The 50944-nt window shown below is 43.7% G+C and overlaps 3 protein-coding genes across 8 annotated transcripts in view; 2 read left to right on the top strand and 1 right to left on the bottom strand.

Moving 5' to 3' along the window:
- Positions 1–6457: 6457 nt before the first annotated feature.
- LOC129843479 (zinc finger protein 345-like) lies at positions 6458–15079 on the top strand. Of its 3 annotated transcripts, none has more exons than XM_055912213.1 (4): positions 6458–6672; positions 10265–10675; positions 10936–11140; positions 11344–15079. In XM_055912213.1, exons 2-4 carry the CDS (start codon positions 10274–10276, stop codon positions 13032–13034), a joined length of 2298 nt encoding a protein of 765 aa, XP_055768188.1. In that variant the 5' UTR covers positions 6458–6672; positions 10265–10273; the 3' UTR covers positions 13035–15079. The 3 variants fall into 3 exon arrangements, with proteins under 3 accessions (XP_055768188.1, XP_055768187.1, XP_055768189.1); XM_055912212.1 differs by having other exon boundaries at positions 10075–10675; XM_055912214.1 differs by lacking the exon at positions 6458–6672 and having other exon boundaries at positions 10580–10673.
- A 2501-nt stretch (positions 15080–17580) lies between these two features.
- On the top strand, positions 17581–33587 carry LOC129843485 (zinc finger protein 883-like). Of its 3 annotated transcripts, XM_055912224.1 has the most exons (5): positions 17581–17838; positions 20794–21326; positions 21507–22354; positions 23012–23186; positions 29466–33587. In XM_055912224.1, exons 3-5 carry the CDS (start codon positions 21947–21949, stop codon positions 30896–30898), a joined length of 2016 nt encoding a protein of 671 aa, XP_055768199.1. In that variant the 5' UTR covers positions 17581–17838; positions 20794–21326; positions 21507–21946; the 3' UTR covers positions 30899–33587. The 3 variants fall into 3 exon arrangements, with proteins under 3 accessions (XP_055768199.1, XP_055768197.1, XP_055768198.1); XM_055912222.1 differs by lacking the exon at positions 20794–21326 and having other exon boundaries at positions 21938–22354; XM_055912223.1 differs by having other exon boundaries at positions 20794–22354.
- Positions 33588–42049: 8462 nt separating this feature from the next.
- LOC129843496 (zinc finger protein 239-like) overlaps positions 42050–50944 on the bottom strand; it is a 17754-nt gene continuing 8859 nt past the window's right edge. Inside the window, exons 2-3 of one of the 2 annotated variants that reach the window (XM_055912248.1) lie at positions 43298–43420; positions 42050–43213 (exon numbers count right to left, since the gene is read on the bottom strand). In XM_055912248.1, the coding sequence (XP_055768223.1) occupies positions 42555–43213; positions 43298–43420 (782 nt within the window). In that variant the 3' untranslated portion in view covers positions 42050–42554. Of the gene's footprint in view, positions 43421–50944 lie in introns of both variants that reach the window. The other variant, XM_055912246.1, reaches the window with a different exon arrangement.

Raw genomic sequence — 50944 nt, 5'->3', positions numbered from 1 at the left:
CAACATAGTGACAAATCAAAATGTTCAAATTCCAATAGCTATTTAACCATTACTCCATTACCATTTTATATATATATTTTTCTTCTAAAACTCGACTTCAAAACACTCTCCTGCAAACCCGCCTCACCAATTTAAAAAAAAAGAAGTATTATTCACCTCAAATCTGAAATCCACAACAGAAGCTAGCCAGCTCACTGGTTAACGTTAGTATTCAGCTAACCACGGTTGGCGGTCATCAGCTATCCTTTAGCTCGAAAAGCTATCGCCAGTTTTGTACAACGCGACTCAGACCAGAGCATACCAGACCTATTTTCTCTCCATATCCCCGGATTTCTACCGCAAGCTCTGGACAATTTACACCTGGATCTTGCAGCTAGCTAGCTGCTATCCGAGTGACTATTGGCTTACGTCGGTCCTGGAACAAACATCAATTATTCCGTAGCTAGCCAGCTGAAGAGTTCCATCAGCCACTCCTGGGCTACAATCACATATCCGGACCCGTTTTACTGCCGATACGGAGCCCCACCGGGCCTTCACGACTGGACTACCGACGTTATCTGCCCGAGGAAGTTATCCAACTGGCCCCACCGTCGCGACGTAAACTGAACGCCCATCTGCGGCCCGCTAATCGTTAGCTGTCTTATCGGCTGCTTTCTGAATAGGTCTATCGGACAATTTTCTTGGGTCACTAAAACTATCTATTTTGCCAATTGGATTGGTCCCCTCTACCACACAGAACCCCACTAATCTAACGACGGAAACGCACGAGGTGGCTAAAAACAGACCTGCCAGCTTGCTACCCATGGCCCGGCTAGCTGTATGAATCGCCGTGACCCCAACCAACCTCACTACTCACTGGACCCTTATGATCACTCGACTAAGCATGCCTCTCCTTAATGTCAATATGCCTTGTCTATTGCTGTTCTGGTTAGTGTTTATTGTCTTATTTCACTGTAGAGCCTCTAGCCCTGCTCATTATACCTTATCCAACCTTTCAGTTCTACCACCCACACATGTGATGACATCATCTGGTTTCAATGATGTCTCTGGAGACAATATCTCTCTCATCATCACTCAATGCCTAGGTTTACCTCCACTCTATTCACATCCTACCATACCTTTGTCTGTACATTATACCTTGAAGCTATTTTATCGCCCCCAGAAACCTGCTCCTTTTACTCTCTGTTCTAGACGACCAATTCTCATAGCTTTTAGCCGTACCCTTATCCTACTCCTCCTCTGTTCCTCTGGTGATGTAGAGGTGAATCCAGGCCCTGCAGTGCCTAGTTCCACTCCTATTCCCCAGGCGCTCTCTTTTGATGACTTCTGTAACCGTAATAGCCTTGGTTTCATGCATGTTAACATTAGAAGCCTCCTCCCTAAGTTTGTTTTATTCACTGCTTTAGCACACTCTGCCAACCCGGATGTCCTAGCCGTGTCTGAATCCTGGCTTAGGAAGACCACCAAAAACGCTGAAATCTCCATCCCCAACTACAACATTTTCAGACAAGAAGAACGACCAAAGGGGGGGGCGGTGTTGCAATCTACTGCAGAGATAGCCTGCAGAGTTCTGTCCTACTATCCAGGTCTGTACCCAAACAATTTGAAATTCTACTTTTAATAACCCACCTCTCTAAAAACAGGTCTCTCACCGTTGTCGCCTGCTATAGACCACCCTCTGCCCCCAGCTGTGCTCTGGACACCATATGTGAACTGATTGCCCCCCATCTATCTTCAGAGCTCGTGCTGCTAGGTGACCTAAACTGGGACATGCTTAACACCCCAGCCATCCTACAATCTAAACTTGATGCCCTCAATCTCACACAGATTATCAATGAACCTACCAGGTACTACCCCAAAGCCGTAAACACGGGCACCATCATAGATATCATCCTAACCAACTTGCCCTCTAAATACACCTCTGCTGTTTTCAACCAAGATCTCAGCGATCACTGCCTCATTGCCTGCATCCGTAATGGGTCAGCGGTCAAACGACCTCCACTCATCACTGTCAAACGCTCCCTGAAATACTTCAGTGACCAGGCCTTTCTAATCGACCTGGCCCGGGTATTCTGGAAGGATATTGACCTCATCCCGTCAGTAGAGGATGCCAGGTTATTTAAAAAAAGCCTTCCTCACCATCTTAAATAAGAATGCCTCATTCAAGAAATGTAGAACCAGGAACAGATATAGCCCTTGGTTCTCTCCAGACCTGACTGCCCTTAACCAACACAAAAACATCCCATGGCGTTCTGTATTATCATCGAACAGCCCCTGTGATATGCCACTTTTCAGGGAAGTTAGAAACCAATATACACAGGCAGTTAGAAAAGCCAAGGCTAGCTTTTTCAAGCAGAAATTTGCTTCCTGCAACACAAACTCAAAAAAGTTCTGGGACACTGTAAAGTCCTTGGAGAATAAGAACACCTCCTCCCAGCTGCCCACTGCACTGAGGATAGGAAACTCTGTCACCACCAATAAATCCACTATAATTGAGAATTTCAAGAAGCATTTTTCTACGGCTGGCCATGTTTACCACCTGGCCACCCCTACCCCAGTCAACAGCACTGCACCCCCCACAGCAACTCGCCCAAGCCTTCCCCATTTCTCCTTCTCCCAAATCCAGTCAGCTGATGTTCTGAAAGAGCTGCAAAATCTGGACCCCCACATATCAGCCGGGCTAGACAATCTGGACCCTTTCTTTCTAAAACTATCTGCCGAAATTGTTGCAACCCCTATTACTAGCCTGTTCAACCTCTCTTTCGTGTCGTCTGAGATTCCCAGAGATTGGAAAGCAGCTGCGGTCATCCCCCTCTTCAAAGGGGGGGACACTCTTGACCCAAACTGCTACAGACCTATATCTATCCTACCCTGCCTTTCTAAGGTCTTCGAAAGCCAAGTCAACAAACAGATTACCGACCATTTCGATTCCCACCGCACCTTCTCCGCTATGCAGTCTGGTTTCAGAGCTGGTCACGGGTGCACCTCAGCCACGCTCAAGGTCCTAAACGATATCTTAACCGCCATCGATAAGAAACATTACTGTGCAGCCGTATTCGTTGACCTGGCCAAGTCTTTCGACTATGTCAACCACCACATCCTCATCGGCAGACTCGATAGCCTTGGTTTCTCAAATGGTTGCCTCGCCTGGTTCACCAACTACTTCTCTGATAGAGTTCAGTGTGTCAAATCGGAGGGCCTGTTGTCCGGGCCTCTGGCAGTCTCTATGGGGGTGCCACAGGGTTCAATTCGTGGGCCGACTCTCTTCTCTGTATACATCAATGATGTCGCTCTTGCTGCTGGTGAGTCTCTGATCAACCTCTACGCAGACGACACCATTCTGTATACTTCTGGCCCTTCTTTGGACACTGTTAACAACCATCCAGATGAGCTTCAATGCCATACAACTCTCCTTCCGTGGCCTCCAACTGCTGTTAAATACAAGTAAAACTAAATGCATGCTATTCAACCGATCGCTGCCTGCTCCTGCTCCAGCATCACTACTCTGGACGGTTCTGACTTAGAATATGTGGACAACTACAAATACCTAGGTGTCTGGTTAGACTGATGTGAGTCTGGAAGGAGAGTTTACAAACATCTCCAATCCAAAGATAAATCTAGAATTGGCTTCCTATTTCGCAACAAAGCATCCTTCACTCATGCTGCCAAACATACCCTCGTAAAACTGACCATCTTACCGATCCTCGACTTCGCCAATGTAATTTACAAAATAGCCTCCAATACCCTACTCAACAAATTGGATGCAATCTATCACAGTGCCATCCGTTTTGTCACCAAAGCCCCATATACTACCCACCACTGCGACCTGTACGCTCTCGTTGGCTGGCCCTCGCTTCATACTCGTCGCCAAACCCACTGGCTCCAGGTCATCTACAAGACCCTGCTAGGTAAAGTCCCCCCTTATCTCAGCTCACTGGTCACCATAGCAGCACCCACCTGTAGCACGCGCTCCAGCAGGTATATCTCTCTGGTCACCCCCAAAACCAATTCCTTCTTTGGCCGCCTCTCCTTCCAGTTCTCTGCTGCCAATGACTGGAACGAACTACAAAAATCTCTGAAACAAGAAACACTTATCTCCCTCACTAGCTTTAAGCACCAGCTGTCAAGCAGCTCACAGATTGTTGCACCTGTACATAGCCCATCTATAATTTAGCCCGAACAACTACCTCTTCCCCTACTGTATATATTTATTTATTTTGCTCCTTTGCACCCCATTATTTCTATTTCTACTTTGCACATTCTTCCACTGCAATTCTACCATTCCAGTGTTTTACTTGCTATATTGTATTTACTTCGCCAACCATGGCCTTTTTTTGCCTTTACCTCCCTTATCTCACCTCATTTGCTCACATTGTATATAGACTTATTGTTCTACTGCGTTATTGACTGTATGTTTGTTTTACTCCATGTGTAACTCTGTGTTGTTGTATGTGTCAAACTGCTTTGCTTTATCTTGGCCAGGTCGCAATTGTAAATGAGAACATGTTCTCAACTTGCCTACCTGGTTAAATAAAATATAAAAAATGTTTTTAAAAACTCCTAAAACTTTCAAAACTGATTCTAGCTAACTCGAAGGCATAGACACACATTGCACATTTATTTTTTGTCGATTTACATCTCGCACTATTTTAAATAATTTATTTACATTTTTGAATTTCAATAGCTAATTGTTTGAGCTCAATAACTCAAACAAGATTCAGAATGTCCACTGAATGGGCACATTGCACACCCTTTAGTTTGTCCATTTTCATCTCACAGATTTTACCAGAATTTTTCAAAATGTAAATTTTCAATAGCTCCTTGGTTATGTGACCTAATGACTTCAAACAAGGTTCAGTATGTCCACTGATTACCCTTCTATATTGCACATCCTTAAGTTAGTCCATTTTCATCTCAACAGATTTTACCAGAATTTTTCAAAATGTAACATTTCAAAAGCTCCTTGATCATGTGACCTAGTGACTTCCACATGACCAAGGAGCTATTGAAATTCTAAATGTTGAAAAATGTATGTAAAATCTTGTGAGATGAAAATGGACAAACTAAAGGGTGCGCAATGTGTAGACCCACTGAGTGGACATTCTGAACCTTGTTTGAAGTCACTAGGTCACATGACCAAGGAGCTATTGAAATTCTAAATGTTGAAAAATTCATCTAAAATCTTGTGAGATGAAAATGGACAAACTAAAGGGTGTGCAATATAGAAGGGTAGTCGGTGGAAGTTCTGAACCTTGTTTGAGTCAAGTAGGTCACATGACCAATGAGCTATTGAAATTCAAATGTAAAAAGAGTTTGTACTTTGTTTACGCTCCCTAACTAATTCAACTAGGAATACAAAATGCTGCTCACATTTCCACATGTTTATTAGTTTTGGAACGCAATTTAATGTTCAAATCGTGAAAATAAGACCTGTGCAATGTTGTGTGCAATTTTTCAACATAGTGACGCTTATTTGGAGTCTGTGGCTCAAGTGATTTGAAAGCTATTGAGGTTTGAAAGCGCTAATATCCATCGACTATCCAACTTTAAACTGTCTTTACCTCAGTGGGGAAAAGTGGTGGAACAAGTATTGTTAGCATTGTTAAATATCTTGCTAGCCAGAGAAATGTTGAGCAACATTAGCAAACTTAACAAATATTTGAGTTTATGGTGTGAAAATTAGCTGGTTTATAAAGTCAGACAGCTAGCTAACGTTACAACATCAGATGAGCTAACGTTAGTAACCTAACCAATCCGCTATAGTAACTGTTATAGACTCCTTGCCGTTCCTCAAGATGTAACGCGTTAGTTGATTACTGGACCCTGGCAATCTGTGAAATGTTAACTAGCTAACGAACTAACTATCTGTGATGTGAACTGATGTTTTCCCTCTAAAGTATGTAGTTAATTTTCAGAATGAGAGAATTAGAAATTGAGTTAAGTGTTTACTGAGTATAATATACTTTTACAATCGACAATATTTTGATAAAATTAAGACAAATTAGGCTGGCAGGTTCTCTGGCCCTCCCTCGGTGGTGATAATACACTATTAACGTTGGATACCAACTTTCAATAAACCCCACTGAAAAATACGTTTACTTATAAAAAATATGGTGGATCGAGTTCACTCAGGCTCTGTTTACCATTGAAAACCATTGGGGGAAAATGATCAGTTCTGATCTACTTAATTCATGGACTTTCATTGAACCAGAAAAAAACGGGACTCCCTAAAAACACCCCACTTCAATTTAAGTGACTTCGTAGCAGGTTAGTAAAGCATTTTCATAACCTGCTACATTAATTATCCTAACCTGCTGCGTAAAGTCGTAGCTGTATTGAAGTGGCGTGTTCAAGAGTCCCAAAAAAACAAACAGCGAATGGGATGTCTCGCTTCCTCTTCTGTCGATACTCGATTGCTCTGGCCTGTAACTGAACGCCACAAAACCAGACAAAACGGAAGTTGCTGCCCTGCTATTAAAGATGGTAGCCAGTTAAGAGTCGAGCTAGTAGCTTTTAAGCAAGATATTCATCTCAATATAAAACAATACAGCGCCGTAGAAAATGACCATTAGTCGAAACTGACGAGATACAGCCTACCTGCCTTTCCACGTGGAAGAAAACGGGGGACAGAGACTTGCTAACTACGTAGTTGGCTTTTCTACAAGGAATCTGGTCAGTTGGCTAGCTTTTGTTCAACAACAGCTTTAGCCGGATTTATGTTTTTGTACCTTCATGAACGAGGAATGTTTACAGTCTAATTATGACGATAATGTTACAAATTCTAGTTCTGTGAGGTTCAAACAAACCCGGCAGTTTGTGAGTATGACACGGAAGTTTATGCACAACTAGTCGTCGGTTAAGGTATATATTTGTAAAACCTTTAACGTTAGCTGGTCTGATATTGCTCCGTTTTAAAATATAAATAGCTCAAATGAACCATAACGTTATTTTTTCTTCATGTCGATACCTTTTAAACGACGTTATGAATTGCTCCAAAAATAATACCGGAGGAAGTTTTGTAGATTATTAGGTTGCGGCCATGTTGATGGCGTCATTAGTCGGCCTGAGTTCAGTTCTTTACGTCGGGCGCGTGTATGGAAGCGTTTAGCTGCCAAAACTCAATTGGAATTGCAAATGGACAAATGATAAATCAATATAATGTTTGCAATTCCTTTTCCTACCTGGGTATGCATTTCCTAAATTGGTATTTTCATGGTTGAGTATGCATATTGTCTGCCAATTTACAAAATAAATAGCAAACTGTGTTTGATATTTAAGTTCCATGGTACTATCCAGTACAACACTGATACATTTAAAATGTAAATGCTTAAATGACAAATAATTTGTCATGTTTGCCATTTCATTTCCTTGTTGTGATAGCATGAATTGTGACAAAAAGAAAAATGATTCTCAATTGACAATGCTTTTCCATACTCTATGGTTCAAGACTGATCATTAGAATTTTGACGATCAAATTCGATAAATCAATTGCAATGCTTCATTTTGCTATTTTGTTTCCTCATGAAGTGTTATCGTTTTCGATCTGTGCTGATTGTCAAACACTGAAGATGTGTCAGGAAAAGTGCAGTATTATCATAAGGAGACTTATACTTGGAATATGGAGGAGGAATGGAGGGGCAAAGAGAGGCAGGAGGTTTGAGAAGGAGGAAGAGGGTGAGCTTGAGTTGGTTAAAAATGGTGGGGAAAAGGGCGATGGTTTGTTAAAGAAGAATGATAGAAAGTGTAAGCAGGGTGAGCTGAAGACCGGAGGAGAAATGGAAGTGAATGAGGGCGTAGTATCAGAGGTGGTCGGTGTGGTGAAGTTCTCGGAGCCCGAGGCACCGAGGGTCAGGATAACGATGAGTCTGTGATGGTAGGAGTGAAGTTTTTGGAAGAAGTGGACTCTTGCCTTTTGGCTGATCCATTTGTGGTTTCAGGGTGGGTGCAAACAGAGTTGGGTGCTGTGGAATCGGTGAGGGTAACCAGAAGTGGTCTTGTGATAATTGTTGTTTCTGCTGGTGCTCCGCGTTAAATGAATGGGGGCAAGAAATGTGAATTGTTTTGCGCTCAAGAAAAGGGCGCCATTAGGCCTCCCGAGTGGCGCAGGGGTCGAAGGCATCGCAGTGCTAGCTGCATCACTATAGATCCTGGTTCGATACCAGAGACCCATGAGGCAGCGCACAATTGACCCAGCATCGTTAGGGGGAGGGTCGTCCGGGTTAGGGGGAGGGTCGTCCGGGTTAGGGGGAGGGTCGTCCGGGTTAGGGGGAGGGTCGTCCGGGTTAGGGGGAGGGTCGTCCGGGTTAGGGGGAGGGTTTGGCCGTCCGTTTGCTTTATCAATCGAGATGGGCAACAGCAGTAAACACCAATTGATCATGTAATTTCAGATACTTGAGGGTAGCCTCACGACATCAATACAAATGGCACATGTTGTTTACTTGGCTAGCTAGCTAGCTACATGCCAAATGGATCTGCCTACCCTCACATATCTGAAAATACATGATCCATTGATTTTTACTGATCATGAAAAGCATGCAGTTACTTGCTGTATAACTCTGACAGAGATACACGTGGAATAATTCGAAATGTGTAGTTCTGACTAGGCGCTTAAGAGGTGATGATATTAAAACCAACATTTATTTAACAATCCCCTGAAAACGGCACGTAGTTGTCAAGGGTTTTAGTGGAGCTGGGGGTCCCCTTGCCCCACAGCAGCCAAATGGAACGTTCTGTACCGTATTGTGATGTTTTATTGATAACAAACTATCCTCAATAGGATCTTCTGACTGGGGGAGTGTTTAAGAGGCCTGACACTTGCTGTAAACATTAACACGCATCGCTTGCTGTAAACATCAACACGCATCGCTTGCTGGTAACATGAACACTACTTGCTGTACGTATTTGGAAACATAAGGAACGTACTGTGTCTTTCATATCAGCAAGAAATTATTTAAAAAAAAAATGTTTGAATGAGTTACACACTGTTTTGTAGGGTTATGATTCCCACACGGCCGTGTCTTCGTGTTACATCGCTTGTTGACTGAGGGTTCCCACACGGCCGTGTCTTCGTGTTACATCGCTTGTTGACTGAGGGTTCCCACACGGCCGTGTCTTCGTGTTACATCGCTTGTTGACTGAGGGTTCCCACACGGCCGTGTCTTCGCGTTACATCGCTTGTTGACTGAGGGTTCCCACACGGCCGTGTCTTCGTGTTACATCGCTTGTTGACAGAGGGTTCCCACACGGCCGTGTCTTCGTGTTACATCGCTTGTTGACAGAGGGTTCCCACACGGCCGTGTCTTCGTGTTACATCGCTTGTTGACTGAGGGTTCCCACACGGCCGTGTCTTCGTGTTACATCGCTTGTTGACTGAGGGTTCCCACACGGCCGTGTCTTCGGGTTACATCGCTTGTTGACTGAGGGTTCCCACACGGCCGTGTCTTCGTGTTACATCGCTTGTTGACTGAGGGTTCCCACACGGCCGTGTCTTCGTGTTACATCGCTTGTTGACTGAGGGTTCCCACACGGCCGTGTCTTCGTGTTACATCGCTTGTTGACTGAGGGTTCCCACACGGCCGTGTCTTCGTGTTACATCGCTTGTTGACTGAGGGTTCCCACACGGCCGTGTCTTCGTGTTACATCGCTTGTTGACTGAGGGTTCCCACACGGCCGTGTCTTCGTGTTACATCGCTTGTTGACTGAAGACATAGGTGGCCACCTGTGTTAATCAGCTGTCTAACGTGCTCTGAACACCTGTGTTAATTAGCTGTCTAACGTTCTCTGAACACCTGTGTTAATTAGCTGTCTAACGTGCTCTGAACACCTGTGTTAATTAGCTGTCTAACGTGCTCTGAACACCTGTGTTAATTAGCTGGGGAGGAAGTGTAGTTCAGCTGGAGGCACAAACAGCGTATGGATCTGTGACCAACTGCTACAGGAAGTGTAGTTTTTTTTATTTGAAAGATTCTTTCTCGCTGATTAGAAGTAGTTGAATTAGCTGATGAGGAGAACACTGGTAAATAATCATATTACACTGTCAATACTGTGTTGTAATGTATCATTCTTCTATTACAGGTGTATGGACTTCCTGCTGTCTTCTTCTACTACAGGTCATCTAAAGTGTATGGACTTCCTGCTTTCTTCTTCTACTACAGGTCATTTACAGTGTATGGACTTCCTGCTGTCTTCTTCTTCTACAGGTCATCTAAAGTGTATGGGCTTCCTGCTATCTTGCCATTGACTGCATTGTTGTTGTTCCCAACAGCAGGACAACATGAGTGGAGAGAGGGAAACATTGTTGGATGAAATCGAACAGACTTTAAACTGTCTAACCAAGGACAATTTACTTTACCTGTGTGAACGCTGTGGAATAGATGGCTCCCAAGTTACAGGAAAGAACCATCGCTCGTTGCGCCGTAAAATCTTGGAGGAAATGTGGGAAAATGCAGATTCGGTCAAATCGGAGGAGCAGGGAATGTCTTGGTTACTCCGACTGAAAGATGACATCAGAAAGATACAGGAAGAATCTACTGTGTCACCCATGAGTCACAGCCAGTCTGATGATGATGCTACAGACTGCGATGAAGAATGGGACATGGAAAACAAGGATTGGTTTCTTAGCAACGGGCTGGAGGCAGCTCCAGAGAACCACACCCCAGAGCAGTGGCAGAGGGGTGTGAGTATTTCCCAGAAAGTCTCAGCAGTATTTCCTTGATTCCTCTCGTTCTCTGGACCTCCTGTTATAAATTCATTGGAGGATAAAGTCAAAGGAGGAAGCTCAGGTAGTCTCCTTAATGCATTTTATATTTGGAGGTCCAGAGAATGAGAAGGATCACGGAAATACTGCTGAGACTTTTGAGGATTCTAAATTTCTGGACCAGTAGGAGAGTGTTTCCTTCCTGATTTTATACTGGCTCTCTTTTTTGTGGTTTTCAGGACACGTCTCTCCCACCCGCCTCCCCTCTCCCCGAGTCCCCAGGTCCTGCCTCTCCCGCTAGCACATTACTACTGGGTTTGAAGAGGGTGTCTGTGCGGCTGGTTGACTGCAGGAAAACACTGGAGCTGAGTGGAACTACGAGAGTAGGAGGAGAAGAGAAGGGATATGGAGATTCAGATTCGACGTCATCAAGTAGGAACAATGGTGTGTATTAGACTACAATCTGCTTCTGTAACAGTTCATTGATGGATCAATATTTATTTATTGAGCCATATTTGCTAAACGTAACTATTCAGTGTTGTATAGCAGCTCATCTGTGTTGGATGGGGAAGATACTTCAACACTAGTTCATTGTGAAATACTTTGGTACATGTGAGGAACCTTAACTTCATGTCTTTGTTTCACAGGGGACAACCCTAACTATCGCTCGCTCAGTGGGAAGAACTTATCATCTGGGAAGGCTCCAGGGTTGAAAGTGATCCAGCGACCTTATAGCTGTCATGTATGTGAGAAGAGTTTCACTCAATCAGGAAACCTACGACGGCACCAAAGAGTACACACAGGAGAGAGACCATATGTCTGTCTTATATGTGGAAAGAGTTTCCGTATGTCAGGAACACTGACTAGACACAAGAGAACACACACAGGAGAGAAACCATATGGCTGTCCTATATGTGGAAAGCGTTTCCGTACATCAGGACAATTGACTATACACAAGCGAACACACACTGGAGAGAAACCTTATAGCTGCGATCAATGTGGGAAGAGTTTTACTCAAGCTTGTTCCCTGACTGAACACAAGCGAACACACACTGGCGTGACGTTCCACTGCTCAGACTGTGAGAAGAGCTTCCCTACATCAGTGAAGTTGAAACGGCACCAGCAAACACACACAGGAGAGAAACCTTATCGCTGTGATCAATGTGGGAAGAGTTTTGCGAGAGCTTATTCCCTGACTGAACACAAGCTAACACACACAGGAGAGAAACCATATGTCTGTGATCAGTGTGGGAAGAGATTTACTAACTCAGGAACACTGACTTTACATAAGCCAACACACACTGGAGAGAAACCTCGTAGCTGTGCTATATACAGCTGTAAGCACTGTGAGTGGAGTTTTGCTCATTCAGAAGACCTAGCAAGACACCACCAGAGAAAACACATGTGGGAGGGTATTCATGTCTGTGATCAATGTTGGAAGAGTTTTGCTAGTTCTGGAGACCTGAATATACACAAGCGTATACACACAGGCGAGAAACAATATGTCTGTGATCAGTGTGGAAAGAGTTTTTCTAGTTTGGGAAACCTGAATATACACAAGCGTATACACACAGGCGAGAAACCATATGTCTGTGATCAATGTGGGAAGAGCTTTGCTTCATCGGGATTCCTGACTAAACACAAGCATATACACACCGGAGAGAAACCTTACAGTTGTGAACAGTGTGAGAAGAGATACATTTCCAAAGGAGAGTTGAGAACCCACCAGCTTGTACACCCCAGACAGAACTCTCTTTTCCTGTGCGATCGATGTGGGAAGAGCTTCACACACATGGGATCCCTGAATGTACACATGCGTAGGCACACAGGAGAGAAACCCTACCGCTGCGATCAATGTGGGAAGAGCTTTATTCAGCCAGTAGAATTGAAAATGCACCAACGAGTGCACACTGGAGAGAAACCCTACAGCTGTGATCTATGCAGGAAGAGATTCGCTCAGTCAGGACTGCTGACTGTACACAAGAGAACACACACTGGAGAGAAACGTTATAAATGTGACATATGTGGGAAGAGATTTGCTCAGTCAGGAAACCTGAAGAGTCATCAGAAAACCCACACAGGCAGAGAGAGAACCCGCCCAGGCGGAGAGAGAACCCGCCCAGGCGGAGAGAGAACCCGCCCAGGCGGAGAGAGAACCCGCACAGGCGGAGAGAGAACCCGCACAGGCGGAGAGAAAATCCACACAGGTGGAGAGAGAAGTCTTTCAGACAGAGGACTGAATCACCTCCACACCTCCATCCTCTCAGGCATCAGTTCTCAGGATCCCTCTGTCGACTCTGGGCAAACATCACAGGATCCCTCTGTCGACTCTGGGTAAACATCACAGGATCCCTCTGTCGACTCTGGGCAAACATCACAGAATCCCTCTGTAGACTCTGGGTAAAATAGCCCACTTTGTATTCCATATACAGTGTACATTGCATGGAGGCGGCAGAGGACGAAGTGCTGCTGGATATGTACGACACAGTCCCCCCTCAAGTAATATTGGTTAGTATTTTGTTACAATACGAATATCCGTAAGTGATTTTAATATGCGTTTGTGCCTGACCATGTCCACCGGGAATGTTTATTGGTGGCTATGTTTTGTTTTAAAGTGGCCATGTTTTGTTTTAAAGTGACCATGTTTTAAATTACTAGACTAGAATATATTGCCTTACGAGAATTTTGTCCATAGAGGGACACCATTATCAAGTTTCCTGCAGATTCAGTCATTCGGTTGCAGAGGAGTAACGTTTTAAGGGTTTTTCACTCAATTCAAAGTGGCAGAAAATCCATCATGGCGGTCCTTATGGTTCTCTGAGGCACATGTGTTCCTTTTTTTTTACCCCCTTTTCTCCCCAATTTTGTGGTATCCAATTGGTAGTCGTTACAGTCTTGTCTCATTGCTGCAACTCCCATACGGACTTGGGAGAGGCGAAGATCGAGAGCCATGCGTCCTCCAAAACACAACTCAACCTAGCCGCACTGCTTCTTGACACAACGCACATCCAACCTGGAAGCCGCACCAATGTGTTGGAGGAAACACAGTACACCTGGCGACCTGGTCAGCGTGCACTGCGCCCGGCCCGCCACAGGAGTCGCTAGTGCGCGATGAGACTGCATCGCAGTGCATCGGCCAAACCCTCCCTAACCCGGACGACGCTGAGCCAATTGTGCATCGCCCCATGGGCCTCCCGGTCACGGCCGGCTGCGGCAGAGCCTGGGCTCGAACCCAGAATCTCTGGTGGCACAGCTAGCTAGACCACTGCACCACCCGGGAGGCCCGCAAATATGTTCCTTGTGAGTAGAAGGATCTATATCCTGCATTTCATGACTTTAGGTCAAACGGGGTGAAGGGCGCGATCTTTCAAAGTTTGCATTTTCAATCTCTTGTTATAGCGCCACCGTCTGGTCAATCAGTGTGATCTCTAAATGGCAGGACGCATCATTCACCCAAGTTTTGTCAAAATCGGGCCAGTGGTGTCGGAAATCGTGTGTAAACATACCTGAACATGTACAAACGGATCAACATGGTGCTTTCCAGATAACTGGGAACTCTGTTGGGAGGGGAGGGGCAATGTGTTCCAGATGAGGTCATGACATCGGTGATCTATAACGGCTGAAACATGCAATAGGAGTGTGTTCCTATGCTTAGACGTTGCTGACTACTGACAGCTCTTAAAATGCCTGGATAGGTATTTCACCTATCAGCTCTTACAATGCCTGGATAGGTATTTCACCTATCAGCTCTTACAATGCCTGGATAGGTATTTCACCTATCAGCTCTTACAATGCCTGGATAGGTATTTCACCTATCAGCTCTTACAATGCCTGGATAGGTATTTCACCTATCAGCTCTTACAATGCCTGGATAGGTATTTCACCTATCAGCTCTTACAATGCCTGGATAGGTATTTCACCTATCAGCTAACCACATATTGTTATAGCCTGGCGAGGAGAAGCTCTGCAGACCGTGTCCTGAAGTAATTTAGCCGCACTCTGTAGAGTTGCTATTTTCTCAAGTTTTCTCAATGAACTTGACATTCCTGGATTACTCATTATATTAATGAAGTCTGATTCAATCAACAAATACGATGGTCCATTTTTTTTTTTTTAAGGTTAAGGGTCCAAGACTGTGTACATATCTGGTGGCTGTGTTGGCAAAATCACTGCAAATCCCATCGTGCCATGTAGGGAGAGGCTGCCCGTTGTCACAGTTCCAAGACCAGTCAGTAACGTCCAGCTAAACCCCTACGTCAATGACGCCGGTGGATCTTTAAACTGATCTTAGGTTTGCTTTAAGTTGCAATAAAACACGACGGATGGTTCGAACCAGTCATGACTATTCAACAAAACAATAAATCCTTTTCAACTTTCTTTGAATCTGCCCCAAGTCGTTATTTATATATTTTTTTTATTGTGCAATTTGCTATTTGCCTCGTGACTCCTGCATACTTTGTTGACTACAAACTTTCTTTAACCAACTGTGGGACAGGCTGTTTGTTCCCACACTCAGGACTCTGACTCTCTATTGGTTACACAGACTTTTGGCCTCTCATCCTATTCTAATCACCTCTCACCGGCTTTGTATTCATGTTACCTGATGAAATTTCTGTACAATATGATCTTGTTGCCATCTGATGCACATTCAAATGTTATAAATCAGCACTGCAGAGCTCTCCCTGTACTATGTGGTGCCTTGATTGTATTACTGTTGATGATATCTGGAAATGTGCATGTACAGCCTGGCCCCTCTACTGTTGCTAGGCCCAATTCTGACTTGTGCTCTGATATCTGATTCACTGATTTCTGCTCTCGTAAAAGCCTGGGTTTTCTGCACGTTAACACTAGAAGCTTATTACCTACAATGGATCAATTGAAAGTGCAGTTCCACAGCTCTAATCCAGATGTGTTGGTCATTACTGAGATGTGTTTAAAAAATATATATATTTAACCTTTATTTAACCAGGTAGGCTAGTTGAGAACAAGTTCTCATTTACAACTACGACCTGGACAGGATAAAGCAAAGCAGTGCGACACAAACAACAACACGGAGTTATACATGGAATAAACAAACATACTGTCAATAACACGATAGAAAAAAAAGTTGGAGTGTTTTGAATACTGATGTTAACCTTTCTGGTTATAACTTTTTTTGGCACGACAGATCTTCCAACGATAGGGGAGTGGCAATCTTTACCAAGGATCACCTCCAGTGCTCGGTTGTCTCCATCAAGTCTGTCCCCAAACAATTTGATTTGCTGGTTTTAAGCATTAAACTTTCAAATAGGTCTTTGTTGACTGTTGCTGGGTGTTATCATCCTCCATCAGCACCGGCCTGTACCCTACCTGCCCTAAGGTCTCTCCTGGCCCCTTACACTAAGTCTGAATTTGCCCTGCTAGTTGACCTAAACTGGGACATGCTTAAACCACCTGACCAAGTCCTAAAGCAATGGGACTCCCTAAATCTTTCTCAGATTATTACCAATCCCACGAGGTATGACTCCAAACACCCAGAAAATGCTACTCTCCTCGACGTTGTCCTCACAAATAATCCTGATAGGTATCAGTCTGGTGTTTTCTGTAATGACCTTAGTGATCACTGTTTTACAGCCTGTGTTTGTAATGGCTGCTCAGTGAAACGACCTGTGTTGAGTTGTCATAGACGCTTGCTAAAAAACTTTTAATGAGCAAGCCTTCCTTCATGAACTGGCCTCTGTGAAATGGTATAGAATCCGCTTGATCCCCTCTGTTGAAGACGCTTGGACATTTTTTATATTTTCAGTGGTATTGTTAACAAACACTTCCCCATAAAGAAAATTTGAATTAAAAACCGGTTCAGCCCCTGGTTCGACCGTGATCTTGCAGAGTTACTCCACCTCAGGATTTGCATTTGGCGAAAGGCACACGCATACTTCTTAACTGACTTGCCTAGGTAAATTATACAAAACATATGCATATCCTTGCTTCAGGTCCTAATCTACAGGCAGTTACATTTGGGTATGTCATTTTAGGGAAAAAAAAAAAAAAAAAAAGGGTCCGATCTTTAAGAGGTTTTAAACCGATGTTTTAAATGAACCTGAATCTAGAAAATGAATGGTGAAGTCGCTTCTGGACACTGTAGACTCCACTCTACAGCAATCTTCCAGTCGATGACATGCACACAACCATTGGTTGACGCATGCAACATTGTGATGAACGTCGGGAACCGAATCGCATAGGTGAAAGATATGTTCTGTTTGGCTCCCTGGTTTGCCTACTGCTGCTACTCCTTTAGGAGCTCAGAGCAATTATCTGCAGATCATTTACTAAATATTTATATAAAGAGGGTGAATCCTCAATGCAGAAACAAATAGTGGGGAGAGTGCGACAAGCTGATTTTTGTAGTGCTTTAAAAAGAGATCTAATTAGTCCAGGAAAAAAATATATTTGAAGGCGCATTTCATGATCTGACATAATGGTAGCCTACTTTTTTTGCGCTTTACGTTGGAGATAAAATATCTTATGGTTCTAGGTTGATTTTTAAGTATTTTGAGAGAAGAGCTGTTTGCGAGCCAAATTTAGCCGGCTCTTTTACTTGAACGGAGCCAGTGTTTTAGCAATGTTATATTAATTGTCCATGTTTTAATTCAAATGGATTACACATGATTATAGTAAATACATACCACTTTATAATAAGATCAAATACAAATCTCTTATGAACTTTGGAATTCCTTTTTACTTTACTTTACTATTTCTTAAGTGAACAAATAAAAATGCATCAAGTTTTACCTGAAGTGTAAGATTACAGTTACACGAAGCGTCATCCATGTATTTATTCAAAATAGAATATAAAAACTATGTCGATACTCGATTGCTGTGGCCTGCGTGACTGAACGTAATAACGTCAGTCAAAGCGGAAGTGGCTGCTAAAGATGGTAGCTGACAGAGTCGTGCTACGCATGTAGCCTTCAAGCGATATATTATTCTCTTAATAAACTAAATACAATATCCACAGGTCAACTTTGTTTTGACGTAAAGGATCATTAGCTGAAACTGAAGAGATATGGGTAGCTAGCTATCTACCTTTTCCATGTGGGAAAAAAACGGTGGGCAGACGCTTGGTAGCTACCTAACGTTAGCTGTTTTCTACAAGGTACCTGGTAAGTTGGTAACTTATGTTCTACAACCGGATGTTTTTGTTCACCTATGAACGACGTAGCTGGGTTTTCAGCGTTCATATGACGATACTAATTCAAGTTTTGTGACGCAAATAAACACGGCAGTGTGACTGTCACACAAACATTGTTGTTACTAACTAGTGCTTGGTGAACTTAGCTTTACACGTTAGCTAGCCAGATAATGCGCCGTTGCAAAGACGAGTAGGTCAAATCAACCATACAGTTTTATTTTCATTTCGATGCCTTTAAACGACGTTGTGAAATGCCGCAAGCAGTTGATTTGGTTGCGGCAATACCTGACATGGGTGTTGCCAACTATTTTTAAGTAAGATTAGCTAGAGTACCACCGTATGAGTCACAATACACATAAAACCTAGCGGTCAAACAAGGAAGTTTTTCCACCATTCACTTTTCCCATAAGGGATTTTTAGAAACACTTAAAATAAGGGCTTTGTTTCTTGTAGGCGTACCCTGGCGTGACATTTTGATAACCGTGTAACTCTCTTTAGGACAAGATGACTTATCAATATATTCTGCTCTATTTACTCTTAGTTTCAAATAATAATTTGTATCAAAGTTGATATGCAGGACTACAAGTGCCTGCAAGCTAACTTCATGTCATAGCTAGCTGACTCCTGTGCCAACTGGTATTGTGTAAATTTAAAACCTGCACAAGACAGTTCACAGAATTGTCAATTTAAAGAAATTACAATTTATTAATTACTACATTTAGCTAGCATTAGTTAATCCAAATATTATTACTTTTGCCTCAATTCGGCAGGCTCATCCAGATCATCATGGCATTTATAGTTCCTTATGCCACATTATCGTTACATTTTTAGGGGGTAAATACAGGCGACTATATTGATAAGAGTCACCTTGTCCTAGAGAGATTTACACTTATCAAAACGTCACGTCAGGGTAAGTCTACACAAACACAACCCTTATTTGAAATGGTTCTAAAATCCCCTGTGGGAAAAATTAGTGGAACCATTTCCCTGTTTGATAACTAGGTTTTCTGGGTATTATGACTCATACTGTGGCACTCATAGTCATAAAACCCGGAAATGGTTTAATATTTTTTTCACCATGAATTTGTGCATCTGGGATTTTAGAACTACTTTGTGTAGTCTTACCCTGGCGTGACGTTTTATAACCTCACAAATCTCTAATGGACAAAGTCACTTTTATCAATGTTTAGCATTGCTACTTTTGGAGAGCAAATTGAGGCAAATATTTTGATAAAATTCACCTTGCCCTAAGATAATTACACGGCTATCAAAGCGTCATGCCAAGTTGAGCCTACACCAAACACACAATTACTTTCTTTTTTTTTTATTCACCATGTGGAAACTGAATGTCGGAAAAACTATTGGAGCCATTTCTGTGTTTTTATGGTTATTTTAACGTGTCCACTGTGCCGGATTATTGGCTCTTTGATTAGTCGCTAGATGACGTTAACGTTGCCGCGGTGACGTCACAGAACCAATATCCCTTATTGCAGCACAACTGCTTTCCCCGACGGAGCGTTTTCTATCCCCTCCCGTTTGTTATTTTCTGCTTCTCCGGCTCTCGTTTGCGGCAGAATTGAGTGGGAGAACTCGCTAAATGCTATCCCAACCATAGAAATCTTCAAAGTCAGCCTGAACTGTAGTTGAATTTGTCGCTAGCACCGTTTACCAATAAAAGTCAACTGGAGGGTTCTAAAAACTCCCTAAATATAGCCACATAGTCGTTAAATTTCGCAACAGTAGGCAAATCATTGCGACATGTAATGGAAACGGCAGATATAGCATTCGACATGCGTAATGGAAACGGCAGATATAGGATTTGACATGCGTAATGGAAAGGCAGATATAGCATTTGACATGCGTAATGGAAACGGCAGATATAGGATTTGTCTTTTGCCTAACTTTATTTGAGACAAATGATGATGAATAATTGATGATTGCCGTATACATTTAAAGGTACGTGATGTCATCGTGTAACTATAAGCTCCACTCCACATTTTTAATTGTAACTAATAAAACATTTTCTTTGCAGGATAAGTATTGTCCTGACTTTCAAGAATATCTGAATTGCTTTACCTTGCTCTTTTTCTGATTGGTTGGATGCAAGTTTCACCATCCAATTATTTCAGATCTATGGGAGTGCGTTCTATCCATGCTGGCTTTCGCCGGGGCTACCTGAGACATCGAACAGATGGGTGTGAGTGGGGCTGTTACGGTGATCGTATTACCCCCACACCGGTGGACACGATGCCAGTTAAATTCCACGTGACCGTTTAGTCACAGTAATTAGGCTTCTCCGAGCTCTGATACTGATGAGGGTCATTTAGTAGCCTACCAAACTTCTGAACTCCCTGGTACTCAGCACTCTATTGTCACTCTAATCACTCTGACATCAATGCAAAGGTGATCGAAAATCTAATCAAACACTTAATGTTGAGCAACATTTCTATAGGCTATGTAATTGCGTGAGAAAACAGTTTTGTTGGACTATTAAAAAGAGGAGAATCCCATCAACGTTAACGTTAGCTGGTGAACGGTTCTTGTGGACTAGGATACTAACGTTAATAATGAAAACATTACATAAACATACAGACTAAGGAAATACTGCTCTCTCTTATAAAGGGGCCTTGGACACTCACTTACCTTGACATGAAGAATCTAAATGTATTAAACAAGTCCCTTCGTTGTGTAGTCGACAAACTTGGAATTTCTTCTTAATTGTCATTTTGCGACGCCATCAAAAAATTCCAACCAAACATCTGGATCTCACAAATAGTGGAAGCCTCTTGTGGCTGATCTAGGATCAGCCTACACCTAGATCTACAGTAGTTGCATTAGGTGATGAGAAGAGAACACTGGTAAATGCCGTAAATAATCATATTACACTGTCAATACTGTGTTGTGATGTATCATTCTTCTATTACAGGTGTATGGACTTCCTGCTGTCTTCTTCTACTACAGGTCATCTAAAGTGTATGGACTTCCTGCTGTCTTCTTCTACTACAGGTAATTTAAAGTGTATGGACTTCCTGCTGTCGTCTTCTACTACAGGTCATCTAAAGTGTATGGACTTCCTACTGTCTTCTTCTACTACAGGTCATCTAAAGTGTATGGACTTCCTGCTGTCTTCTTCTACTACAGGTCATCTAAAGTGTATGGACTTCCTGCTGTCTTCTTCTACTACAGGTAATTTAAAGTGTATGGACTTCCTGCTGTCGTCTTCTACTACAGGTCATCTAAAGTGTATGGACTTCCTACTGTCTTCTTCTACTACAGGTCATCTAAAGTGTATGGACTTCCTGCTATCTTCTTCTACTACAGGTCATCTAAAGTGTATGGACTTCCTGCTGTCTTCTTCTTCTACAGGTCATCTAAAGTGTATGGACTTCCTGCTGTCTTCTTCTACTACAGGTCATCTAAAGTGTATGGACTTCCTGCTATCTTCTTCTTCTACTACAGGTCATCTAAAGTGTATGGACTTCCTGCTGTCTTCTTCTACAGGTCATCTAAAGTGTATGGACTTCCTGCTATCTTCTTTTTCTACTACAGGTCATCTAAAGTGTATGGACTTCCTGCTGTCTTCTTCTACTACAGGTCATCTAAAGTGTATGGACTTCCTGCTGTCTTCTTCTACTACAGGTAATTTAAAGTGTATGGACTTCCTGCTGTCGTCTTCTACTACAGGTCATCTAAAGTGTATGGACTTCCTGCTATCTTCTTCTACTACAGGTCATCTAAAGTGTATGGACTTCCTGCTGTCTTCTTCTACTACAGGTCATCTAAAGTGTATGGACTTCCTGCTGTCTTCTTCTTCTACAGGTCATCTAAAGTGTATGGACTTCCTGCTGTCTTCTTCTTCTACAGGTCATCTAAAGTGTATGGACTTCCTGCTATCTTCTTCTTCTACTACAGGTCATCTAAAGTGTATGGACTAACTGCTGTCTTCTTCTTCTACAGGTCATCTAAAGTGTATGGACTTCCTACTGTCTTCTTCTTCTTCTACAGGTCATCTAAAGTGTATGGACTACCTGCTGTCTTGCCATTGACTGCATTGTTGTTGTTCCCAACAGCAGGACAACATGAGTGGAGAGAGGGAAACATTGTTGGATGAAATCGAACAGAGTTTATTTACTCTAACTAAGGACAATATACTTTACCTGTGTGAACGTTGTGGAATTGATGGCTCCCAAGTTAAAGGAAAGCACCATCGCTCATTGCGACGTAAAATCATGGAGGAAATGTGGGTAAATGCAGATTCAGTCAATTCGGAGGAGCAGGGAATGTCTTGGTTACTCCAACTGAAAGATGACATCAGAAAGATACATGAAGAATCTACTGTGGCACCCATGATTCCCGGCCAGTCTGATGACGATGCTACAACCTGCGGCGAGGAATGGGACATGCAGGACAATGATTGGTTTCCTAGCAACGGGCTGGAGGCGGAGTCATCTCCAGAGAGCCACACCCCAGAGCAGAGGGAGAGTGGTGTGAGTACATCCCAGTCAGAAAGTGTTTCTGATTCTCAACAGTCTGTCTTGGATTCTTCTTGATTCAGACTCCTTCTATACTGTACATACATTGGAGGAGAATATCTGAGGTTCCTTCTCTTGGACTTTCTCCTCCAATGCTTTTTGAGGAGGCAGAATAGCCCGATTTGAGGAATCAAGGAAAGACTTGAGATTTCAAAATTCAGTTTGTCAAGATCACGTTCAGTGCTAAAATGCCAGCCGAGAAATAGCGCTCAGATTTTTTTTTAAACCCAAGAAAAATGTCCGCCTGTGCAACATGAACCTAGTAAGACCAGTTCTGTAGTCTGTGCAGTAGACTTAATACATTATCACAGCATATTGGCTATGTTTGGCCTGCCAATATTGTTCTTCTCAGACCATATTATATTTCAAAACTTGAGCTATGATAAACTAGATCAGTTGATGTATTCAGTTGGTGTCTCTGCGAGGCAGAGCTGAGCATAAATTGAAATAATGTGCTTTTTTTATTTTACTTGACTGATGGTACCAGCATGGTGACCACTTATTTAAATAAATAGGAGTGCAAGGCTTTACCGTTGGCATGGTGACCACTGCTTTACAAGTAGGAGTGTTTCCCTCCCTGCTTCATCTAGTCTCTATTTTTTGGATTTCCAGGACAAGCCTACTTTGCCACCTTCCTCCCTCCAGTCCTTGGGTTGTACCTCTCCCAGGAGTGCCTTATTTCGGGGTCTGAAGAGGGCGTCTGTGTGGCTGGACGACTGCAGGAAAACACCCGGGCTGAGTGGAACTGTGAGAGGAGGAGATGAAGAGGGAGATTTGACTGATCAAAGTAAGTAGGAGGTTTTAGTGGTGTGTTGATGAGTTAATGATGTGGTCTGGAGGGTTAAGGGGTGTGTTAATGATGTGGTCTGGGGGGTTAAGGGGTGTGTTGATAATGTGGTCTGGAGGGTTAAGGGGTGTGTTGATAATGTGGTCTGGAGGGTTAAGGGGTGTGTTGATGTGGTCTGGAGGGTTAAGGGGTGTGTTGATGTGTTGATAATGTGGTCTGGAGGGTTAAGGGGTGTGTTGATGTGGTCTGGAGGGTTAAGGGGTGTGTTGGTGTGTTAATAATGTGGTCTGGAGGGTTAAGGGGTGTGTTGATGTGGTCTGGAGGGTTAAGGGGTGTGTTGATGTGGTCTGGAGGGTTAAGGGGTGTGTTGATGCATTAATAATGTGGTCTGGAGGGTTAAGGGGTGTGTTGGTGTGGTCTGGAGGGTTAAGGGGTGTGTTGATAATGTGGTCTGGAGGGTTAAGGGGTGTGTTGATAATGTGGTCTGGAGGGTTTAGGGGTGTGTTAATGTGGTCTGGAGGGTTAAGGGGTGTGTTGATAATGTGGTCTGGAGGGTTAAGGGGTGTGTTGATGTGGTCTGGAGGGTTAAGGGGTGTGTTGATGTGGTCTGGAGGGTTAAGGGGTGTGTTGATGTGGTCTGGAGGGTTAAGGGGTGTGTTGATAATGTGGTCTGGAGGGTTAAGGGGTGTGTTGATAATGTGGTCTGGAGGGTTAAGGGGTGTGTTGATGTGGTCTGGAGGGTTAAGGGGTGTGTTGATAATGTGGCCTGGAGGGTTAAGGGGTGTGTTGATAATGTGGTCTGGAGGGTTAAGGGGTGTGTTAATGTGTTAATGTGGTCTGGAGGGTTAAGGGGTGTGTTGATGCATTAATAATGTGGTCTGGAGGGTTAAGGGGTGTGTTGATAATGTGGTCTGGAGGGTTAAGGGGTGTGTTGATAATGTGGTCTGGAGGGTTAAGGGGTGTGTTGATGTGGTCTGGAGGGTTAAGGGGTGTGTTGATAATGTGGTCTGGAGGGTTAAGGGGTGTGTTGATGTGGTCTGGAGGGTTAAGGGGTGTGTTAATAATGTGGTCTGGAGGGTTAAGGGGTGTGTTGATGTATTAATAATGTGGTCTGGAGGGTTAAGGGGTGTGTTGATGTGGTCTGGAGGGTTAAGGGGTGTGTTAATGTGGTCTGGAGGGTTAAGGGGTGTGTTAATGTGTTAATAATGTGGTCTGGAGGGTTAAGGGGTGTGTTGATGTGGTCTGGAGGGTTAAGGGGTGTGTTGGTGTGTTAATAATGTGGTCTGGAGGGTTAAGGGGTGTGTTGATGTGGTCTGGAGGGTTAAGGGGTGTGTTGATGTGGTCTGGAGGGTTAAGGGGTGTGTTGATGTGGTCTGGAGGGTTAAGGGGTGTGTTGATGTGTTGATAATGTGGTCTGGAGGGTTAAGGGGTGTGTTGATGTGGTCTGGAGGGTTAAGGGGTGTGTTGATGTGGTCTGGAGGGTTAAGGGGTGTGTTGATAATGTGGTCTGGAGGGTTAAGGGGTGTGTTAATGTGTTAATAATGTGGTCTGGAGGGTTAAGGGGTGTGTTAATGTGGTCTGGAGGGTTAAGGGGTGTGTTGATAATGTGGTCTGGAGGGTTAAGGGGTGTGTTGATGTGGTCTGGAGGGTTAAGGGGTGTGTTGATGCATTAATAATGTGGTCTGGGGGGTTAAGGGGTGTGTTGGTGTGTTAATAATGTGGTCTGGAGGGTTAAGGGGTGTGTTAATGATGTGGTCTGGAGGGTTAAGGGGTGTGTTAATAATGTGGTCTGGAGGGTTAAGGGGTGTGTTGATGCATTAATAATGTGGTCTGGAGGGTTAAGGGGTGTGTTGATGTGGTCTGGGGGGTTAAGGGGTGTGTTGATGTGGTCTGGAGGGTTAAGGGGTGTGTTGATGTGGTCTGGAGGGTTAAGGGGTGTGTTGATGTGGTCTGGAGGGTTAAGGGGTGTGTTGATGCATTAATAATGTGGTCTGGAGGGTTAAGGGGTGTGTTGATGTGGTCTGGAGGGTTAAGGGGTGTGTTGATGTGGTCTGGGGGGTTAAGGGGTGTGTTAATGATGTGGTCTGGAGGGTTAAGGGGTGTGTTAATGCATTAATAATGTGGTCTGGAGGGTTAAGGGGTGTGTTGATGTGGTCTGGAGGGTTAAGGGGTGTGTTAATAATGTGGTCTGGAGGGTTAAGGGGTGTGTTGATGTGGTCTGGAGGGTTAAGGGGTGTGTTGATGTGGTCTGGAGGGTTAAGGGGTGTGTTGATGTGGTCTGGAGGGTTAAGGGGTGTGTTGATGTGGTCTGGAGGGTTAAGGGGTGTGTTGATAATGTGGTCTGGAGGGTTAAGGGGTGTGTTAATGTGTTAATAATGTGGTCTGGAGGGTTAAGGGGTGTGTTAATGTGGTCTGGAGGGTTAAGGGGTGTGTTGATAATGTGGTCTGGAGGGTTAAGGGGTGTGTTGATAATGTGGTCTGGAGGGTTAAGGGGTGTGTTGATAATGTGGTCTGGAGGGTTAAGGGGTGTGTTAATGTGGTCTGGAGGGTTAAGGGGTGTGTTAATGTGGTCTGGAGGGTTAAGGGGTGTGTTGATGTGGTCTGGAGGGTTAAGGGGTGTGTTGATAATGTGGTCTGGAGGGTTAAGGGGTGTGTTAATGTGTTAATAATGTGGTCTGGAGGGTTAAGGGGTGTGTTGATGTGGTCTGGAGGGTTAAGGGGTGTGTTGATGTGGTCTGGAGGGTTAAGGGGTGTGTTGATAATGTGGTCTGGAGGGTTAAGGGGTGTGTTAATAATGTGGTCTGGAGGGTTAAGGGGTGTGTTAATAATGTGGCCTGGAGGGTTAAGGGGTGTGTTAATGATGTGTTCTGGAGGGTTAAGGGGTGTGTTAATGATGTGGTCTGGAGGGTTAAGGGGTGTGTTGGTGTGTTGATAATGTGGTCTGGAGGGTTAAGGGGTGTGTTGGTGTGTTGATGATGTGGTCTGGAGGGTTAAGGGGTGTGTTAATAATGTGGTCTGGGGGGTTAAGGGGTGCGTTGATGATGTGGTCTGGAGGGTTAAGGGGTGCGTTGATAATGTGGTCTGGAGGGTTAAGGGGTGTGTTGATAATGTGGCCTGGAGGGTTAAGGGGTGTGTTTATGTGGTCTGGAGGGTTAAGGGGTGTGTTAATAATGTGGTCTGGAGGGTTAAGGGGTGTGTTGATGTGTTAATAATGTGGTCTGGAGGGTTAAGGGGTGTGTTGGTGTGTTAATGTGGTCTGGAGGGTTAAGGGGTGTGTTGGTGTGTTGATAATGTGGTCTGGAGGGTTAAGGGGTGTGTTAATAATGTGGTCTGGGGGGTTAAGGGGTGTGTTGGTGTGTTGATAATGTGGTCTGGAGGGTTAAGGGGTGTGTTGGTGTGTTGATAATGTGGTCTGGAGGGTTAAGGGGTGTGTTAATAATGTGGTCTGGGGGGTTAAGGGGTGTGTTGGTGTGTTGATAATGTGGTCTGGAGGGTTAAGGGGTGTGTTAATAATGTGGTCTGGGGGGTTTAGGGGTGTGTTGGTGTGTTGATAATGTGGTCTGGAGGGTTAAGGGGTGTGTTAATAATGTGGTCTGGGGGGTTAAGGGGTGTGTTAATGATGTGGCCTGGAGGGTTAAGGGGTGTGTTAATGTGGTCTGGAGGGTTAAGGGGTGTGTTGATAATGTGGTCTGGAGGGTTAAGGGGTGTGTTGATGTGGTCTGGAGGGTTAAGGGGTGTGTTGATGTGGTCTGGAGGGTTAAGGGGTGTGTTGATGTGGTCTGGAGGGTTAAGGGGTGTGTTGATAATGTGGTCTGGAGGGTTAAGGGGTGTGTTAATAATGTGGTCTGGAGGGTTAAGGGGTGTGTTGATAATGTGGTCTGGAGGGTTAAGGGGTGTGTTAATAATGTGGTCTGGAGGGTTAAGGGGTGTGTTGATAATGTGGTCTGGAGGGTTAAGGGGTGTGTTGATAATGTGGTCTGGAGGGTTAAGGGGTGTGTTGATAATGTGGTCTGGAGGGTTAAGGGGTGTGTTGATAATGTGGTCTGGAGGGTTAAGGGGTGTGTTGATGTGTTAATAATGTGGTCTGGAGGGTTAAGGGGTGTCTTGATGTGTTAATAATGTGGTCTGGAGGGTTAAGGGGTGTGTTGATGTGTTAATAATGTGGTCTGGAGGGTTAAGGGGTGTGTTGGTGTCGTCTGGAGGGTTAAGGGGTGTGTTAATGATGTGGTCTGGAGGGTTAAGGGGTGTGTTAATGTGTTAATAATGTGGTCTGGAGGGTTAAGGGGTGTGTTGGTGTCGTCTGGAGGGTTAAGGGGTGTGTTGATGTGGTCTGGAGGGTTAAGGGGTGTGTTAATGTGGTCTGGAGGGTTAAGGGGTGTGTTAATGCGTTAATAATGTGGTCTGGAGGGTTAAGGGGTGTGTTGATGTGGTCTGGAGGGTTAAGGGGTGTGTTGATGTGTTAATGTGGTCTGGAGGGTTAAGGGGTGTGTTGGTGTGGTCTGGAGGGTTAAGGGGTGTGTTGATGTGGTCTGGAGGGTTAAGGGGTGTGTTGATAATGTGGTCTGGAGGGTTAAGGGGTGTGTTGATAATGTGGTCTGGAGGGTTAAGGGGTGTGTTGATGTGGTCTGGAGGGTTAAGGGGTGTGTTAATGATGTGGTCTGGAGGGTTAAGGGGTGTGTTGATGTGGTCTGGAGGGTTAAGGGGTGTGTTGATAATGTGGTCTGGAGGGTTAAGGGGTGTGTTGATAATGTGGTCTGGAGGGTTAAGGGGTGTGTTAATGATGTGGTCTGGAGGGTTAAGGGGTGTGTTAATGATGTGGTCTGGAGGGTTAAGGGGTGTGTTAATGATGTGGTCTGGAGGGTTAAGGGGTGTGTTGATGTGGTCTGGAGGGTTAAGGGGTGTGTTGATGTGGTCTGGAGGGTTAAGGGGTGTGTTGATGTGGTCTGGAGGGTTAAGGGGTGTGTTAATAATGTGGTCTGGAGGGTTAAGGGGTGTGTTGATGTGTTAATAATGTGGTCTGGAGGGTTAAGGGGTGTGTTAATGTGGTCTGGAGGGTTAAGGGGTGTGTTAATGTGTTAATAATGTGGTCTGGAGGGTTAAGGGGTGTGTTGATAATGTGGTCTGGAGGGTTAAGGGGTGTGTTGATGTGGTCTGGAGGGTTAAGGGGTGTGTTGATGTGGTCTGGAGGGTTAAGGGGTGTGTTAATAATGTGGTCTGGAGGGTTAAGGGGTGTGTTAATGTGTTAATAATGTGGTCTGGAGGGTTAAGGGGTGTGTTAATGATGTGGCCTGGAGGGTTAAGGGGTGTGTTGATAATGTGGTCTGGAGGGTTAAGGGGTGTGTTGATAATGTGGTCTGGAGGGTTAAGGGGTGTGTTGATGTGGTCTGGAGGGTTAAGGGGTGTGTTGGTGTGTTAATAATGTGGTCTGGAGGGTTAAGGGGTGTGTTAATAATGTGGTCTGGAGGGTTAAGGGGTGTGTTGGTGTGGTCTGGAGGGTTAAGGGGTGTGTTGATAATGTGGTCTGGAGGGTTAAGGGGTGTGTTGATAATGTGGTCTGGAGGGTTAAGGGGTGTGTTGATAATGTGGTCTGGAGGGTTAAGGGGTGTGTTGATGTGGTCTGGAGGGTTAAGGGGTGTGTTGGTGTGTTAATAATGTGGTCTGGAGGGTTAAGGGGTGTGTTGGTGTGTTAATAATGTGGTCTGGAGGGTTAAGGGGTGTGTTAATGTGGTCTGGAGGGTTAAGGGGTGTGTTGATAATGTGGTCTGGAGGGTTAAGGGGTGTGTTGGTGTGTTAATAATGTGGTCTGGAGGGTTAAGGGGTGTGTTGATAATGTGGTCTGGAGGGTTAAGGGGTGTGTTAATGTGGTCTGGAGGGTTAAGGGGTGTGTTGATAATGTGGTCTGGAGGGTTAAGGGGTGTGTTAATGTGGTCTGGAGGGTTAAGGGGTGTGTTAATGTGGTCTGGAGGGTTAAGGGGTGTGTTAATGTGGTCTGGAGGGTTAAGGGGTGTGTTAATGTGGTCTGGAGGGTTAAGGGGTGTGTTGATAATGTGGTCTGGAGGGTTAAGGGGTGTGTTGATGTGGTCTGGAGGGTTAAGGGGTGTGTTGATAATGTGGTCTGGAGGGTTAAGGGGTGTGTTGATGTGTTAATGATGTGGTCTGTAGGAGGAAGTAATATTGTTTTGACAACACAGCTGTGCGATTCAACTTCTCTAGGACTGATAGTTTATGATGAAGACTTGCACTGTATTCACTGTTTTATAATTGGTTTTGTTTACACAGGAGAGAGATATGACTATCCTGGATCCTCTGGGGCGCCTCAACAACATCCTGATGCTGATGAGGCAGAGAAAAGTTTCTCCAGATCAGAACACCTCGAGAAACATGAATGGAGACCCACAGGGATGAAACATCACCGCTGCTCTGACTGTGGGAAGAGTTGCAAATCTTCATCAGAACTAAAAAAACACCAGAGAATCCATACAGGAGAGAAACCTTATAGCTGTTCCCAGTGTAGGAAGAGTTTTGCTCAGTTACAAGAACTGAAAGTACACCAGAGAACACACACAGGAGAGAAGCCGTATAACTGTGATCAATGTGGAAAGAGTTTTTGTTATTCAAGCCAGTTTAAAGTACACCTGCAGAGACACACAGGCGAGAAGCCTTATAGCTGTTCAGACTGTGGGATAAGCGTTTGTACCTCAAGTCAGCTGTTATTGCACAAGCGAACCCACACAGAAGAGAAGCCTTACAGCTGCTTACTGTGTGAGAAAAGATTTTCGTCAAAATATAGTCTGAAATTACACCAGCGGGTCCACACTGGAGAAACAAATTATGGCTGCGATCAGTGTGAGGAGAGTTTCACCTCGTCGGCAGACCTCAGAACTCACCAGAGAATCCACACTGGAGGGAAACCTCACCTCTGCTCTCAATGCGGGAAGCGATTCCGCCAACAATCGGGCTTGAAAAGCCACGAGAGGATTCACACAGGAGAGAAACCTTTCCAGTGCTCCCACTGTGGGAAGACATTCAGCCACAGGGCCACGTTTAAAGCACACCAGCGGACTCACACTGGAGAGAAGCCTTACCAATGCTCCCAGTGCAGGAGGAGTTTCTCCCAAATGGGCCACCTGAAAGTACACCAACAGACGCATGCTAAAGTGAGGTCTCACCTCTGCCCGCAGTGTGGTAAGGGCTACTACTCTCTAGACATCTACAATGCACACATGAGAACACACAACGGGGAGAAGACTCACCACTGTGCCGACTGTCCCAAGAACTTCCTCACCCTGACTCAGCTCAAAACACACCAGCGGACACACACAGGAGAGAAACCGTACGTCTGCGACCAGTGTGGGAAGAGCTTTGCCGAATCGGGAAGCCTGACTCTACACCAGCGCTCGCACACCGGGGAAAAACCTTACCACTGCTCTGAGTGCGGGAAGAGCTTTGCTCGCTCTGGGGCACTGAAGAAGCACCAGCTTACACACACTGGGGAGAAGCCTTACAGCTGTGGTCAGTGTGGGAAGAGGTTTCCCAGGTCAGATACTCTGGCTACACACATGAGAACACATACAGGAGAGAAGCCCTATAGGTGTGATCCATGTGGTGAGAGGTTCTCCTATCATAGGTGCCTGGTGAAACACATGAAAACACATGTAGGAGATACACCAGCCCTCGAGCGACCAATCACCCTAGCCCTCGGGGTTGAATGACCTATCCATCAACCAATCACACCAGGCCTAGGGTAAAATATGAACAGCATGGTAGCAATTGAAAGAAAAACGTTGAGGGCACAACAGTTCACCTGACACAAGACTGAATCCAAATATTACTGTTGATTTGATATTTTCTGTACTTTAGGCCACATTGATAACATGTTACTGAACAGCCATTGCGTTCCAATTTCAACCTGTATACGGGTATGAGTGTAAAGGGTTAATGGCATATAATAATATTGTTAGTATTATTATTCTATATTGTTATTATTATGGGTTCGTTGCTGAGTGTTGTATTTGTGCTATATTTCTTGAAATGATTTCAGAATGTGTTGACCCTGATTTGTTAGATACTCCCCCGCTCCCAGCATTTACAAGCTGAATTGTTATGTTGTTGACTTGATTATACATTTAGGATGTTTCTAAATATCTGTTTTATACCAGGTTCTGACATGCATCCTTTTGTCCTGATCTTGTCCACATTCTGATTGTGACCACATTTTAAGACGGGTGTAAACAATCAAAGGACACCATTGCGATCGGATCTTCCTGCCTACCCCCGGAGGTATTCAGGCACACATTGTGCTGATGGATCTGGACAGTGGAACCATTTTTAAAACATCATAATTATTCCGACCTTCTAAAATCATTGACCGGTGTCAGCATTGACTTATAGCATCAATGTGTCAAATAACTCAAGTAGGAAGCATCGATGTGTTTTAAAATATTATTATGAAAGAGTACCTGTCAAATAACTTGCATTCAGGTAGGGACCAGGAAATCTGGTCACAATGTGGACACAGTGGACGGATAAGAGACACATTTTAATACCATGTGTAGACATATGTCTGAAAATGTGGGCACAATCAGAGTTATATTAGAACCAAGTATAAACAAATCTGTGTTGTAGTCCCAAATGCCACCCTGTTCACTAGGACGTACACTACTGTTCAAAAGTTTGTGGTCACTTAGAAATGTCCTTATTTTTGTCCATTTTTAAAATAACATCAAATTGATCAGAAATACACTGTCGACATAGTTAATGTTGTAAATCACTATTGAAGCTGGAAATGGCTGTTACAAAAAAAAAATGGAATATCTACATAGGCCCATTATCAGCAACCATCACTCCTGTGTTCCAATGGCATGTGTTAGCTAATCCAAGTTTATCGTTTTAAAAGGCTAATTGATCATAAGAAAACCTTTTTGCAATTATGTTAGCACAGCTAAAAACTGTTGTCCTGATTTAAAGAAGCAATAGAACTGGCCTTTAGACTATTTGAGAATCTGGAGCATCAGCATTTATGGGTTTGATTACAGGCTCAAAACGGCCAGAAACAAACTTTCTTCTGAAACTCGTCCGTCTATTCTTGTTCCGAGAAATGAAGGCTATTCCATGCGAGAAATTGCCAAGAAACTGAAGATCTCGTACAACACTGTGTACTACTCCCTTCACAGAACTTCTATTCTGGCTCTAACCAGAATAGAAGCTAACACAACGTGCCATTGAAACACAGGAGTGATGGTTGCTGATAATGGGCCTCTGTAAACCTATGTAGATAATCCATACAAAATTAGCTGTTTCCAGCTACAATAGTCATTTACAACATTAACAATGTCTACACTGTATTTCTGATCAATTTGATGTTATTTTAAACAAGGACATTTCTAAGTGACCCCAAACTTTTGAACAGTAGTGTATGTTTATATATAGAGCTACAGTTGTAGTCCCAAATGGAACCCTATTCACTAGGACATATATATAAAGCTACAGTCGTAGTCCCAAATGGAACCCTATTCACTAGGACATATATATAAAGCTACAGTCAGTTGTAGTCCCAAATGGAACCCTATTCACTAGGACATATATATAAAGCTACAGTCGTAGTCCCAAATGGAACCCTATTCACTAGGACATATATATAAAGCTACAGTCAGTTGTAGTCCCAAATGGAACCCTATTCACTATGACATATGTATATATAAAGCTACAGTCAGTTGTAGTCCCAAATGGAACCCTATTCACTATGACATATGTATATATAAAGCTACAGTCAGTTGTAGTCCCAAATGGAACCCTATTCACTAGGACATATATATAAAGCTACAGTCGTAGTCCCAAATGGAACCCTATTCACTAGGACGTGTATATATAGAGCTACAGTCGTAGTCCCAAATGGAACCCTATTCACTAGGACATATATATAAAGCTACAGTCGTAGTCCCAAATGGAACCCTATTCACTAGGACATATATATAAAGCTACAGTCGTAGTCCCAAATGGAACCCTATTCACTAGGACATATATATAAAGCTACAGTCAGTTGTAGTCCCAAATGGAACCCTATTCACTAGGACATATATATATAAAGCTACAGTAGTAGTCCCAAATGGAACCCTATTCACTAAGACGTGTATATAAAGCTACAGTCAGTTGTAGTTCCAAATGGAACCCTATTCACTAGGACATATATATAAAGCTACAGTCATAGTCCCAAATGGAAGCCTATTCTCTAGGACATATAGTGCACTACATTTGACCAGAGTCCTATGGGAATAGTATCTTGTCATTTTGGGTTTCATCAAAAGACAAAATTGTCTTTATTACTGTGCCGGTGTACAAGTAGAGTTATTCAGTTATCTATTACTCCCAAGTTGTCAATAAAAAAAAGACATTGACTAACAATATGAGTGAAATGTGTTTTTACCGCAATGACAAACTGACAAATTGTTTTGAGATTGGACATCAGCAAGATTATAACCTGTGACCTTACCCTCTCTATCCCAGCGCCAGTCAGAAGGTAGATTAGTCCACCTCCTAGCACGAGGGAGGCTCCACACCTGTGACCTTACCCCCCCTATCCCAGCGCCAGTCAGAAGGTAGATTAGTCCACCTCCTAGCACGAGGGAGGCTCCACACCTGTGACCTTACCCTCCCTATCCCAGCGCCAGTCAGAAGGTAGATTAGTCCACCTCCTAGCACGAGGGAGGCTCCACACCTGTGATCTTACCCTCCCTATCCCAGCGCCAGTCAGAAGGTAGATTAGTAGTTTAGTCCACCTCCTAGCACGAGGGAGGCTCCACACCTGTGACCTTACCCTCCCTGTCCCAGCGCCAGTCAGAAGGTAGATTAGTCCACCTCCTAGCACGAGGGAGGCTCCACACCTGTGACCTTACCCTCCCTATCCCAGCGCCAGTCAGAAGGTAGATTAGAACAGAGGTAGATTTGACATGGGATTAGATAAGAATGTTCGATATGGTTGGAAAACAAACGTTGTAACTGGGATTGGAACTGACAAGATGGTTGGTTTCAGCCTGTGTATATTTTGGTATTATAATTCTTCAAGTTTTATGGGTAAAACATCCATGCAGTTATGTACAGTGGTGTTTTAAATGATGTACAGTGAATTTTAGAGCAGATGGTGTTACTGTACCAAAGCCTACTGCTGTGTATCATAATGTGATCTTGCAGACATGGATTCAGCTTTGCTCTAACTTCATTAAAGGAGCACCATTCACCTTTGACCTAACTTCATTAAGGAGCACCATTCAGTTGTGATCTAACTTTATTAAAGGAGCACCATTCACCTTTGACCTAACTTCATTAAAGGAGCACCATTCAGCTGTGATCTAACTTCATTAAAGGAGCACCATTCAGCTGTGATCTAACTTCATTAAAGGAGCACCATTCAGCTGTATTCTAACTTTATTAAGGAGCACCATTCAGCTTTGCTCTAACTTTATTAAGGAGCACCATTCAGCTGTGATCTAACTTCATTAAGGAGCACCATTCAGCTGTGATCTAACTTTATTAAAGGAGCACCATTCAGTTGTGATCTAACTTCATTAAGGAGCACCATTCAGCTGTGATCTAACTTTATTAAAGGAGCACCATTCAGCTGTGATCTAACTTTATTAAAGGAGCACCATTCAGCTGTGATCTAACTTCATTAAGGAGCACCATTCAGCTGTGATCTAACTTCATTAAGGAGCACCATTCAGCTGTGATCTAACTTCATTAAGGAGCACCATTCAGCTGTGATCTAACTTTATTAAGGAGCACCATTCAGCTTTGCTCTAACTTTATTAAGGAGCACCATTCAGCTGTGATCTAACTTCATTAAGGAGCACCATTCAGCTGTGATCTAACTTTATTAAAGGAGCACCATTCAGTTGTGATCTAACTTCATTAAGGAGCACCATTCAGCTGTGATCTAACTTTATTAAAGGAGCACCATTCAGCTGTGATCTAACTTTATTAAAGGAGCACCATTCAGCTGTGATCTAACTTCATTAAGGAGCACCATTCAGCTGTGATCTAACTTCATTAAGGAGCACCATTCAGCTGTGATCTAACTTCATTAAGGAGCACCATTCAGCTGTGATCTAACTTCATTAAGGAGCACCATTCAGCTGTGATCTAACTTTATTAAAGGAGCACCATTCAGCTGTGATCTAACTTTATTAAGGAGCACCATTCAGCTGTGATCTAACTTCATTAAGGAGCACCATTCAGCTGTGATCTAACTTCATTAAGGAGCTCCATTCAGCTGTGATCTAACTTTATTAAGGAGCACCATTCAGCTGTGATCTAACTTTAAGGAGCACCATTCAGCTGTGATCTAACTTCATTAAGGAGCACCATTCAGCTGTGATCTAACTTCATTAAGGAGCACCATTCAGCTGTATTCTAACTTCATTAAGGAGCACCATTGTGTAGTAGGATTATCTACTACACAATGAAGTTATTCATAATGGTCAGAATATTTGTATTTTGTTCAAATACTAGTGCAGAATATTTATTATATAAAAACATTTTATTTTAAATGTGTGCCGCCAGGAAATGAGTCGTTTCTCATGCTCCTGGTAGAATTGCAGCTGCTTCTTCTTCATAGTATTAATGTGTAGGTTGAAGTCCAAAGTAAACACATTCTGTGGCTACATAAACCTCCTACTTATTTTGATCAGTCAAATCTCCCTCGTCATCTTCTTCTCCTCCTCCTTTCATATGTCCACTCAGCCCCGTTGTTTTCCTGCAGTCGACCAGCCGCACAGACACCCTCTTCAGACCCAGCAGTCTTTTACTTTGATCAGTCAAACCTCCCTCTTCCTCCTTGTCTCCTCGTCTCGTAGTTCCACTCAGCCCCGTTGTTTTCCTGCAGTCGACCAACCGCACAGACACCCTCTTCAGACCCATCAGTAAGGCGCTACCAGGAGAGGCACGACCCGGGGATTCCGGGAGGGAGGAGGGGTGCGGGCTAGCGTTGTCCTGGAAACCACAGGAGGGGACGAATGTTTAACGATAATTCACATTCCATACAGCCCACTGGACACTCACCACAGAATTTACTGCATCTCAATGCTTCTATGATGTGCTTCTGCGCATGAGCTTAGGTAGCCAACGTCGCCATGATATCGTCTATAAGCACGATCAGGGATTTCTAGTGGAGAAGCAGTTTCTACATAGCTTCATACGAAACCATCTTTGATGATACTGTAGCCAAACAAAAGGTTGGTTGTAATTAGAGTCATTTTCGAGCGGCCATTTATGGGTTTTCTACTGACTGTAGCACTGTGGGACAAAACGGAGCTTTAAAGTGGTCCTGAGTTATACAATAAGCTAGTTGACGTTCGCGTTTTTACTGCGAGATTTGAGTGGAGACAAACAGATTCCGTTCAGTCCGCCGTCCTGATGAGCCCTTCCCAGCTAGCTAGTTTATAGTTGTGGGTAGCAACGTCCGCCAGAATTTGAAACTTGTCTGTGGAAGTTGGGATTTGGGAGCGCGTTCAGAATCATTCCGTTTTTAATCGGAGTAATTGTTAGCATGTATTTATTTTAATAGACGTTATTTCCATAGTTTTACATTTTCTGTGAAAATCATTCAAATAAATGCACTTCACCCTGGCCTGATATTGGCTACAGTATCTAGCTACTTCCCTCCCTCTCCTTACTCCGGTCAGCAGGAGGACACTGTCACACGTGTTGTCGTGTTACCGGCTTGCAACGCAAACTCTCCCGACTGAGCAGTAGACTATCACGGTGATATCCAAATGGTTTACTAACAATATTACAAGTTATTTCTCATGTAAGTTGCTATCAAGCACCTCCAAACAGCCCCATTGCGCTACTGATTCACACCGGCTTGCCATTACATTAGCTAATTGGTCATGGTAACACCCAGATGGTTACTACCACAAGCTATTTCTACCTCACCCATCAAAATAAACATAACATAACTAGCGCCATGCTGCTGCTGTTGTTGTTGACAGCAAGCGGGGAAGCGGGGGAAGGGCTCTTCAGGACGCCTGACTGAACCCGAATCCAATCGTCTCGACGACTTTCAGCTGCACGACATACGTCATTAATTTGGGCCAGCAGGCGTGTCCGTATAGCCTCTCCCTTTCCCACTAGATGGCCAAGCTGCAAAGTCAAAAGGGTAGATCATAGAAATGTATGAAAACAAACATTTGTGTTTTGGTCTTAAAAAGGAGCTACGCATATTTTTTTTTTTGCATTCTAATTTCTGAAAATGTCCTTCATATATCTGTGGAATGATAGTGTTTCACAGTATTACTTACCCGCCAGTGTTGTGATTGCCTGTGATATTCGCCTATTAATTTCTCCCACCCGTCCTGCATCTGTTGTCAAAATGGGAAAGCTGTTTTGTGTTTGTGTTATATAGTGGAAATCGGGTCAAGCGCCCAATGTAGAAAAAGTTATTTTTCCTGGTTGGTAAAATTCAACACTGTTTACTCAATTTCAGTTTGTGCGTGAATACAAGCACTGAATAACGTAGGGAATCGCTGTGAAATATATTTTCAATAACAGATGTTTGAAGCTGGTGGACCAAAACCGAAAGGAAAAGGCTCAAGAGCAAGTCTCCGCCATGTTACAGGTGAAAAGGGAGGAGATTTGTTTTGAATGAAGCCTCGTGCTGTTGTAATTCACCTAGCTTCCACATAGGGGATACATTAGGTGTAACGCCTTTAATTAAAGGTTAGGGTTAGCAGTGTGGTTAAGGCTTTTTTCTGATTTTAAGAAAATAAATAGTTGAACTAAATGGGGCTTCTGTCTTTGCCACTAGGGCAGACAGTGAGTGAGCATCTGTTCCACATTCCAGGGGTATAAGCTAAATGCCGAGATAACTAGTAAATCGGTCGGATGCATAAAATGGCGATTAATGATAAGATAGCTACCCTAACTATGGGTGATTATTTTGACACTGCAACTTTTCATTTAAGTAAATCTATCGTCAGAGCAGAACCCACAACAGAATAAACGAGTAACATTGCTAGATAGCAAGCAAGCTAACTCACCTGATCCATGGCTATATTTAGCTATGTAGCTACTAGCAAGTCTGTCCGACGTTCCACGTATCAAATAACTACCGTGCGTAGCTAGATCCTTCACGACGTTCAGTTAGTTGTCCTGGGTTTTGTAGTTTGAGCTGTACTTTGTAGTTTGAGAGCTGAGTCCTCCGGTAGAGAAGGTTATACTTTTTTAGCGAGGCAATAGCGTCTGCTTTGACACTCTGCCCGCCCCCGCCAGAGCAGTCGAGTATAGATTTATATAAATAAACCCAACATAGGTCTAATATGACTTCCCTTTCCCCACCCTGGAATACGGCTCATTTTTATTCGTGTAAAAGCTCAGATTTTATCGATCACCGTTTTGTGGAGCTTTTCAGATTAATTTAATAATAAATAATACAGATCATTCTAATAATTAAAAAAAAGAAAGTTGCAAAAAAAATTGTATTGACTCGTCTTCCAGTGTATTGCTACATTAGAAACATGTGAACATATTGTTAGAACAGCCCTCAGGCATCATTCAACCAGGAGTAGATGGAAAAACGTCTACCAACCTATGGTTTACCTATTTAGTTCCACATAATAAAACCCAGTGATAGAGAATTGTAGTTTCTGAAAGTTCAATCAGTAAGGCTGGTCTGAATGCTTTAACCTAATACAGTAACGGTAATCACTACTTTGATTATTATTATTTGACCCTGCTGGTCATTTATGAACATTTGAACATCTTGGCCATGTTCTGTTATAATCTCCACCCAGCACAGCCAGAAGAGGACTGGCCACCCCTCATAGCCTGGTTCCTCTCTAGGTTTCTTCCTAGGTTTTGGCCTTTCTAGGGAGTTTTACCTAGCCACCGTGCTTCTACACCTGCATTGCTTGCTGTTTGGGGTTTTAGGCCGGGTTTCTGTACAGCACTTTGATATATCAGCTGATGTAAGAAGGGCTATATAAATACATTTGATTTGATTTGTTCCATGAAATGGAGTATCAGCCAAGTCAGTGACGCCCACAGATTACAGTTATGGAGAGTTTGCAAAATATATCAGCGTCGTAGATCTTATTGTGGAACTGTAACTGTGGTAAATCACCTTCCCTGTCAGTCTATTGTGTGTATTGGACATTCCTATTGACCAACCACCCCGCTTTGATGTTGTTAGAAGGTCTATTTGCCTGATTTTGAGAGAAGCTGGCTAATGCACCACTAACATTGAACCTGGTTGGTAAGCTTTAGCTACCTGCAGATTCAAGCACGGTGTATGGTATTATGAGTTGGGTGTATGGTATTATGAGTTGGGTGTATGGTATTATGAGTTGGGATTATGGTTCAGTGTTTAGCTAGCTAGCTAACTACATGCATAAACAAAAGAATCCACTATGCAAGTAACCATTTCACTGTACCGTTTACACCTTCTGTATCCTGCGCATGTGACAAATAAACAGATTTAATTTGACATAGTGTGTGTTTACCAGAGATGGTAACGTGAAGAGCAAGATAATTTGCACCAAAATCAGATTAGGATATAGGCCAAGGACTAGATAAAGGGTATTTTTACTTCTACTTTTTGTTATTACTTTGAACACTTTTAGTCTTGAAATCTTTGGTAGTTTACTACACTACTGTATTCACTCTTAGCACATGGCCTCACATGTGAATCCTTAAAGAGAGATGGGTGGGGCTAAGGCTTAAGAGCGTGTGAACGATGCTGAGTGGGCGGAGACAAAGAAGAGCTCTCCAGTAGGTGTAACAAAACATTCAAGGGCCATTTTCTCAAAAGTGGGGTTAGAAGTAAATAAACTTTCAAAGCAGAATTACTTTCCCATTGTTCCTCAACTGCAGTGTATGATATACCATTCTGTAGCTCTGAGTCTTTACTTTTATCCGATGTGAAAAAAATAAATAATAATAATTCAAATGTTACTACATAAGACCAAATCCAGGTGGTGGGTCACTTATATAGATGTAGAAACTGCAGATGGCCCATCTCCCCTAAAGCACTATTCATCTGTGCCGCTCCCCTGTTGTGATTCACTTCTGGTTTCATGAGCAAATTTCCTAGAAGCTTTAATAAACTCCTTTGAAAATAAAGGTCTCTGTTCAATCAGATCCGCTTTAGCCGATGTCTGCATACCGGTTGTTTTGACGGTGGACATTGGAATCGCATGAACAGAAATCCCATGCAGCCTTATTTACAAGTTCGAAACACTGGAATATGAGATGTAATCTACACCTCAATTAGGTTGATACAAATCCTCAAATATTATTTGATTTTTTTCCATTTGAGCTTAATTATTTCTCAGACTGGTCTCATAGATTAGATGCAACATTGTAAACTTAAAACCTAGGACACTCAAATGAGTATATGTTATGTTTCGTATGGTTACATGAGACAGATGGTTACTTAAGGCAAAGACAAAAGGATGCATAACGTCTAGCATTCCAAAGGTTGTGCGTTCGAATCTCATCACGTACAACCTTAGCATTGTAGCTAATTAGCAATTTTGCAACTACTTAGCATGTTAGCTAACCCTTCCTCTAACCTTCACCTAACCCCCAACTCCTAGAGCGAGCTAATGTTAGCTACAACACATTGGAATTCGTCACATATCATACGTTTTGCAATATTCATAACATATTGTATGAAATGGATGCTGGACATCCACAAATTAATCCACCATACGTAACATATCATACTAAATGGAGTGTCTTAGATTTACGTAAAGAATAATACGAAACGAAACACACGCTATCATACTAAATGGAGTGTCTTAGATTTACGTACAGAATAATACGAAACGCTCTGAGACCATGTTGTTATTTCTATATAACCTACACGTTCTCATTCTTAACTTCTAAAGCAAGTGGGGCGGTTGTGGCTTTCGTGACAACGGTCGCAAGAGTAGCTGCTCACCGATTTGAGGCTCCAACGCAGTTCCACATCAAATCAACCTTCTCCACTACCACATCCGCTATGTGGGTGTCTGCTATCACCAGTTAAGACTTGTTCTGATTGAATGAAAGTAATAAATTAGAAAAGCAGATGGTGCATAACCCCGCCCTAACAGGTGTTCTACTCCCCTAGCCAGCACCTCTCCTAAACAGGTGTTCTACTCCCCTAGCCAGCACCTCTCCTAAACAGGTGTTCTACTCCTCTAGCCAGCACCTCTCCTAAACAGGTGTTCTACTCCCCTAGCCAGCACCTCTCCTAAACAGGTGTTCTACTCCCCTAGCCAGCACCTCTCCTTAACAGGTGTTCTACTCTGCTAGCCAGCACCTTTCCTAAACAGGTGTTCTACTCTGCTAGCCAGCACCTCTCCTAAACAGGTGTGCGTTTCTTTCGCCTCCAGCTGTTATCGCCACAAGACAGTTCAATGGAAATACACCAAACTTTCTAAATGTCTACAAAAAATGAAAACCTATCTGTCATAAAACAATCATATCAAAATAACCAGAAATGATTTGCCTTACATCTTACAGATAATAATGTCCTCTACCCCGAAGTAGACGCTGAATAGGAATACACATTATTAATAAATACTGTTATGAACAGGTAGTGTGTTAATTTTTTGGGGTACTCTATTGTTGTAAACTCGCTCTTTTTCACATCCAATGTTTTTAATCTAGATGAGACCATACTATTCCTTTCAAGCCACACTGTATGAACAATCTTCCAAGTGGGGGACCCACGATGCAGATGTCAACCATGGAGCACATGCAAACATAACCGGATTATCTGTAGAGGAATGGCGCACGCACGCACGCACCCACCCACCCACACCCACACACACACACACCCACACCCCCACACACACACACACAGAGAGAGAGAGAGCCAAGAGTTTGAAAATAACAATTTAATCACAGAAAGCATACAAATGGAATCTGATGGGCTCTATATGTGCTCTATACTCAAGACATGAATTCATGTCTTGGGGTTTGTTTTAAAACACACCAATTCTTTTTTAGTAGGCTTTATCCAATTAGATTTCATATGGCATAACAAAAAGCACACATTTTCTGTAACAAATTTGAGACAAATTTGAACACTGTGTATGTGTTCTCTCATGAATTCTAAGAATGTGTGATGCACTAGATCTCGTTCCACACTGGGAGCAGTGGTAAGGCTTCTCCCCTGTTCTCTTCTCCCCTGTGTTTGTTACCTCATGGTCCTTCAGGTTCCCTAACTGGGTAAATATCTTTCCACACTGGAAACATTGATATTGTTTCTCTCTGGTGTGGATTCTTTCATGTTCTGTCAGTTGCCTTAATTAACAAGGTAAATCTCATTCCACGGTAGGATCAGTGGAAAGGCTACTCTACAGAGTTTGTTGGCGCATGTTAATTTTATTCTACAGTGGGAGAATTTCCAAAAGGCTTCACGCTTGTGTGTACTTTCTCATGCTGTTTCAGTTTGCCTAATTTCTTAAAACTCTTTCCACACTGGGAGCAGTGGTAAGGCTTCTCCCCCGTGTGTGCTCGCTCATGTGTTTTCAGGCTCCCTAGCTGGTTAAAACTCTTTCCACACTGGGAACATTGATAGGGCTTCTCTCCTGAGTGTATTCTCTCATGTGTTTTCAAGTTACATGACATGGTGAAATTCTTTCCGCACTGTGAGCAATGGTAAGGCTTCTCCCCTGTGTGTGTTCTTTCATGGTATTTCAGGTATGCGGACTGGGAAAAACTATTTTGACACTGGGAGCATTGGTAAGGCTTCTCTCCGGTGTGTATTCTCTCATGTCGTTTCAGGCCGTTTAACCGGCTAAATCTCTTCCCACAGTCTGAGCAGTGGTAAGGCTTTTCTCCAGAGTGTAAACCTATATGTCTTTTCAAGGAATCTGATGAGGTAAAACTATTTCCACACTGGGAGCATTGGAATGGTTTTTCTCCTGTGTGTACACTCTTATGCAATTTAAGATGTGATGACCGGATGAATCTCTTTCCACACTGGGAGCATTGGAATGACTTCTCTCCTGAGTGTATTCTCTCATGTGATTTCAGGGAACCTGACGAGGAAAATCTATTTCCACACTGGGAGCATTGGAACGGCTTCTCTCCTGAGTGTATTCTCTCATGTGATTTCAGGGAACCTGATGAGGAAAATCTCTTTTCACATTGAAAGCAGTGATGTGGTCTTGCTGATTTGGACATCACTGGTTCTGGTTCCTCGGAGGGACACGTTCCACTTTCAGAGTAAGGGTCTAGTCTCTCTCCTGCCAAAGACAAACAGAGTATTTTTCAGTTTAACAGAGAATTTCCAGTGGGCTCTCTGTTACTTTTGAAGTAATGACCATTTTACATGTAGAAATTGACATTATAGGCCATTAACCAATCACAGCCCTCCTTTATGATTGCACATTCAGTAAACCACCAGCAGAGGGAGGTTCCTTTGAATCCATTTTCCCATTCACTGTGTTGGTGGTGCTTTATACAATTGATCGTAACTTCAAAAGTAGCAGAGAGCCTACTCTGGAAATGTACATTTACATCCTTTGGCAGACGCTCTTATCCAGAGCGACTCACAGTTCATCTTAAGATCTCTCGGTGAGACAACCACATGTCAGTGACAGGAAGTAAATGTTTTCCTCAATAAAGATGTTCTCAGCAAAGTTAGCGCTAGTAGGAAAAGGCAAGTTGGGGGGAGGAGAGGATAAGACTGACTGAGATGTCTTATTTAAAGCTGCAATATGTCACTTTTTGGGTGATCCTGGGGGGGGGGGGGTGAACACCAAATTCACATAGAAATGCACCTTATAGATCTGTCATTCTCATTGAAAACAAGTCTTTACATCCTTAGAGATTGAAAGTGTTAGATTCAAACTCTTGTGTATGTCAAATGTAATTATTTAGTGGACTGTAAAAATGTGTACTCCTAACCTCTGACCTAACCAATTCAGTAACCTTCTGGTTAGTGTACACCCTGTACTGAAGTCCACTGTTATGTTCTGTACTGCACTCCACTGTTCTGTACTGCACTCTACTGTTATGTTCTGTACTGCACTCTACTGTTATGTTCTGTACTGCACTCTACTGTTATGTTCTGTGCTGCACTCTGCTGCTCTGTTCTGCGCTGCACTCTGCTGCTCTGTTCTGCGCTGCACTCTGCTGCTCTGTTCTGCGCTGCACTCTGCTGCTCTGTTCTGCGCTGCACTCTGCTGCTCTGTTCTGCGCTGCACTCTGCTGCTCTGTTCTGCGCTGCACTCTGCTGCTCTGTTCTGCGCTGCACTCTGCTGCTCTGTTCTGCGCTGCACTCTGCTGCTCTGTTCTGCGCTGCACTCTGCTGCTCTGTTCTGCGCTGCACTCTGCTGCTCTGTTCTGCGCTGCACTCTGCTGCTCTGTTCTGCGCTGCACTCTGCTGCTCTGTTCTGCGCTGCACTCTGCTGCTCTGTTCTGCGCTGCACTCTGCTGCTCTGTTCTGCGCTGCACTCTGCTGCTCTGTTCTGCGCTGCACTCTGCTGCTCTGTACTGCGCTGCACTCTGCTGCTCTGTACTGCGCTGCACTCTGCTGCTCTGTACTGCGCTGCACTCTGCTGCTCTGTACTGCGCTGCACTCTGCTGCTCTGTTCTGCGCTGCACTCTGCTGCTCTGTTCTGCGCTGCACTCTGCTGCTCTGTTCTGCGCTGCACTCTGCTGCTCTGTACTGCGCTGCACTCTGCTGCTCTGTACTGCGCTGCACTCTGCTGCTCTGTACTGCGCTGCACTCTGCTGCTCTGTACTGCGCTGCACTCTGCTGCTCTGTTCTGCGCTGCACTCCGCTGTTCTGTTCTGCGCTGCACTCCGCTGTTCTGTTCTGCGCTGCACTCCGCTGTTCTGTTCTGAGCGGCACTCCGCTGTTCTGTTCTGCGCGGCACTCCGCTGTTCTGTTCTGAGCGGCACTCCGCTGTTCTGTTCTGCGCGGCACTCCGCTGTTCTGTACTGTGCGGCACTCCGCTGTTCTGTTCTGTACTGCACTCTACTGTTATGTTCTGTACTCCACTGTTCTGTTCTGTACTGCACTCTACTGTTATGTTCTGTGCTGCACTCTACTGTTCTGTTCTGTACTGCGCGGCACTCCGCTGTTCTGTACTGCGCGGCACTCCGCTGTTCTGTTCTGTACTGTGCGGCACTCCGCTGTTATGTTCTGTACTGCACTCCGCTGTTATGTTCTGTACTGCACTCTACTGTTATGTTCTGTACTGCACTCCGCTGTTCTGTTCTGTACTGCACTCCGCTGTTCTGTTCTGTACTGTGCGGCACTCCGCTGTTATGTTCTGTACTGCACTCTACTGTTCTGTACTGCACTCTACTGTTCTGTACTGCACTCTACTGTTCTGTACTGCACTCTACTGTTCTGTACTGCACTCTACTGTTCTGTACTGCACTCTACTGTTCTGTACTGCACTCTACTGTTCTGTACTGCACTCTACTGTTCTGTACTGCACTCTACTGTTCTGTACTGCACTCTACTGTTCTGTACTGCACTCTACTGTTCTGTACTGCACTCTACTGTTCTGTACTGCACTCCACTGTTCTGTACTGTACTCTACTGTTCTGTTCTGTACTCCACTGTTCTGTTCTGTACTCCACTGTTCTGTTCTGTACTCTACTGTTCTGTACTGCACTCTACTGTTCTGTACTGCACTCTACTGTTCTGTACTGCACTCCACTGTTCTGTACTGTACTCTACTGTTCTGTTCTGTACTCCACTGTTCTGTTCTGTACTCCACTGTTCTGTACTGCACTCTACTGTTCTGTACTGCACTCTACTGTTCTGTACTGCACTCTACTGTTATGTTCTGTACTGCACTCTACTGTTATGTTCTGTGCTGCACTGTTATGTTCTGTACTGCACTCCACTGTTCTGTACTGTACTCTACTGTTCTGTTCTGTACTCCACTGTTCTGTTCTGTACTCCACTGTTCTGTACTGCACTCTACTGTTCTGTACTGCACTCTACTGTTCTGTACTGTACTCTACTGTTCTGTTCTGTACTCCACTGTTCTGTTCTGTACTCCACTGTTCTGTTCTGTACTCCACTGTTCTGTACTGCACTCCACTGTTCTGTTCTGTACTCCACTGTTCTGTACTGCACTCTACTGTTCTGTACTGCACTCTACTGTTATGTTCTGTGCTGCACTGTTATGTTCTGTACTGCACTCCACTGTTCTGTACTGTACTCTACTGTTCTGTTCTGTACTCCACTGTTCTGTACTGCACTCTACTGTTCTGTACTGCACTCCACTGTTCTGTACTGTACTCTACTGTTCTGTTCTGTACTCCACTGTTCTGTACTGTACTCCACTGTTCTGTACTGCACTCCACTGTTCTGTACTGCACTCTACTGTTATGTTCTGTGCTGCACTGTTATGTTCTGTACTGCACTCCACTGTTCTGTACTGCACTCTACTGTTATGTTCTGTGCTGCACTGTTATGTTCTGTACTGCACTCTACTGTTCTGTACTGCACTCTACTGTTCTGTACTGCACTCTACTGTTCTGTACTGCACTCTACTGTTCTGTACTGCACTCTACTGTTCTGTACTGCACTCTACTGTTCTGTACTGCACTCTACTGTTCTGTACTGCACTCCACTGTTCTGTACTGCACTCCACTGTTCTGTACTGCACTCTACTGTTATGTTCTGTGCTGCACTGTTATGTTCTGTACTGCACTCCACTGTTCTGTACTGTACTCTACTGTTCTGTTCTGTACTCCACTGTTCTGTTCTGTGCTGCACTCTACTGTTATGTTCTGTACTGCACTCCACTGTTCTGTACTGCACTCTACTGTTCTGTTCTGTACTGCACTCCACTGTTCTGTTCTGTGCTGCACTCTACTGTTATGTTCTGTACTGCACTCCACTGTTATGTTCTGTACTGCACTCTACTGTTATGTTCTGTACTGCACTGTTATGTTCTGTACTCTACTGTTATGTTCTGTACTGCACTCTACTGTTATGTTCTGTACTGCACTCCACTGTTCTGTTCTGTGCTGCACTCTACTGTTATGTTCTGTACTGCACTCCACTGTTATGTTCTGTACTGCACTCTACTGTTCTGTTCTGTACTGCACTCTACTATTATGTTCTGTACTGCACTCTACTGTTATGTTCTGTACTGCACTCTACTGTTCTGTACTGCACTCCACTGTTATGTTCTGTACTGCACTCTACTGTTATGTTCTGTACTGCACTCTACTGTTCTGTACTGCACTCCACTGTTATGTTCTGTACTGCACTCTACTGTTCTGTTCTGTACTGCACTCTACTGTTATGTTCTGTTCTGTACTCTACTGTTCTGTTCTGTACTGCACTCTACTGTTATGTTCTGTTCTGTACTGCACTCTACTGTTATGTTCTGTACTGCACTCTACTGTTATGTTCTGTACTGCACTCTACTGTTCTGTTCTGTACTGCACTCTACTGTTATGTTCTGTTCTGTACTGCACTCTACTGTTATGTTCTGTACTGCACTCTGCTGTTCTGTACTGCACTCTACTGTTATGTTCTGTTCTGTACTGCACTCTACTGTTCTGTTCTGTACTCTACTGTTATGTACTGCACTCTACTGTTCTGTTCTGTACTCTACTGTTATGTACTGCACTCTACTGTTCTGTTCTGTACTGCACTCTACTGTTATGTTCTGTTCTGTACTGCACTCTACTGTTATGTTCTGTACTGCACTCCACTGTTCTGTACTGCACTCTACTGTTATGTACTGCACTCTACTGTTCTGTTCTGTACTGCACTCTACTGTTATGTTCTGTTCTGTACTGCACTCTACTGTTATGTTCTGTACTGCACTCTACTGTTATGTTCTGTACTGCACTCTACTGTTCTGTTCTGTACTGCACTCTACTGTTATGTTCTGTTCTGTACTGCACTCTACTGTTCTGTTCTGTACTCTACTGTTATGTACTGCACTCCACTGTTCTGTTCTGTACTCTACTGTTATGTACTGCACTCTACTGTTCTGTACTGCACTCTACTGTTCTGTTCTGTACTCTACTGTTATGTACTGCACTCCACTGTTCTGTTCTGTACTCTACTGTTCTGTACTGCACTCTACTGTTCTGTACTGCACTCTACTGTTCTGTACTGCACTCTACTGTTATGTACTGCACTCCACTGTTCTGTTCTGTACTCTACTGTTCTGTACTGCACTCTACTGTTCTGTTCTGTACTCTACTGTTATGTACTGCACTCCACTGTTCTGTTCTGTACTCTACTGTTCTGTACTGCACTCTACTGTTCTGTACTGCACTCTACTGTTCTGTTCTGTACTCTACTGTTATGTACTGCACTCCACTGTTCTGTTCTGTACTCTACTGTTCTGTACTGCACTCTACTGTTCTGTACTGCACTCTACTGTTCTGTACTGCACTCTACTGTTATGTACTGCACTCCACTGTTCTGTTCTGTACTCTACTGTTCTGTACTGCACTCTACTGTTCTGTTCTGTACTCTACTGTTATGTACTGCACTCCACTGTTCTGTTCTGTACTGCACTCTGCTGTTATGTTCTGCACTCCACTGTTATGTTATGTTCTGCACTCCACTGTTCTGTACTGCACTCCACTGTTCTGTACTGCACTCTACTGTTCTGTACTGCACTCTACTGTTCTGTACTGCACTCCACTGTTCTGTTCTGTACTGCACTCCACTGTTCTGTACTGCACTCCACTGTTCTGTACTGCACTCTACTGTTCTGTACTGCACTCTACTGTTCTGTACTGCACTCTACTGTTATGTTATGTTCTGCACTCCACTGTTCTGTTCTGTACTGCACTCTACTGTTCTGTACTGCACTCTACTGTTCTGTACTGCACTCTACTGTTATGTTATGTTCTGCACTCCACTGTTATGTTCTGTTCTGTACTGCACTGTTATGTTCTGTACTGCACTCCACTGTTATGTTCTGTACTGCACTCCACTGTTATGTTCTGTACTGCACTCCACTGTTCTGTTCTGTACTGCACTCTACTGTTATGTTCTGTACTGCACTCTGCTGTTATGTACTGTACTGCACTCCACTGTTCTGTTCTGTACTGCACTCCACTGTTCTGTACTGCACTCTACTGTTCTGTACTGCACTCTACTGTTATGTACTGCACTCCACTGTTCTGTTCTGTACTGCACTCCACTGTTCTGTTCTGTACTGCACTCTACTGTTATGTTCTGTACTGCACTCTGCTGTTATGTACTGTACTGCACTCCACTGTTCTGTTCTGTACTGCACTCTACTGTTCTGTACTGCACTCTACTGTTCTGTACTGCACTCTACTGTTCTGTACTGCACTCTACTGTTCTGTACTGCACTCCACTGTTCTGTTCTGTACTGCACTCCACTGTTATGTTCTGTACTGCACTCTACTGTTCTGTACTGCACTCTACTGTTCTGTACTGCACTCTACTGTTCTGTACTGCACTCTACTGTTCTGTACTGTACTCTACTGTTCTGTACTGCACTCTACTGTTCTGTACTGCACTCCACTGTTCTGTTATGTACTGCACTCCACTGTTCTGTTCTGTACTGCACTCCACTGTTATGTTCTGTACTGCACTCCACTGTTATGTTCTGTACTGCACTCTACTATTATGTACTGCACTCCACTGTTCTGTACTGCACTCTACTGTTCTGTACTGCACTCTACTGTTCTGTACTGCACTCTACTGTTCTGTACTGCACTCTACTGTTCTGTACTGCACTCTACTGTTCTGTACTGCACTCTACTGTTCTGTACTGCACTCTACTGTTCTGTTCTGCACTCTACTGTTCTGTTCTGCACTCTACTGTTCTGTTCTGCACTCTACTGTATTGTTCTGTGCTGCACTCTGCTGTTCTGTACTGCACTCTGCTGTTCTGTACTGCACTCTGCTGTTATGTACTGTACTGCACTCTACTATTATGTACTGCACTCCACTGTTCTGTTCTGTACTGCACTCCACTGTTCTGTTCTGTACTGCACTCTACTGTTATGTACTGCACTCCACTGTTCTGTTCTGTACTGCACTCTGCTGTTCTGTTCTGTAATGCACTCCACTTATGTTCTGTACTGCACTCTACTGTACTGCACTCTACTGTTCTGTACTGCGCTCCACTGTTATGTTCTGTACTCTACTGTGCTGCACTCTACTGCTCTGTTCTGTACTGCACTCTACTGTTCTGTACTCTACTGTTATGTTCTGTACTGCACTCTACTGTTCTGTTCTGTACTGCACTCTACTGTTCTGTTCTGTACTGCACTCTACTGTTCTGTTCTGTACTGCACTCTACTGTTATGTTCTGTACTGTACTCTACTGTTATGTTCTGTACTGCACTCTACTGTTATGTTCTGTACTGCACTCTACTGTTATGTTCTGTACTGCACTCTACTGTTATGTTCTGTACTGCACTCCACTGTTATGTTCTGTACTGCACTCTACTGTTATGTTCTGTACTGCACTCTACTGTTATGTTCTGTAATGTACTCCACTGTTATGTTCTGTACTGCACTCCACTGTTATGTTCTGTACTGCACTCTACTGTTATGTTCTGTACTGCACTCTACTGTTCTGTTCTGTACTGCACTCTACTGTTATGTTCTGTACTGCACTCTACTGTTATGTTCTGTACTGCACTCTACTGTTATGTTCTGTACTGCACTCCGCTGTTATGTTCTGTACTGCACTCTACTGTTATGTTCTGTACTGCACTCCACTGTTATGTTCTGTACTGCACTCCACTGTTATGTTCTGTACTGCACTCCACTGTTATGT

The sequence above is a fragment of the Salvelinus fontinalis genome, unplaced genomic scaffold (genome assembly GCF_029448725.1).
Source record: "Salvelinus fontinalis isolate EN_2023a unplaced genomic scaffold, ASM2944872v1 scaffold_0144, whole genome shotgun sequence".
Classification (NCBI taxonomy): Eukaryota; Metazoa; Chordata; class Actinopteri; order Salmoniformes; family Salmonidae; genus Salvelinus; species Salvelinus fontinalis.
The sequence above is the reverse complement of the archived record's forward strand: the minus strand, read 5'-3'. Positions and strand labels throughout refer to the sequence as shown.

What these genes read in the sequence shown, in the direction of transcription:
- LOC129843479 (XM_055912213.1), top strand. Translation starts at nt 10,274, where the DNA reads ATGAGTGGAGAGAGGGAAACATTGTTGGATGAAATCGAACAGACTTTA. An exon ending in CAGAGCAGTGGCAGAGGGGT is followed by an intron (nt 10,676 to 10,935) that starts GTGAGTATTTCC and finishes TGTGGTTTTCAG; the next exon opens with GACACGTCTCTCCCACCCGC. An exon ending in GTCATCAAGTAGGAACAATG is followed by an intron (nt 11,141 to 11,343) that starts GTGTGTATTAGA and finishes TTTGTTTCACAG; the next exon opens with GGGACAACCCTAACTATCGC.
- LOC129843485 (XM_055912222.1), top strand. Translation starts at nt 21,947, where the DNA reads ATGAGTGGAGAGAGGGAAACATTGTTGGATGAAATCGAACAGAGTTTA. An exon ending in CAGAGCAGAGGGAGAGTGGT is followed by an intron (nt 22,355 to 23,011) that starts GTGAGTACATCC and finishes TTGGATTTCCAG; the next exon opens with GACAAGCCTACTTTGCCACC. An exon ending in GGGAGATTTGACTGATCAAA is followed by an intron (nt 23,187 to 29,465) that starts GTAAGTAGGAGG and finishes TTGTTTACACAG; the next exon opens with GAGAGAGATATGACTATCCT.